Source organism: Octopus sinensis, linkage group LG11 (genome assembly GCF_006345805.1).
Source record: "Octopus sinensis linkage group LG11, ASM634580v1, whole genome shotgun sequence".
Lineage (NCBI taxonomy): Eukaryota > Metazoa > Mollusca > Cephalopoda > Octopoda > Octopodidae > Octopus > Octopus sinensis.
The window spans coordinates 31,700,786-31,772,874 of NC_043007.1; the positions used below are offsets into that span (position 1 = coordinate 31,700,786).

At 39.4% G+C, this 72,089-nt stretch overlaps 3 protein-coding genes across 3 annotated transcripts in view; 2 read left to right on the plus strand and 1 right to left on the minus strand.

Moving 5' to 3' along the window:
• Window positions 1-5,012: 5,012 nt before the first annotated feature.
• Window positions 5,013-25,456, minus strand: LOC115217472 (DNA replication complex GINS protein PSF1-like). The gene is made up of 7 exons (XM_029787179.2): window positions 25,297-25,456; window positions 21,810-21,874; window positions 16,036-16,131; window positions 14,172-14,262; window positions 10,099-10,215; window positions 8,363-8,437; window positions 5,013-5,902 (listed from the first exon to the last, which is right to left on the minus strand). Exons 1-7 carry the CDS (start codon window positions 25,369-25,371, stop codon window positions 5,834-5,836), a joined length of 588 nt encoding a protein of 195 aa, XP_029643039.1. The 5' UTR covers window positions 25,372-25,456; the 3' UTR covers window positions 5,013-5,833.
• A 137-nt stretch (window positions 25,457-25,593) lies between these two features.
• LOC115217587 (ribosomal RNA processing protein 36 homolog) lies at window positions 25,594-38,480 on the plus strand. The gene is made up of 9 exons (XM_029787339.2): window positions 25,594-25,641; window positions 26,188-26,203; window positions 28,261-28,321; window positions 29,900-29,968; window positions 30,399-30,465; window positions 31,665-31,769; window positions 34,325-34,399; window positions 35,434-35,551; window positions 38,331-38,480. Exons 1-9 carry the CDS (start codon window positions 25,639-25,641, stop codon window positions 38,474-38,476), a joined length of 660 nt encoding a protein of 219 aa, XP_029643199.1. The 5' UTR covers window positions 25,594-25,638; the 3' UTR covers window positions 38,477-38,480.
• Window positions 38,481-68,978: 30,498 nt separating this feature from the next.
• LOC115217588 (neudesin-like) overlaps window positions 68,979-72,089 on the plus strand; it is a 21,688-nt gene continuing 18,577 nt past the window's right edge. The window contains exon 1 of the mRNA XM_029787340.2: window positions 68,979-69,363. Within this exon, the coding sequence (XP_029643200.1) occupies window positions 69,217-69,363 (147 nt within the window). The 5' untranslated portion in view covers window positions 68,979-69,216. The remainder of the gene's footprint in view (window positions 69,364-72,089) is intronic.

Genomic DNA, 72,089 nt, shown 5'->3' on the forward strand with positions numbered 1-72,089 from the left:
GGAAGCAGGTGGAGGTGGGGCGCAATCAATTACATTGCACCTGTGGCTTAACTGGTACTTGCTTTATTGTCCCCAAAAAGGATGAAAGGCAAAGTCAACCTCAATGAAATTTGAACTCAAAACAAAAAGCTGAGGTGTAGGAGTGGCTGTGTGGTAAGTAGCTTGCTTACAAACCACATGGTTCCGGGTTCAGTCCCACTGCGTGGCACCTTGGGCAAGGGTCTTCTACTATAGCCTCGAGCCGGCCAAAGCCTTGTGAATGAATTTGGTAGACGGAAACTGAAAGAAGCCCGTCATGTATATGTATATGTTTGTGTGTCTGTTTGTCTCTCCAACATCACTTGACAACCAGTGCTGGTGTGTTTACGTCCCCATAACTTAGCGGTTCGGCAAAAGAGACCGATAGAATAAGTCCTGGGGTCGATTTGTTCAAGTAAAGTTGGTGCTCCAGCATGGCCACAGTCAAATGACTGAAACAAGTAATAAAAAAAGAGTACACCACTGAAAATTATTTGTAGAAAATTTTATGAAAAAAAAATGTCATCATTTAACGTCCATTTTCCATGCTGGCATGGGTTGGACGGTTTGACTGAAGGCTGGACCAGACTCCAATCCGGTCTGGCAAGATTTCTACAGCTGGAGGCCCTTCCCAATGCCAACCACTCCGAGAGTGTAGTGAGTGCTTTGTACGTGCCACCGGCATAAGTGGCAGTACTGGCATTGACCACACTAAAATGGTGCATTTTTATGTCCCACCGGCACAGGAACCAGTCAGACAGTACAATGTTTGGTTTTTGTCATTAAATATGAGAAACTGAAGCGAACTAATGAGGTGTTGGAATTAAATATTGAAATAGATTGACAGTAAAACCTCAATTTGATGGACATATTAGCAACCAAGTTGATGTAAAGATCAAAATTAAAAACTAATTAGCTATAAAGAACTACCTGAGACAGTATTTCTTTCTTCGATTGCATTCAATCTGTCTTGCAAAAAGTAATTACGACTTTGTTGATAGCATTTAAAGAAAAAAATTCTGTAATATTGTAGCTGTGTGGTAAGTAGCTTGCTTACCAACCCCATGGATCCAGGTTCAGTCCCACTGTGTGTCACCTTGGGCAAGTGTCTTCTACTATAGCCTTGGGCCGACCAAAGCCTTGTGAGTGGATTTGGTAGACGGAAACTGAAAGAAGCACGCCACACACACACACACGACGAGCTTCTTTCAGTTTACATGCATATACCTATGGTCCATGCCGTGCTAGCACAGAAAACGGACGTTAAACGACGATGATGATGTGTGTGTGTGTGTGCTTGTCCCCCCACCACCACAATCGCTTGACAACCGATGGTGGCGTGTCTACGTCCCTGTAATTTAGCGGTTCGGCAAAAGGGACCTATAGAGTAAGTACTAGGCATACAAATAATAAGTCCTGGGGTCGATTTGTTCAAGTAAAAGGCGGTACTCCAGCATGGCCGCAGTTAAATTACAAATAAAAGAATAGTGGATCCAAAAGCTATCTAGAGTTACTGTCCCTGCCTACTTATTAAACGTGTATATTATGTTTAGCCCTAGGCCAAATGGATTGTTCCTACAAGGCCCTCTTTTAGATTACCCTGATAAGAGCCTTGTTATCAAAGCCTTTGTAAAAGCAACATGGGACAACATAAGTTCTGTGACGCAGGAGGCGACAGCAATGGTACAGAGAATCAAAATTTGTAACAAAAGTTGCAAATAAACTTCATACTTACCAGAAATCGGATAAATTTGGTTAAGATTCCTGGCTTTCACCCAGGCAACCCGGGTTCGATTCCTGGCATGACTTGACTTGAGACAGCATTCAGCTGGGGTGGGCTGAGCTGGCTTCATTCATCCTCTATGCTGGAAACGTTAAATTTTAGGCGCAGGAGTGGCTGTGTGGTAAGTAGCTTGCTTACCAACCACATGGATCCAGGTTCAGTCCCATTGCGTGGCACCTTGGGCAAGTGTCTTCTATTATAGCCTCGTGCTGACCAAAGCCTTTTGAGTGGATTTCGTAGAGGGAAACTGAAAGAAGCCTGTCGTATATATGTATGTGTGTGTATATGTTTGTGTGTCTGTGTTTGTCCCCCTAGCATTGCTTGACAACCGATGCTGGTGTGTTTACGTCCCCGTAACTTAGTGGTTCGGCAAAAGACACCGATAGGATAAGTACTAGGCTTACAAAGAACAAGTCCTGGGGTCGATTTGCTTGACTAAAGGCGGTGCTCCAGCATGGCCGCAGTCAAATGACTGAAACAAGTAAAAGAGTAACTATCTGATTGTGAAGGCTGCATCACTTGACATGGATTAAAGACCCCAGGATAAGGGCCAAAGAGGCTCAGAGACAGAAGACGAACAGGAGAAGGAAAATATAGGAGCTGAAAGATTTCTATCATAGAAGCGGTAAGTGGGGAGGAGGCAGAGGCTTCAGGGCTTCCTACAAGATAACCAGTTAAGAACCACAGACCAGCACCTGCAGGGTTGCCATGCAGCTTGTAAAAAGCAAAAGAACAACTCGGTTAAAGTTATGGATGAAGGTTCATCAGAAATAGATGTTAAGATATTTTTTTTTTCTGCTCTAGGCACAAGGCCCGAAATTATGGGGGAGGGGGCCAGTTGATTAGATTGACCCCAGTACACAACTGGTACTTAATTTATCAACCCCGAAAGGACGAAAGGCAAAGTCAACCTCAGTAGAATTTGAACTCAGAACATAGTGGCAGACGAAATACAGCTAAGCATTTCGCCTGGCATGCTAACGAGTCTGCCAGCTCACCCCCTTGTTGCATGTATAAATATTCTTTTCTATTTTAGGCACAAGGCCCGAAATTTGGGGAGATGGGGCCAGTCGATTAGAGCAACTCCAGTATACACCTGGTATCTAATTTATCAACCTCGAAAGGATGAAAGGTAAAGTCGACCTCATCGGAATTTGAACTCAGAACATAAAGACAGACGAAATACTGCTAAGCATTTCGCCTGGTGTGCTAACGTTTCTGCCAACTCACCGCCTTCCAAGTGTTAAGATATTGAAACCATTTGGCAAATAAGAACACACAATAATCACTCAAGTAGCAGATGGAGGTAATGTGCTCAATTGCTGTAGGCAGAGTATTAAATGTTACAGAAAGGAGAAACTACCAAGGCATCAAATTTATAGATCAAGTTATGAAAGAGGCAGAAATTTATAGTTCAGCAAATTAACTGACAGATATATATATATATAGGGGGAGAGTTCACGAAAAAAACAAAAGATGAAGACAGGTGGTGTAGAAAACAAACAGATGTATTAGTATAACGCTTGGGAATTAAAAAAAGCCTAACATTTCGAGCCTACGCTCTTCTTCAGAAAGGAACAAGGAGAGAAAATAAATTTGTGTTGTGGCTACACACCCACGCATATGTGTATGTGTGTGTATATATATATATATATATATATATATATAAATCGTAATCTGTCAACATCAATGGAATTTGTAGCTGTGATACCAATGCCGGTGGCACGTAAGAGAAACATCCGAACATGGCCGTAGCCAGCGCTGCCCGACTGGCACCTGTGCTGGTGGCACATAAAAAGCACCCACTACACTCACAGAGTGGTTGGCGTTAGGAAGGGCATCCAGGTGTAGAAACACTGCCAGATCAGACTGGAGCCTGGTGCAGCCTTCTGGCTTCCCAGACCCCGGTCGAACCGTCCAACCCATGCCAGCATGGAAAGCGGACGTTAAACGATGATGATGATGATATATATATAGATGCACACCCGTATATATGTGGGGGATTTCTGTGTGGAGGCACATGGCTTAGTGGTTAGAATGTTGGACTCATGATTGTAAGATTGTGATTTCAATTCCTGGGCTAGGCAACACATTGTGACCTTGAGCAAAACAATTCATTTGACACTGCTTGAGTCCACTCAGCTGGCAACAAAAAGACTGGCAGCCCATCCAGGTGGTGAGTCTACACATCACAGAAAGTGGTCCTATGAGTTGGGAAGGCTCTTTATCTTATGCATGGTTTATATATTCAGCCCAGCAGCTTTTCTCAATATCAGTGAATGTATCATTCCCTGTTTCCTATAATTGAAATTATAAGCACACAGCTGCAAGGACATGTGATTGACAAAGGCCCGAGAAGGCTGTCATGCATCTGCCATCCTCAGTAGCCACTGCTGAAGCAATTTTTCACCTCTCGCCAATATGTTGTGCGGTTTTTAACACGTTGAAAGACTTCATCTAAGACAAAAGCTACAGCATCTCGCTTGTTGAGTGTTAACCAATTTGATGGCATGTAAGATGCACTTTTTCCCCTCTGAAAAACTGAGTCAAAATAAAATCACCTCAGGTCCTCAAAGTTGGGATTCCCATAAACTTGTATGCACTACAAACCCCTTTTTTATGAATAAGTGCTGCATCTAATACGCCTGCACATCTTTTATACCATTAAGTACAGTAAATGTGATACATAGATGACTGTCTTTATCTTTTATGTTTTGTTTTCATTCATGAGACCGCGGTCATGCTGGGGCACCACTTTGAAGAAGTCTTAACCAAATGAATCGACCCCAGGACTTTTTTCTTTATCAAAACCTGGGACTTATTCTATCAGTCTCAAAACACACCAACACTGGTTGTCAAATGATGGTGGAGGGGCCAAACACACACACATGACGGGCTTTTTTCAGTTTACCAAATCCACTCACAAGGCTTTGGTTGGTCCGAGGCTATAGTAGAAGACACTTGTCCAAGGTGCCACGCAGTGGGAATGAACCCGGAACCATGTGGTTGGTAAGCAAGCTTCTTAACGCACACGTTTTTAATTTGAAGAAGCAGAGATTTTGGAAAACATTCTCATGGAAGGAAGAGCAGAGGGCAGTAAACCAAGAGAGAGGGAAAGAATATGACGGATGGACCATATCAAGAGCTGCTTGGACGAGAGTGGGCAAGGCAGTTGGAGGAGTTGCGCTGAAGCGGGAATGAGCTACGGGTGTACAATACATGATAATGATGTTTTTATTAACAACCAATGTTCAGAAACAAACTGAGTCAGAAAATCAAGATTTTGAAATGTTTATGAAAGACAACAACCTTGAGATTAAGATTCAAGATTTCTCAAATATACACTGTTTTAAGTTCAGCCTGTGAAAGTACATGATTGAGTACCGAACCTGACCAAGTTCAGTTCCTGTCTGTTGTTTTGACTTAGCAGTAATCAAGATAATCCTTTTGCAGAAATAACCATTCCAACAATATCCAGCAGATCAGATTTACAAAAACCATTCCATACATGCAGTGAAATAGTTTCAAATTTTGGCACAAGGCCAGCAATTTTAGAGGAGGCGGGGCGTAAGTAGATAATATCAACCCCCTGTGCTCAACAGGAACTTGTTTTATCAATCCTGAAAAGGATGAAAGATAAAGCTGAACTTGGTAGGATTTGAACCCAGAAGATAAAAACCGGAAGAAATGCAGTAAAGCATTTTCACCAACATGCTAATGATGCTGCCAACTTACAGCTTCATGCAGGGAAATGATGAAACTTGAACAAAAAAAAGTTTTAAAAGTGTCCTCATTTCCTGCACTTTCTAAGAAAAACATGGCATTCAAAAGATGGCAATCTCTTTCTCTAATTAAGAAATTATTTCATTAATACAATATATGTTTGTCCTGGGAATTAAAGGTTTGTGATGCATTGTGACGTATTTGGAACTAATATATCACATTTAAAGTCTATCTTCAGTTTTTAGATCTCAGGTTTTCACAGAAGGTTTGAAAAGAAGTAGAATGACGTACAGGGTTGAAGAAGGGCTTTCAGTTGGTGACATGTTCCAAGATGCCTTGTCGGATGAGATTTTCACATTCAGACCGTAAAAGGAAATGCTGAAAGAGAAAGGAAAATGAATATTAATTTAAGTGAAAGAAGGTAGAGGTATGGGAGGTGGGGTTTGGGACGTTTTGGCACAGCTGTTTTGGCACCACCTATTTGCCATCACTGATCCAATGCTGACTTATTTGACATCAGATGTTTTAATGTTGATCTCATTCTTTCTTTTCCTTCCTCTCTCTCCCCAAGGGTGAACATATTTCTCTGTGTGTATCAGAGGAAAAGGGTTTATGTCAATCGTGTTCAATTAATAAATTGTATTATCTCTGTCTCTTTCTCTCTGGGCATATTTCTCTTTACATGTTTGAGGAGAGGAAAATTGTTTATGTCAATCGCATTCAGTTAATAAACTGTAGCCATCTCCCTAGCCAGTTCCTGTCAAACCATCCAACCCATGCCAGCATGGAAGACGGGCATTAAATGATGAAGATGTTTCTTTCTCATCTCTTCTATCTATTTCTGCATGAGCATGTGCATGTATCTGCTTGCCTCCAGTGGGCAAGACAGGTTGAGTGCCCAGTCAACAGTGTCAAATTGTCAGCATCAAAACAGCCAACCCCAATCATCTCATTGCAGATAGGTGCATGTCTGTGTGCATCATTGCTTTCAGTGCCAAAAAACACTGTCACCAAAACAGGGTGAAAGACCAGTCAGCCATAGCAAATCAATCATTAGTGTCCAACAGTTACACCCAATCACCTCATTCTATATGTGTGCATATATACACACATATGTATGTATCATCATCATCGTTTAACGTCTGCCTTCCATGCTGGCATGAGTGGAATGGTTAGACAGGAACTTACCAGGCAGAACCCTGCACCAGACTTCTGCGACTGTTTTGGCAGGATTTTTACAGCTGGATGCCCTTCCTAACACCAACCACCAAGCAGAATGTATCATCATCATCATCATTGTTTAACGTCCGCTTTCCATACTAGCATGGGTTAGACGATTTGACTGAGGAATGGCAAACCAGATGGCTGCACCAGGCACCAGTCTGATTTGGCAGAGTTTCTACAGCTGGATGCCCTTCCTAATGCCAACCACTCCGAGAGTGTAGAATGTATGTGATATATATTTTTCATTTCATACCATGCATTCTCACAATCTCACAATTCAACTTAGCACTACAACAAAGTGCGGCCATCAGTGGAAATAATATTGGTTGTTTATTTAACTCCAGCTCACTCTCAACCAATCAAGCCTTGACCATCTCTCCTTATATTCAGACATTGTGTATGTCTTTGTTTTTTAAGACAATATGATGTGAGTTGAGGGAGATTTGATGCTGAGTCCCATGGGTTGAGCAGCAACGTAAAAGGCTCATTGGCTCAAATTAACTGTTTTCACCAGTACTTGTCTGTCATATTTTAGCCTCTCAACATCTAACATAAAGCCAAACCACCCCCTCTGAAATACTCTCCATCCCCACACTCAATTATATGGAGACTTCACTGATGTTGGTGCCACGAAGAAAAACACTGAACACACTGTAAAGTGGTTAGTGTCAGGAAGAGCATCCAGCCACAGAAAGCGTGCAAAAGCAGAAATAGGGGCTAGGTGCAGTCCCTTGGTTCACCAACTCCTGTCAAACCACTCATCCTATGTCAACATAGAAAAAGGGATGTTAAATGATATTCTTTTACTTGTTTCAGTCATTTGACTCCGGCCAGGCTGGAGCACCGCCTTTAGTTGAGCAAATCGACCCCAGGACTTATTCTTTGTTAGCCTAGTACTTATTCTATCGGACACTTTTTCTGAACTGCTAAGTTATGGGTACATAAACACCCCAGCATTGGTTGTCAAGCAATGTTGGTGGGGACGAACAGACACAAACATATACACACACACATACATATATATATATATATATATATATATATATATATATATATATATACACGACGTGCTTCTTTCAGTTTCCGTCTACCAAATCCACTCAAGGCTTTGGTTAGCCCAAGGCTATAGTAGGAGACACTTGCCCAAGGTGCTACGCAGTGGGACTGAACCCGGAACCATGTGGTTGGTAACCAAGCTATTTACCACACAGCCACTCCTGATGATAACAAATAGTTTGTGTAAGAACTGGACCAGATCAAACAGTCACTTATTTACAGCCCTTATATATATTTTAACCCTTCAGCATTCAAACCAGCCATATCTGGCCTAGATATTCCATTAGTTTTATGTTAAAACTGGCCAGATCCGGCCTCTCACACCTACCCTGTAATGCCATTCAAAAAAATGAAGAATAGCATCACTGAAACCTCAAAGCTATGAGATAAGCCACGGTTGATAGAAAACGATGTGAATAAAAAAAGGATTACATTTGAGAGATTAATCTGAATGCTCAAAGGTTAAACAGAATTAAGGATCGTTAACAAAATGAACCTCATTGTGTTATTAAACCTAATTAGGTCACACAAATTAAGAAATAAACACATAATACACACCTGATTATTTCTTTTTAAGACTACAATGTTTCCATCTTGAGTCTCGAATTCTCCATGGTCAACTAAACATCTCACCTGAAATGTGAAACGCTAAAAAATAACAGACCAACAGAAAAAAAACCAAGCAAGATTCAACCAAATCAAAAAATAAACCTAAATACTAAGCAAACAAAGATGAACCATTCCACTTCCATTGCGCATGCACATGCACGCACACACACATTCCCCCCCGTTTACATATACACACATATATTCACACAGAGCTGAAACGCTGTTTGATTTATTTTTTCAGCATACAATTTTCATCATCCCACTACCTAATATGACATCACCCCTTCCTTCCTTCCTTATTCATCTATCATCCCTCAACAAGAGCATTATTATAGTAGATTATCTTGGTAACCATGGGAGCTATCTAAAAAATACAAAGCCCAGCAACACCACCGGATCATTCTGCACATCTGTGTAATTTTTCATGCAATTCCACTCAGCCATTTGACCGTGAATCCCAAGACAAGAAAGAATCGCCCATGTCAAATTTATATGTATAGAGGCACGTAAAAAGCACCATTTGAGCGTGATCATTGCCAGCGTCACCTTACTGGCACATGAAAAAATATTCGAGCGAGGTTGTTGCCAGTGCCACTGGACTAGCTCCTGTGCAGGTGGCACGTAAAAATCACCATTTGAGCGTGGCCGTTGCCAGTACTGCCTGACTGGCCCTCGTGCTAGTGGCATGTAAAAGCACCCACTACACTCTCGGAGTGGTTGGCGTTAGGAAGGGCATCCAGCTGTAGAAATCTGCCAGATCAGATTGGAGCCTGGTGCAGCCATTTGGCTCACCAGTCCTCAGTGAAATCGTCCGACCCATGCCAGCATGGAAAGCGGACGTTAAACGATGATGATGATGAGGGAAATGGAAAATTGAGTTTGCAAGAATATTTATTCAACACAACGATCGTTTTGACCTGTCCTGCATCTGTGCCTTGCTGGAGGGATATTGTCCACTGGTAGATACAACACAACTAGTTGTACCACATCCCACTCACAAGGCACAGATACAAGATGGGTTGGAACAATCGTTGTGCTGAATAAAGATTCTTGCAAACTCCATTTTCTTTATTCATTATAAACTCAACAAACACTGCGGAATTCCTGATATAGATCCAGTGGCACTTACACAAAACCTGTGGATGACATTAGGTAGCCTAAACAGCAGAAGTGCTTTAATCAGCATACTACTAATCATATACCCAAATAATATATATATACACACACACATACGTGGAGGCACATGGCCTAGTGGTTAGAGCAGTGGACTCGCGGTTGAGGGATCGTGGGTTCGAATCTCAGACTGGGCGATGTGTGGGTTTATGAGCGAAACACCTAAGTTCCATGCGACTCCGGCAGAAGGTAATGGCGAACTTCTGCTGACTCTTTCACCACAACTTTCTCTCACTCTTTCCTCCTGCATCATGCAAGCTCACCTGCGACAGACCAGCGTCTGGTTCAGGTGGGGAACCTATACGCCAAGGAAACATTATGAACCAAGCATAGCTCAAGAAGGAACAACCAATATATACACACACACACAATGGGCTTTCACACAGTTTCCATCAAGCAAATCCACTCCCAAGGCATTGGTTGCATTGAGGCTATAGTAGAAAACACTTTCCCAAAAGGTGCCATGCGGTGGGATTGAACCTGAAAATTATTATAAGAGAAATGTAACATACCTCAATATATAAACTTTTAGGAGGTTGTATATCCTGAGTAAGATCGAGTCCGATGCCACCAGCAATATTCCGCATGTAGGTTGCTAACATCTTGTTATATCGGTTAAACCATTGCACCTGGGAAAAGAAAAACACCAAGAGGGTAATTAAGGTGGGCTTTGATCCTTTCAAAAACCATATTTTTAAGGAAATAATCAAGAATTTGGAAGGATTTGGGAAAATAGATAATATTTAGAAAAAAGCTTAAAATGTTTGCGCATAGGCGCAGACATGGTTCTGTGGTAAGAAGCTTGCTTCCCAACCACATGGTTCTGGGTTCAATCCCACCACGTGGCACCTTGGACAAATGTCTTCCACTATAATCTCGGGTCAACCAAAGCCTTGGGAGTGGATTTGGGTAGACAGAAACTGAAAGAAGCCCATCATGTACATATATATTATAGGTCCTGCAGTCAATTTCTTCAACTAAAGGCAGTGCTCCAACATGGCCACAGTCAAATGACTGAAACATGTAAAAGAGCATACAATTAAGATATAAATTTATATATGAACTGTATAAAAGAGACTTGAATCATAAAACCCGAGATGGACTTTGGCAGGTTGATACAAAAATGTTTAAATTAAAAACGAAGCTAAAGGTGTTATATATATATATGTATGTATATATATGTATGATGGTGTCTTACAAGTTATGTGGTGACCTATTCCAGTGATGGTGCATTGTAAAAAGCACCCAGTAGACTCTATAAAGTGGTTGACATTAGGAAGGGCATCCAACTGTAAAAACCATGACGGTGGAGCTTGGTGTAGCCCTCTGGCTGACCAGCTCCTGTTAAACCGTCCAACCCATGCCAGCATGAAAGACACATTAAACAACATCATCATCATCATCGTTTAACGTCTGCTTTCCATGCTGGCATGGGTTGGATGGTTTGACTGAGGATTGGTGAGCCAGATGGCTGGCTGCACCAGGCTCTAATCTGATCTGGCAAAGTTTCTACAGTTGGATGCCCTTCCTAATGATGATAATATATTCCTTTAGTAATTAAAGCCAGCCATATCAGACCCAAAATTCTGTTTTATGTTCAAACTGACCAGACCTGGCCAAAATATTCCACCGACTTTATATTCAAACCAACCAATTCTGGGCCAAATATTTGATCTGCTTTATGCTTCAACTGGCCAGATCCAGCCTCTCACACCTACCCTAGATAATTATTCTAAAAGTCAATATCATCAAAATCTTGAAGCAAGGAGATAATGATTAATTCAAAGCAATGTGAATAAATAAGCTTTACATCCAACAGAGTAATCTGAATGCTGAAGGGTTAGACATTTTGAAGCGACAAGGGAATGAACCAAAAAGATTAAATGGTTAATTTAGAAAGGAAGTTAAGGTGTTACATATAAAAAGGTGATATGCTCTGAAGCTACAACAGTCCAAGGCAGAAGTCTGAACGTTGCTACAAAGACAGCAGCAACATAGAAAATATGACAGTTGACTTGACTTGACTTGAGGCAGCATTCACCCGGGGTGGATTGAACTGGCTTCATTCATCCTCAATGCTGCATCTCTCACAAATGCCGACCAGGCCTGGCGATTTGAGGCAAACGGCCGTGTGATCTCCAACCACTCCTTATTCCAGTGGCAAACGCCGTAGATATGGGGGCCTAGGTTGGGTTCCGGATCAGCCTTAACTGTCATCAGCCAGGTTTTTCATGGTCCACCACATTGCTTTCGCCAACCCTGAAGGGGAGCTGGGGCAATTGCTTCATAGATGAATTCTCCTGGTTGACGATGGAGGACATGACCCAGCCAATGCAGACGTCTCGTTAGGAAGACTTGTCGGAGGGAGGTGGCTTTTGGAATTCCAGATCTCTGATGCATGAAGAAACACAGGCACTAATGATGCACACTCTCTCCAAATATAACAGTTGGGAGAGAAATAGAATAAAGCAATTTAACATTTTTGAATTATTTCATTTCTAAATTTTACTTTCCTACACTAACAAACACTCAAATTTGTATATTTACTTCATGATTTGTTTATCACTACTTTGGCAAGTACAGCATAAAAAATGCTTTGCTAAAGAGGTGAAATTAAGACTGAAACACTTTGAGAGTTATCTCCCATACATGCAGGAAAATATACTAACCATTGATTAATTTTTTTCTTTCTTTTCAATGAACTTATTAAAACCGTACACATTAATACTAACTTTGGTATTTGCAGCAGATATTTGAAACTAGGAATTCTGAAAACCTTAGTTTCAAGGCTAACTTGTTGAATAAATTTGTTAAAAAAAAAAAGCACCCTCTACACTCAGAGTGGTTGGTATTAGGAAGGGCATCCAGCTGTCGAAACACTGCTAGATCAGATTGGAGCCTGGTGCAGCCCTCTGGTTCGCCAGTCCTCAGTCAAAAATCGTCTAACCCATGCTAGCATGGAAAGCAGACGTTAAATAATGATGATGTTAAAAGGCTAACTTATTAAATTTTTTAAAAAATAAATGATCGAGATTTTTAATCAACCAATCAAAATATTACCGATTACAGTTTATGCATTTAATCCCCACAAAATTTTAATCTATCCTGATTGGTTGAATCAAATGCAGTATTTTGAATATTTTACTTTGATTGGTGGAAAGTGATCTCCCCTTGTTTACAAATAATCTCCAGAGAATAATGTGGATTTAACGAGTCTGAACTACCATGAAATAAGCAGGCGATTTGTGATAGCGTTTTTACTGAGTATTCATAGGTTTTTAATGGATTAACATTAATTTATTAAATTACTATTAATCTAGTAGATACAGTCCTGTTCTCCAGCAGCAAATGAAAAAAAAGTTATTCTGGTTGAAGTTATAATGCCTTGGAGGAAAAAGAAAAATTACTAGGACTTAGTCAACAAGGGATTGTACATGGCCCCATTCCCTATAGAAGTCAGCTTTCCAGTTAGACAGGCCAACAAGGCACAAGGGGTAACATGTGGCTTCATTCCCATTTGAAATCGGCTGCCGGGGCTTTCCAGGTACATAAATGCACTGTCTTCTGCGGAAGAAAGGTCTGGAATCCAGACAACTGAAAGAAAGCCACCAAGGAGAATAGGTACAACAGCTGGAACCACTGCTGTTGCTGTGGTTGACAAGAGAACACAGGTGGAACACCTCTGCAGATGAAAACCTATACAGTCCTCACTGCCCCACTCAGGGCGAAAGGTACAGGCTAGGGGGCAAAAATACTTGTGACCCTGAGATACCAGCTGATGATACAGAAAGGTTTCCAACATTGTGAGGGATTCAGTAAAAGAGCTTGCCAAACCCCTGATTATCTCCTGCAGTTTCCGCATGAAGCAAAGCATCTCTGCTGTTGATTTCACCATGTTAAACACTAACTAAATTTTATTACTCACTATGGTTTACCCCCTAACAACACCCTATGAAAAATACTTACATATGGTAATTTAGAAAAGAAAATTAATAACCAGTAGACAAGGGGTAATTCCCAAGACTTATGTAGGTCAGGGATGAGAAACCTGTGACCAACTGAAAGAAATCCAGCCCCGCACACACAAGTCTGGTACTTGATTTATCAGTCTCTTTTCCAGAAATCTTAAATTCCGAGAATATAAACAAACCAACACTGGTTGTTAGTTGCTGGTTGGGGAACAGACTCAATAATATGTACACTTTATTTGTGTGTATTTGTGTATATGCACCCAAACATACACAGACACATATAACATATATATCATCATCATCATCTACAGTCTGTTTTTCCATGTTGGCATGGGTTGGATTGTTTGACTGGAACCAGTAAAATGGAGAGGTGCCCCAGGTTCCAGTCTGATTTGGCATGGTTTCTACGGCTGGATGCCCTTCCTAACAACAATCACAATACTGGAATATATTTTCTGTTGATTTTAAGTTTATAGATTTTATACAGAATTGAAAACCAGCACTACAAGTTCCAATGTTACATAAACAATGCAACTGAAGATAGTGGAAACAGGTAAAAAGGTGTATATGCACATTTCAAGGGTCACATTAGACAAGTGCTTAAAACCACTTACCTCACGTTCACACATATTGTAACGGATCTCGGCAGGAAGAACACTACCAAATTCCCAGCGCATTTGTTGTATATTCCTTAGTCTTTTATACCTGCAGATACAGAAAACGGTATCAGTTGTTTACACAGAGTCTGTTGCATTCAAAACAAAGATTTGACCTACTGTATTTTAACCTGTATAAGGAACCCCTTTTCTGGTCAAAAATTAGGTTAAAAAAATATGGGGTTTTTTTATACATGGATAGTATTATAATCCCTTACAAAACCTTTTTTCCGAATTTTAAGCCCTCCAAATTAAGGGGTTCCTTATACACGTTAAAATATGGTAAGTTTCTTATTTCTTTATTGCCCACAAGAGGCTAAACATAGAGGGGATAAACAAGGACAGACAAAGGGATTAAGTCTATTACATCGACTCAAGTGCATAAAGAATGGAAGGTAAAGTCGACTTTGGTGGAATTTGAAATCAGAATGTAACGGCAGACAAAATACTGCTAAGCATTTTACCTGGCTTGCTAACGTGTCTGCCAGCTCACCACCTTTATATGGTAAGTTTGTTCCTCAATATACACAGGTGTTGGCATGGTTGTGTGGAAACAAGTTTGCTTTCCAACCACGTGGTTTCAGGTTCTGTCCCACTGCAGGGCACTTTAAGCAAAGTGTCTTCTTTTATAGCACTGGGCCAACCAAAGCCTTATGAGTGAATCTCTCTCTTCTATTTTTTTATATTTTTAGAAGGATCAAAGTTATTTCCCAAGCCATAAGGCCAGTTACCTAGATTCTGTGGCAAATGTCTCTCCTCCTTGGACAGGACATCGGTCCATCGCAGGATTACTGATTTTTGCCAGCTGAGTGGACTGGAGCAATGAGAAATGAAGTGTTTGCTCAAGAACACAACTCAGTACCCAGCCCAGGAATTGAAACCATCATCACACGATCATGAGTGCAATGCTCTAACTACTAAGCAATGCACCTCTACTATGAGCAGATCCTGTAGAGGGAGACTGAAAGAAACCCATTGTGTGTGCATGCATCTACTGCAACAGCTGCATTTCATCCATCTGTGACATGTCATAGAATGCTTCACACCCTACAATGTAAGAAAAGGGTGTGGGGCCAAGTTCAGGCCTGGCTGTGTGGTTAAGAAGCTTGCTCTGCAACCACATGGTTTCAGGTTCAGTCCCACTGCACAGTACCATGGCCAAGTGTTTTCTACTACAGCCCTGGGCTGACCAATGCCTTGTGAGTGAATTTGGCTGAGAGAAACTGTGTGGAAGCCCTAATACAAGGGCTTCCATGTGTGTGAGGTGATGACAAGTGACCGAGACGTATGGTCCTAAGTTGTGCTTGAGAAGACCAGTCAGGCCAAGTGGTGCCACGTGACTGGTACCCATTATACTCTTGGCGTGGTTGTTGTTAGGAAGGGCATCCAGCCATAGGAACCATACCAAATCAGATTGGAACCTTGTACAGCTCTCTGGCTTACCAGTTCCAGTCAAACTATCCAACACATGCCAGCATGGAAAAGCAGACACTAAATGATGATGATGATGATGATATATATGTTATATGTGTTTGTGTATGTTTGGGTGCATATACACAAACACACACAAATATAGTGAGCGTATCACTGTGTCTGTTCCCCAACCAGTGACTAACAACCAGTGTTGGTTTGTTTATATTCCAAAAATTTAAGACTTCAGGAAAAGAGACTGATAGAACAAGTACCAGACTTGAGGGAGAACCAAAGAAAAAAAAACCCCAAGGGATCAATTTGTTCAACCTACAAAGCCATGCCCCAGCATGGCCACAGTCCAATGACTGAAACAAGTAAATTGTAAAAAAAAAATAAAAGGTATATTTACAGGTAAGTTAGAAGACATCGTTTGTTTCTTTCAAGAGCAGCATGCCGGACCTGGACACTGGAGAACAAACCAGCTTCTCCGGCCACGGTGTCGTTCCTAGGATGAGACGCAAAATAGTTGCCAATTAATATGAAGAAAATTTTAAAAAAAGCAGATCATAAAGAAAATATTCATTTGCTGGAGAAGATGTTTGTGTAATTGCCATTGTTAGTTTTGTCAAAAGACCAACACAGAACCCATTATATGCAGTAAATAAAGGTTCTGTTAATTGTTCGTGAATGTTGTTAATTACTTCTTGGCGCAGCCTTAGGAAAAGCATTTTCACTCACCAACAAAACCCATCACACTTGTAAACTAAATACAGAAATCTTTATATATAAAAGTAAGGTTGTGTGTCTGTCTGTCTCCTACGATTTAGATTCCTAACTACTCCCACATTTTGCGGTGCAGTTTAACCAAAACCGGGTATCTTATAGTCGTGATTCATATCAAGCCCTTCTGGGTATTAGCGCGCGTCTACGATGAGTCTACGATTTAAAAAAAAATTTACCATCATTTTTTTCCATTTTAATGCATTTTTTCGCTATTATATAAGGGGAAGTAACTCTCTAAAAATGTCTACGATGAGTCAACGATTTAAAAAAAAATTTACCATCATTTTTTTTCCATTTTTAATGCATTTTTTTGGTTATTTTTTGGCTATAACTCTCTAAAAATGCTTATATAGTTATTTCCCTTACAAACCCGAGCAACGCCAGGCGATACTGCTAGTAATTTATATTCATATACGAGGGAGTGCTGAAAAGTTCCTGGCTTTGGGTAAAAGAAAAATACTGGAGGATCAGTTAATTATGATTTTATTCAACATATTCTCCTCTCAGATTCACACTTATTGCAGCAGTCCTTCAGCTTTTCTAAACCCTGGACAAAAACTCAGAAGGTTGGACCTCCAACCAAGCCTTTCATGATCCCTTTAAAGCCAGGAACTTTTCAGCAACCCCTCATCTCTCTCTATATAAACGGCAGTTTGTCTGTGCGTGTTTCTGTGTGTCTGTTTGCTTGTACCCTCACCCTGACCACGGCTTTCAACCGATTCTGATGAAACTTGACACACACATAGCCCAATGCCATAATTCAAAACTAACGCAGCGAAAATTTTGAAAAGTTCCCCCAGTTCTGAAAAAAATCGATAAATTCGACATGGGGTCGACAATCAGAAACACGAACCACAAACTGTCTAGGGGACGCAACTCCACCTTTTTTAACTAAAAAAAAAATTTACCATCATTTTTTTCCCATTTTTTTGCTGTTTTTTGGCTATAACTCTCTAAAAATGCTTTATAGTTATTTCCCTTACAAACCTGAGCAACGCCGGGCGATACTGCTAGTATATATATATATACTAGCAGAGATATCTGGCGTTGCCCGGTTACATTTAATTGAAGAATTAGACTTTTCTGTTATATATATGTGTGTGTGTGTGTATCCATACACACACACACATATATATGTATATTAATATAAATACATGTAAGTACATGAAGTTTGTTAAAAAAAAGGGGATCATGTATATACCTCCTGGCTGTTGAGATTATAACACCTCGTTGTAAACAATGTTCCTTGTTTTTCCTTGTGGAGCATATACAAAAAGGTTTCTTTTGGTTCCTACTCTTGAGCAGCTAACATACAGTTGCCCATGCGAGAAGCAGGGCTCTTCCAAGAGAAGACCAGCTACAGAGAGGGTTTGACCCTGAGATTTGTTAATGGACATGGCAAAGCTGACACGAAGGGGGAATTGCAGTCTTCTGAATGTAAATGGAATTTCTGCTCCTGATGGAGTAAGAGGAAATCTTGGAATAAAGACATCATCACCTTTTCCACATCCAGAAAGAATGATCGCCTCGATAACGTGTGACATCATTTTCTTTGTCACCAGTCGTGTTCCATTGCAAAGTCTTGGTGGTTCCAGATTGCGGAGTAGCATTACAGGAGATCCGACTTTAAGTGCTAATATGTGTGGAGGTAGTCCAGGAGGCTCCAGTGAATTGAGAAATTCCACCACCATCACCACCACCAACAACAACAGCAACAATATCATCGTTTTGCCGTCTACCATAACTGCCAACAACAACACCACTACTACAACCTCAACCACTACAAGTGACACCAACACTACCACCAAAAACAAATCCAATTTTGCACAAGCGTTAAAAATAAAAAAAGACAATACTAAACTTCAAACGTTTGTCTTCGGATAATATTTTTTACGTAAAAGTTGTGCAACAACTAAAACATTCGGTTGTGCAAATTCTTTGCATGGGAAACCTGCCTTTGTGTGGCGTGTTTCCCGATTTTGTAAATTTGCTTTCGGCTTTCTTAGCCATTTCTGTTTTGGCGACTTCAAAGCCATGAAGTCGTTGTTCTAAAAGAAGGCTGGTCTCCTTGACAACGCTTACGACGTTGATTTCCCAACCCTGCCTTCCCCACAGCTTCATGAAGGAGAGAGGAAGGGGAGGAGCAACACAGGTGCAGGTGCGAGCATGGACGCCAACATCGCCACCACTACCACCTCCGCATTCGCTATTTTTACCGCCGCCGCCACCAACACCACCACCATACTATACCGCTGCTCTCTCCTTTTGGCTACTAAATCTATTACCATCGCCATACAATATTGCCTTCAAAAGTTTGTGTTTGGATAATATTTTTTACGTAAAAGTTGTGCAACAACTAAAGCATTCGGTTGTGCAAATTCTTTGCACGGGAAACCTTCCCTGTGTGACGTATTTCCCCATTTTGTAAATTCGTTTTCGGCTTTCTTAACCATTTTTGTTTTGAGCATGGCAACTTCAAAGCCATGAAGTCGTCGGGGAAAAGGTCACTGGTCTCCTTGACAACGCTTACGACGTTGATTTCCCTACCCTGCCTTCCCCACTGCTTCACGAGGGAGGGAAAGAAGGGGAGGAGCAACACAGGTGCAGGTGTGAGCATGGACGCCGACACACGAAGAATTGGAAGAACCCAGACGACAGCTTCACAAACGACGACGACAACGCCGCCGACGCCACCGCCACCACCACCACCACCACCAAAGCAGGTTATGAGCATGTGGAAGGCCCCTTTTTTGCCACTCGATTGTGTACATGTCACATTGTATGGGCCCAAAGACTTGCCCTTTTTGTATGAGCTTCATGAGAGAGATTAACTTCAGATGGAAAACTCGGGCGTTGAGATTCCGGTTCGAATGTAAGGCAGGTTTGAAAGTGTTCCCAGCAGTTATTAGTTGTAGTGGTAGAGTGTTTATGCCAAATATGTACGTATGCATGTATATATATGTATGTATATATATGTATGCCTGTATATATGTACAAAATCCATTGAGAAGGCTTTTGTTGGTCTGGGGTTACAGCAGAAGACACATGCCAAGTCACCACACAGTGGGACTGAACCCAGGACCATGTGTTTGGAACGTAGTTTGTTACTATACAGCCACACCTGCCCCTATGTATGTGTGTGTGTGTGCGTATGTGTAGATATATTATGCATGTATATATGTGTGTATATATGTGTATATATGTGTACATATTACATGTACATCTATATACTCTTTTACTTGTTTCAGTCATTTGACTGTGGCCATGCTGGAGCACCGCCTTTAGTCGAGCAAATCGACACCGGGACTTATTCTTTGTAAGCCCAGTACTTATTCTATCGGTCTCTTTTTGCCGAACCGCTAAGTGACGGGGACGTAAACACACCAGCATCAGTTGTCAAGCAATGCTAAGGGGACAAACACAGACACACACACATACATACATATATACGACAGGCTTCTTTCAGTTTCTGTCTACCAAATCCACTCACAAGGCTTTGGTCGGCTCGAGGCTATAGCAGAAGACACTTGCCCAAGGTGCCACACAGTGAGACTGAACCCGGAACCATGTGGTTGGTTAGCAAGCTACTTACCACACAGCCACTCCTACGCCTATATATAGACATCTACACATAAAATACAAAATACAAAGTTATATCTTGATATCGCTAGTGATAACAATACTCAAAATATATAACAGACTGGAATTGTAGGCCCGTCTCTTGCAATTTCGATCAATTGGATCTTGGCCTCCCTCTTGTATAGAAGTGTACGGCTGCAGTGAAATTCATTTTTGGACTTTCTTCTCTGGAAGGCATTTTAACAAAAATGTTTCCGTAAAGACGGTGAAAATATTGTCAATTTCCCCAAACAGGGACACAATTCAATTTTAAAACAATAACCAAAGCCCCTTCTCCGAAAGGGGGAGGGTTACGGTTTACAATTATTTAACAAATGCAACATAACAACATTTCCCTGACGAGGAACCAACAAACGTGATTACAATAGTCAAACAGTAATAATAATAACAACAAACCTTTTTAATGTATTCCCATTTGTGTGAAACCACTTATTCAAGTTCAAGTCATTGATGCAATTTTATACGAATTGCTAATACACACACACATAATAAGGGTGAAAAATTGAATATTAATTTGATTAATATGAATTGAAAACCATTGGTGTAGCATATAAGACCACAGCGGATCTTCTTCTAGCAAAAAGGATGACCACTATTAATGGTTCATCCCTGTTATATAATACTTTCATTTTAATAGTTTCAGTATTAAAATGGAAGTGTCTGCATTACAATAGAGAGATGTTTTTGTTTCACTTTTAACACATAATACTGAAATAGTGGAGAAGATATGATATTGCTGTGGGGTCACCCTAAGGAAAAAGTTAACATTTTTTTTTTGCCAATGACACTCCCCGGACCTTAAGTAAGGCATGTGTAAATTTGAATGAAATTGGTTGTGTAGTTCTCAAGTCTTAGGGAAACACACAGACAGACAGACACACATTCTCAGTTTTATATATATATATATATAGATATATACATTAAAACCACATTTAATGTGGTTTTAGAGTCAAGTTTTGGCTGCTATTTCCAGCGTGATGGTATCTCTTAGATACCCTAAATTATAATTTTAATAATAATTATTACCTTTGAAGGTTTTTATTCCCTTGCTAGCCACTTGATAGGTTCGATATTTAAATAACAATCTTATCCTTATTTATATAAATTTATATATATATATATACCCCAAGGAAGGGTATCAAAAAGGGCACTGGACCACTTGAGGGACTCCATTCCTTGATTTGCTGCCAAGGTTGACTCTCCTGACAGTTCTCTTTTCCCAAGGCTCAAGGTGATGAAGGTTTGCGCTTGGAGTTTCTTCCATAACTTGCTAATTAACCCATAGCCAAGGCCCTGACAGGTGCTAGGAGATGGTTCCACACCCCTCAAAACCCTGAAACTACCAAACCAGGGACCTACCACCAGATGCAGTTTAACCCTTTAGCATTCAGATTATGCAGCCAAATACAAGGCTCATTATTGCCAATTCTTTTCAGTTAATTACAAATTATCTCAAAGATTAAAAATTTTTATGATGTGATTGTTCGTTTTTTAGAATGACATTGTAGGGTAGGTGCAAGAGGCTTGACCAGACCAGTTTCAACATAAAACAGGTAGAATATTTGGGCCAGATATGACCAGTTTAAATGCTAAAAGGGTTAAAGTCATACTCAGGACAACTATTAATATTATTAGGTCATTAAGTTGAGTTGTGTGACTTGCTCAACAATACTGTTCAATGCTGAAATTTATTTTGAAGATGACTTTGAAAATATTGAAAATAAAGCAAAAACCTTCTATTACCAAAAATGAATAACTTACACATCTTTCTGGTTGAGTTCATAAAGTGTTTTCATTTCATCAAGTATCTGCCGGATGCAATCCTCCTACAGAAAATAATCACAAAATACAAATAATAAAATACGTTATAGTTCAAAGAATTTCACAAAAAAACATTCAATTCTTTATTTTACCATGATCTACATGTCATCATTCTTCTCCTCATTATTATTTGATGTCCATGTTCCATGCTGGCATGGGTTGGATGGTTTGACAGTTGGATGTTCAATAGACAGACAGATAGATAGATAGATGATAGAGAGATAGACAGACAGATAGATAGATAGATGATAGAGAGATAGACAGACAAATAGATGGATAGATAGATGGAGGGATAGATAGACAGACAGATAGATAGATAGATAACTTTTTTTATTGGCCACAGAGGGGACAAATACAAATGTAGAACTTTTCTTTTCGAAGATGGAAAAGGAAAAATAAAAATAAAGGAAACAAATGTAAAATTTCAATCAAAAGGAATCGGAAAAAAAAGCGATCAAAAGGGATCGTGTATCACAGAAAGAAAATATTTATTTTTTTTTTTAAAGTAACAAACAAGATTATTAGGTTCATCCGAGGAAAGAAAAACCTACAGAAAAGACCACGGTAACCTCAGGCAGGGAGGAAATAAACACATGAGAGCAAAGTGCTCTCTCTCTCTTACGATTTACAGGATCATGATCAAAATGGTTTCGTCACTCGCACGCACCATCTTTGCTACATTCACCCACCTTTTTTTGAAACTTTCACGAGACGAAACCTGCCTTTCCAAGTGGTACTTGAAAAAGTTGATGACCGATTGGCCATAGAGGTAAGTGTTTGTCTCTAATCCTTTCACTCGAGTCCACCACACACATTCTTTCACCATGGCCACCAGTACAATGAAGACTGCCTTGCCTTCCTGGTTGAGGGAAGGGGGCGAAGCAATGTACACGATAGATTCGGCCGACAGGCGGACTTGTCCCACATGTGACCGAAGCCGTTTGGCATAAGCCCACAGGTCCGAAATGGTTGGACACTGCACGAGTGCGTGCAGAACAGTTTTGTCGCTCTGACCGCATCTCGGGTGAGTCAGTCCAGTGTGTCTCAAACCGAGCCTGTAGAGCTTATCCTGAACAGGTAATGCTTCTCGATAGCACTGCCAGGCCAGGGATCTTTGGTGATTGTCCATAGGTCCTGGCCCGAAAGTTGTCCTGAACAAGCGAGTCAGGTGTCTCTCGTTGACGCCCAGATTCTGCACAAGAACGTCGTCGCACCTCCCCTCCACTAATCCTCTATAGAACGCCTTTATTGTAATGAAGTCGCACAAGATTGGTCCCGGACGGCAGAGTTGCTTGAGAGCAAGGTGACACTCACAGTGCCATTCGCCTAGCCTCGGTCTCTGTTTGATCCACGATTGTAGTTCAGCCAAGGAGACGAGCTGCGGGAAAGTGCATTGCACAAAAGGCGACCACACCTGTTCACCATCATCTATGAAGCACCGGAGATGTCGCAGTCTCAGTACATGTCTGCGCACCATCGACCACAGGCATACCTAGCCCTCCATTTAGCAGGTGTTGACAGCAAATAGATCGCCTAACCATCGGAACACTTCCCTTCCACAGGAAGCGGAATAGTATGCGTTCCAGTTTGGTGATGGTAGGGTCGGGACAAGGCACAACGGTACCCGATGACAGATGCGATGTATGCGTTCACCACCTCCGCCCAACCTTTTAGGGATAGCTTCCTCTCAGCCCATTGCTGGGTGAGAGTGGTTACCCTAGTCGTTATTTCGCCCCAGTTCTTCTCCATTTGGAGGTCCGGACCGAACCAGACTTCGAGCAATTTAACCGGTCCGTCGGTCCAGTGTCCCATGAAGACGCTGTTGGGTGGCATGGGCTTGCTTCTCCAGGTGCCGAGCTGCAAGCTCACTGACTTTTCCCAGTTAATTTTTGCTCCCATTACCGCTTTGTATTCTTTTAGTGTCTCGCCGACCAGGTCAATGTGCTTGTGGCTTGACACTATGATGGTGACGTCGTCCACATATGCAGACATGCTCCTCCCGCATCCCAGCTCTTGTGGGATGCCCCTCAGCGTCGCCAGTTTCCGCAGTAGTGGCTCAAGAGTCAATACATACAGAAGCGATGAGAGGGGGCATCCTTGACGAACCGAACGCATGATGTTAAAAGGTCTGGATAGATGACCATTTACGCGAACTACAGAGCGGATGCCGCTGTATAAGGCAGCGATCCAACCGAAACCAGCCACTTTAAGGCTTTTGATTGATCCAAATTGATCAGCGCCCCACCCATGCCAGGATCTTTAACTACCCTGTCTATGATGTAGCGCATCCGATAGAGGTTGTCATGGATACTCCTACCTGGCACGGTGCACGTTTGCGCCTTGTTGACGAGTTTCTTGATGACAAGTGCCAACCTCTCGGCTAACACCTTGGCCAAAATATTCAAATCTGCGTTGAGCAGAGTGATGGGCCTGAAATTATCTATGACGTACCCCTTGTTTGGATCCTTCTTTAGCAGTGCCACTGCTCCTTGCTTTACAAAGGCGGGGATACTCCCGTTTTGCTGCCAGTTGCAGTAGACAGCTGCCAAGACGCCTCCAAACAAGTCTGGCATATAAAGTTCGAAGGCAGACCATCCAAGCCTGGTGACTTGTGTCTCGCGCAGCCTGCCATCGCATCCCGTACGTCCGCGGCTGTGATGGATTTTTCAAAACACTCCGCCTCTCTTGCTGAGAGTCGTGGCAGGGCATGCAGGTAGGCACTGAAGTCCACTCTGCATTGTGACCCACCACTTAATCCCAAACAGTTGGGTAAAGTATTGTTGAAAAGCCTCACACATCCTTTTAGGCTCGAGTAATTCACGCCCTGTTCATTTGTGTGTAAAAATTGGAACAAAATGTGTGCAATAGAAGGTCGAAAAAAGGGGTTACCTGCGGAGTCGATGCGACATCACGTCAGTCAGATAGACAGACAGACAGCCCCTCCCCACCGATATACAGTTTACACATATTTATACATGGAGGATTCTTTTTTTTTTATCGCGGGTGTCCCTGACTTGCAGCGTGTGCATGCATCCGTCTAACTAGCGCGGGTGCACGCGTTAGGTCCACTCTTCTTAAGTAATACCTCTTCAAAGTGCTTTCGTCACCATTTGTAATCGCATCAATGACATACCCTCCACGTCTCTATATTATCTAGTGCTAACGAGAGAACGATATAACTTGTCTGTCGTTACTTAACCTGCTGGAAATAACAGCCAAATCTACCTCACACAATATCCTGTCGTCAAAAAAATAGGGAAGACGCATTAGATAATATGATTTGGGATCTGTTCAGATTTTAGACACCCTCCGAAATATGGGCCACATTTGACCAGAAGTCTTCACACTCAAGACAGCCCTGGAGCTAAAGAATAATTAATAATAAAAAAAAAACACCTGGGGTTAATATAAATATAGCTTAACTTACATTGTATGGTGATAAAGTCCCGCTAGAAGCTCTAGAAAGTTCCTTAATCAGTTCCAAAGCTTTGTTACCCAACATTGTCCCGAAATAGAATCGCAACTCATTCAAACTTCTTCCACAGTTGCCGCCTTTTTTCACGTAACCTCCTCATGTCGCTTAGGTATTAAAGAAAAAGGCAGAATGATTCTCTATAAATTGAAAATTATTTTAAAAGATGAAAATATATGTACTTCGCAATTATATAAGTATTTTAATGAATTTAAATATCATTGAAATTTAGATGTTTTAGAAAATTAATTTACGTTCTAAGCGGCAGGGCACCTGTTCGTGGCAACAGAATCCAACATGGTGAGTCTCGAGTGTTTATCTTTTTTAATTTTCCTTCTTTTAATCGTATTTCTTGTTTAAATACACAAATCTTTTCGAAGATTTTAGGAAACTTGATAACTATAGCGTTCAACCTTCGTATTTGTATACATGTTAAAAACCATACTTCAAAATCGAATATAATTAGCAATCAAAACTTCCTCAAATTACGACTTAAAAAGATGCTCTTAGATACACCTTAAGAGATGGGGTGGTCACGGATGGAATACTCAGTCATTCGTAGTTGATCTAAGACTAAACAACATTTAGTGCATTATACGGCGATGTTATATTAATGATATTGCCATATTCTGTGTCATATTTATAAATTCATCAATAAAAGAAGTTTATATTGCTTAACGATTTGTTATTGCCATACTGAAGTTACATTTAATCGATCAGTATTCTGTGAAATAAAAAGGTACGGTGGGGGGAATCTTTTACTTCAAAACATTTAGTGAACCGTAATATAAAGCAGCTTTTTCTTTCTTTTCATGGTTTACCTTGCTTACCTTTAACTACCAAAAGGAAACCGTTCGGAAAGGTATGTATTACATTCAAAATACTTATATATTAGTACTTTCTTATTAACGACATACAATATATATATTTTTTACCAAAGGATTAGAAGGCGGGTGTAATTGTTGATCGGCGGACTTTCGGAATAGCCATCACTACCCCATAGAGAAAGAAAAGGATGAGGAATCGAATGATTGCTCTATAGTTTAATTATTAGTTGTCGATAATAGGAAAGTACCTAAAACTTTTTATGTCATTTTCATCATTTAAACATTTATTTGATTTTTTAATATGTAGTTTCATGCTTTGAAAACACGGTGGTCGGACAAGCTTGTATAGCGTGCCGTGTGATTCCAAGCAATCTCTGAGACTCAAATATATAACGTGGCTGCACTAACTTGTTTTCACTGTATGAAACTAATAGTAAATCGAAATTAAATCCCGTGTGTATTAAATGATATTTATCTCTCATTGGATGGAGTACTTTATTTGTTAATCTCACCAATACCAGAACAGTATCTCTCTATATATAAACGGCAGTTTGTGCGTTTTCTGTGTGTCTGTTTTCTCGTACCCTCACTCTGACCACGGCTTTCAACCGATTCTGATGAAACTTGACACACACATAGCCCAATGTCATAATTCAAAACTAACGCAGCGAAAATTTTGAAAAGTTCCCCCAGTTCTGAAAAAAATCGATAAATTCGACATGGGGTCGAGAATCAGAAACCCAAACCACAGACCGTCTAGGGGACGCAACTCCACCTTTTTTAACTCAAAAAAAAAATTACCATCATTTTTTTGCTATTTTTTGGCTATAACTCTCTAAAAATGCTTTATAGTTATTTCCCTTACAATCCTGAGCAACGCCGGGCGATACTGCTAGTATATATATATAATCAACATCATCGTTTAACGTCCACGTTCCATGCTAGCATCGGTTGGCCGATTTGACAGGACTGGTGAGCCAGAAGGCTACACCAGGCTCCAACCTTGATCTGGCAGAGTTTCTACAGCTGGATGCCTTTTCTAACACGAACCACTCTGAGAGTGTAGTGGGTGCTGTTACGTGCCACCGGCACGAGGGCCAGTCAGGCAGTACTGGCAACGGCCACGCTCGAATGTTTTGTTCACGTGCCAGTAAGGCAACACTGGTAACGGTCACACTCAAATGGTGCTTTAATGTATATATATATATATATGTATGTATATATATATATATATATATATATATACACATACACACACACCATTCAAATGTACAGAAAACAAAAGACAGGGACAAGTAAGAAAGTAACAAGCCGGTGTATTAGTTTGATACTCAGAAAAAATGCAAAAGTCTTTGAGGTTTCAAACCTATATTCTTCGATATACATATATATAAGAATAGGCTACGATGGATTAGCATCCTGTTTGAAGACAAGGACTGTATTCTCCATTACTTACATTCCATGGAAACTGGAATGAGCTCCAACTTAAGGTCCTGCAGGCTTTAGACTGTTTAGGATTAAAGGTCCTCTAAGATTTGTGAGGGAAAAGGAAGGAACTCGTGTGCTGCAGTACAAAACAGTGCACTAAGCTATTGGTTATCTTCTGACTGGAGACCTTATCTGGATGCTTGTAACAGAATGGACTCTTCCAGTTATGCCCAAGGGCATGTATCATGCAGGGGGTGGCAGGTTAAACCAAGCGACAAAATAAATATGCCTGGCAGGTTTCTCTCATTTGTATAGCTTGGGGCAATCCTAAGCTATGGTAGGAACCTTGCACTGGAATTGAACACAAAACCATGTAGTTTGGAAGAAAACTTCTTGACCACACCGCCACATCTGTGCCTACCATTTTTACAAATAAAAGTAATAATAAATATAATCAATTTTAATTGAAACTAGTTTATTTTAAACTTTGTTATGAAAGTCAACTTTATGAGTTTAAATGTGTGGGAAATATTTTGTTACTCTAAGTTATTGAAATCGTAGCTATATACATTTTTTTTTGTCTTTTTTATATATTTTTTTTAATTTTGTAACTTCATTGACTTATTTAATTAAAATATAAAATTTCTCATTGTCATTATTCTAGAATTGTCTGAAATGAGTTTTGAAGAATTGCAGAAACTTAAAAGCAAAATTGGAGTTACAATGTAAGTAGTCATAATAATTGTACCCTCACCATCTCTCTCTCTCTGATTCATTCTCTCTCTCTATCTCTTTCCAGGAGAATGAAAGTGAGGAAGAGAGAGAAAGAGTGTGTGGAAAGCTGTGTTCACCCATTCAGCCAGCCAACTTTTCTGTCTCTCTATCAAACTTTTACTTACTTCAGTCAGTTAAGGGATCTTGTCTTGCAAACACCAAGTGACCCCACTGGTGCTGGTGCCATCAAAAATAGCACCCAGTACACTCTGTAAAGTACAGAAGGGGGAGTGCTAAGTAGTGATAAGTAAAATTGACTGATAGTAAACATTACAACTCTATAAAGTGATTGACATTATGAAGAGCATCCAGCTGTAGGAGCCATGACAAAGTAGGTGTACAAGTTTGGTGCAGTCCTCTCGCTTGTCAACTCCTATCAAACCATCCGACTCATGTCAGCATGGAAAAAGGGATCTTAATTGATGACATATTGGTATTTAATAAAAAGGTGTTGGAAGTCTTTTGAAGTGATTGATTTGGAGTATATAATTAATTTTCGTTTTCATTTGTAGCTTATCAAGAGAACACAGCGTCTTTATTCGCTAAGGTGGTTCAGTTATAAACATCATTGAAAACAGTGTTTTTATATTTAGTTGAAACACTAAAGTAGTATATTCCTGTTAGTTTAACCCTTTCATTACCAACCCGGCTGAAACCGGTTCTGGCTCTGAGTACAAATGTCCTGTTTTCATAAGTTTAAAATTAAAGTCTTCCACCAAACCTTAGTCAGAATTTATGTTCCTAACACCAGCTGAATGATAACTAAGTCATTTTACTAAATTCTTTGTTATAATTAAAGTAATAAATAGAAACATAGAGCATCTCAAAATAAATACAGTAACGAAAGGGTTAAGAAGAAAAATAATCAGCAGAATACATAAGAGGAGACATCGTTGTGGTCACTCTATATGCTAGAAATAATAGCCTAGATTTCCTTCAATCCATACCCTTCTAATTGCTTCTAATGTATATCTGACTAAATGTATAAGTGTGTTTAACCCTTATGGTACCAACCTGGCTGAAACTACCCTGGCTCTGAGTACAAATGTCTTGTTTTCATAAGTTCTGAATTAAAATCTTCCACCAAACCTTAGTCATAATTTATATTCCTAACACTAGCTTAATGATAACTAAGTTATTTTACTAAATTTTTTGTTATATTTAAAGTAATTGAAAGAAACCTGACAGAGCATCTCAACAGAAATACAGTAACGAAAGGGTTAAAGAAATAAAGAGAACAGGAATGGTTTCCATGCTTCTGCCATAGCATTGTATTTTCTAACTCATTTGCGAGCTTTTGATGTTATAACATGTATATATCTTTTCTCTGTTAAGATTTACTTCAATATCAATAAGGTAAACAACTTCAAGTAAAAAAATAAAAATAAGTATTTTGATGAAGTACCAGTCATATATTGGAGGTGGGCTGGTCAGTTTACTCAACTGTATCACCCTCTCCCAGAATTTGTAGTCTTGTGCCTGTGTTAGAAATCAATATTTACTTCTGCTGTATTTATTTTGATATTTAGGTTTAATAAAATCTATCGCAAACACAAAAGAAAGACGAAGAAAGAGAAGAAACCATTGACCAAAAACCAGTAAGTATGCGGCTAAGGTTAAGCATTTTCAAAAGCAAAAATAAATTACTTTAGCAATCTGTGTATCATACTTAAAGCAGATACATTGTTGAAAGCCTAATTTACTGTGGTATAGTAACTCTTATATATGTACAATGTTAAAAAAAACAACAAATATACCAATCATAGACGAAAATTATCTGGCAGAGATGGTGGCATTGCTAAATGTGCATTTCTGCATCTTTGGGCTTCATCAGTAGAAAATATCCACTGGTAACTGCATGCTGAAACAAAATCAGCCGGTGATTAAAAAGTCACTGGTGTCACAATTAGGTGACAGGCTACGTAGATTTTGTATTAATTAAATGCTATTCTCAATCATTTTGTTAATTAATAATGAGTGTCATATCACTGATACAGCTCTTTATTCCAATTATTCTATCGTTAACAGACCATTGGAAATGTCCTCTAAGAAGCAAGTATCCACATTAAGACATGTAGTTCCAGTTCGGAAAAAGGTATTTTTTAAATATTTATCTTTGTTTTAAATCAAACTTCTATTAGAAGATTTATTTATTCCTACTTATATCTATTTACCTTGTACCTTGAAGGGCCATCTGGAGACCTGGTTTCCGTTATTTATCTTTTTGCGGCTCCTATTCATTGTTCTCACTCTTGTAAATGTGAGTATCCATGGAGCTCCTCTATGACAAGAACCTGCTCTGACCCCACTCTTTCTCTTATACTTTAACTCCTCATCTCTTAGCATAAGGCTGACCTCACCAACTCTTTGAGTTTTGTAGTCTTGCAAGCAGCAGGGCCACTTCACTAGTGTGAGTTAACACCAAAACAGCACCCAGCACACGCTGTAAAGTGGTTGGTGTTAGGAAAGGCATCCAACCATAGAAACCATGTTAAAGAAGATACCAGAGCACAATATCATCCTTCAACCCATCAGATCCTATCAAACCATCCAACCTATGCCAACATGGATGTTAAATGATGATGATGATCGTTATTTTATATATGTGTATGGAGGCACAGTGGCCCAGTGGTTAGGGCTGTGGATTTGTGGTCATAGGATTGCGGTTTTGATTCTGAGACCAGGCATTGTGTTTATTGAGCAGAAACACCTAAAGTTCCACAAGGCTCCAGCAGGGGGTGGTCATGAACCCTGTTGTACTCTTTCACCACATATTGTCTCACTCTTTCTTCCTGTTTCTGTTGTACCTGTATTTTAAAGGGCCAGCTTTGTCACACTGAATCTCCCTGACAACTACATTAAGGTTACACATGTCTGTGGAGTGCTCAACCACTTACGCGTTAATTTCATGAGCAGGCTAATCCGTTGATCGGATCAACTGGAACACTCGTAACCAACGGAGTGCCACGATATATACTCACACAACAGGTTTCTTTCAGATTCTGTTTACCAAATCCACCTGCAAAGCTTTTTGTTGACCCAGAGCTTTGGTAGAAGACATTTATCCAAGGTGCTGTATAACAGGACTGAACCCATGACCACATAGTTGAGAAGCAAGCCTCTTAACCACACAGCCATGCCTCTACCTGATTCATTAAAGCAACACAACCATTACTGCTTCCGAAAACATTTAGCTTTGCTCTCTCATTTCCTATCTTCAATCAGATTCTTTCTCAGAATCTCAGAAGTAACCATGTTTTTTTCCATTTTGGTTGTATATTTCTTCAACCTTAGGCACACAGAGATCCAAGATTTGATGACTTATCGGGAAAATACAATGAAGATTTTTTCAAGAAAGCTTATTCATTTATTGATGATTATAAAGAAAAAGAGTTGAAGGTATTGTTTTTCTTTTTCATCATCATCATCATTTTTAGTGCTGTGCAGTGAGATTGAACTTGGAACCACATGATTGCATGGCAAGCTTTTTTTAACCATGCAGACTTGAAAAGTATTCACCGCATCCAATTAAATATTTCTTTTACTTTTATACAACACGATGCTGGCGCCACGTAGAAAGCACCCAGTCCACTCTGTGAAGTGGTTGACATTAGGGCACCAAGCTGTAGAAACCATGCCAGAACAGGCAATGGAACCTTGTGCAGCCAGGGCCTGTCAATCTGTCCAACCCATGCCAGCATAGAAAGCAGATGTTAAATAGGTTTGTTTGCACCTAATGTCATCATCATCATTTAACATCCACTTTTCCAGCTGGCATAGGTCGAACGGTTTGACTGAAAACTGGTAAGCCAGGGGGCTACACCAGGTTCCAATCTGGTTTGTCAAGGTTTCTACGGCTCAATGCCCTTCCTAATGCCAACCACTCCAAGAGTATAGTGGGTGTTTTTTATATGTATCATTGATCTGATACCAGTATTGGCCATGACTACGGTTTTACTTGGCTTGACAGGTCTACACAAGCACTGTATATTGCCAAAGTTCTTGGTCACCTGTCACTGCCTCCATGAGGCCCAACACTCAAACGGTGCTTTTTAAATGCCAAATTTATAAAATCCATACTGGTCCACATTGGTATGGTGATGGTTGCTAACATGATGATCATTGCCATTGTTTTACTGTCCACTTTTTCCATGCTATTGTGGGTCACTTGGAATTTGTTGAGGTAGATTTTCTACAGATGGATGCCCTTCCTGTCACCAACCCTCACCTGTTTCCAAGGAAGGAAGGGTTTTCCCATGGCTGCATGTGTTAACATGGGAGATTGCAACAAATAACATCACTTGTATGACTATCGGCCATGTGCAACTTTCACACAGTGCCAAGACAAGGCAGCACATATATACACATATATACATATACGACCAGCTCCTTTCAGTTTCCATTTACCAAAAGCACTCACAAGGCTTTGGTTGGCTCAGGGCTATAGTAAAAGACACTTGCTCTCTGTGCCAAACATTGGAACTGAATTTCTTAACTATATGGCTATGCTTATTCAATTATTATTGTTATTTAGCCTTAAAAAACGATAAACGTCGCCCTTTTCAAGCCTAGCCAGGCTCATGGGCACGGTTTCCCGGTTTCTGTGTTCCCCACAGCTGGACGGGATGCCAGTCCATCGCAGCGTTACTCAAGAAACAGGAAGAAAGAGTGAGAGAAAGTTGGGGCGAAAGAGTACAACAGGGGTCGCCACCCACCCCCTACTGGAGCCTCATGGACCTTTTAGGTGTTTTCGCTCAATAAACACACACAACGCCCAATCTGGGAATCGAAACCGTGATCCTCCAACCGCAAGTCCACTGCCCTAACCACCGGGCCATTGTGCCTCCACTATTTAGCCTTAATTCAAACTAAATAAGCAAACCTAAGATAAACAATGTTCCAGTTATGACCATCCCATATTGGTTGCAGTCAAGTGACTGAAACAAGTAAAAGAATAAAAGAATATATACATATGGGGGACTACATTGACCAGTTTGTCCTTCTTAAGATATTAGTGTGATATCCAGGCCATTGGGTTTCTATCTTCATCTTTTTTTAAACTGCTGGGAAGAATCTCCCTCATTGGCATCACCACATCTTCACCTTTACTCTCTCTCTTTCTCTCTCTCCTCATCTGGCACAAAACCACCTTCCTCAGTACTGCTCCCTCCCTAAGTTGGCAGGGTCTTGTCTTGTAAATTATTTGGTGACCTCACTGATGTTGGTGCCAAGTCCACCATTGTAAAGTGATTGGTGTTAGCAAAGGCATCCAACTGCAAAAACCATACCTAACAGACAGTAAAGCTTGATGCAAAATGGGCAGCGAGCTGGCAGAGTTGTTAGCACGCCGGGTGAAATGCTTTGCGGTATTTCATCTGCCATTATGTTCTGAGTTCAAATTCCGCCGAGGTCGAATTTGCCTTTCATCCTTTCGGAGTCAATTAAATAAGTACCAGTTATGCACTGGAGTCGATATAATCGATTTAATCCATTTGTCTGTCCTTGTTTGTCCTCTCTTTGTTTAGCCCATTGTAGGTAGTAAAGAAATAGATATTTCATCTGTTGTTACGTTCTGAGTTCAAATTCTGCCGGGGTTGACTTTGCCTTTCATCTTTTTGGGGTCAATTAAATAAGTACCAATTACATACTAGGGGTTGGTGTAATTGATTTAATCCCTTTGTCTGTCCTTGTTTGTCCCCTCTATGTTTAGCCCCCCGTGGGCAATAAAGAAATGAATATTTTGACTTACCAACTCCTATCAACCTATCCAACCCATGCCAGCATAGAAAGCGGATGTTAAATGATGACTTCAAAATGCTATATTTCTAATAATAATACTCTGTTGTGGTAGCCATAAGAATGAAATTTACCATTGTTTTTATGATTTAAAAAGTCTACTGCAGAGAATACTCCTGATTTCAATGGAATAATTCTTAATTTTGTTTCACTCACAGGTTCTTAAGAAGAAAATGAAAAGATCTAAAAATGAAGACAAATCAAAGAATATCAAATACCTTATAACAAGAATGGTAAACTCCTTATTTTGCTGTATAATAATATTAGTTTTCATTCTTTAACAAAATGGTTATTTTCTTGGTTATACCCAGCCTAGCCCGGGTAGGCCCATGCAAAGTTGCAGAAAGTGTATGGAGTGGTTCAGATGTTTCTAAGATGGCCGAAGAAGTGTCAATATTGACAAACTTTCTGGGAGGCCTGCAACCAGAAGAAACAAACATCGTAGATGTGCATGCAGCTGTGAGAGAAAATCATTGAATCACCATCCGTGAGTTATGAAAGGATGTGCAGATTAGTTACGGTTCAGTTCAGTCCATTATCACAGAAGATTTGGGTATGAGAGGCGTGTCTGCCAAGTTTGTGCCAAAACTGCTTTCAGCTGACCAAAGAGACATTTGGGTTTCAGTTCCACAAGATCTTGATTGTGTCGAGAACGATGAAAATTTTTTTTAAACTTTGCATAGGCCTCTGAGCAGGTATCGCCAAGCTTTTGACAAAATTTGATGCAGATTTCCTGCTAACTTTATCTGTCATGATCAAAGCGACAATCACATGCAACACACCTTCCTTCCAAGCATTGCTGTAAACAGCAGAAATGAGCTAGAACGTTAAAACTTAGTGCATATGCACAGCAGAGTTCAAGGTCAATATGTGCCAAGTGGCTTCACTCTGCATGCTTTAGCTTTGTTACTATGGCAACAGTCCGGATACACCTCAATGTACTCCATGAAAAGTAGATGTTACACTGTGATGTTGATATTAATGTTTTCTGCATCGTCAACCACAAACCCTTCTCTAACTCTACTCTAATCATGCCCAAAGTTATTATTGGATGATAATTGCAGAAGCTTTCCCTCCAAATACCATATTTATTCATGTATAAGTTGCACCCCTAACTTAGTATTAAATCTCGGTACATAAAACTTTTTTGCCCTGTGTCTAAGTCACACCCCAGATTTTTCAGTCATAACTGAGCATGATATAGTTCAACTTATACAAGGGTCAAATAGTTTCCCTTTATTTGTAAATTCCTTTTTCTTTTTCGCAGGAGCAACAAAAATTGGCCTCTGAACAGATTTCTAAATCTAAAGACTTAGAGAAAACGTGGAAAAAAAAAGAGAAAGATTTGGTTACTCAAGGAAAGAAACAATATTTCTTAAAGAAATGTAAGTTTATTTTTGGTAATCTACTGTTTTTTGCTTTATATTCTTTTCTACTTTAGGCTCAGGGCCCATAATTTTTGGAGAGGGGTCCAGTCAATTAGATCAACCCCAATATGCAACTGGTATTTAATTTATTGACCCCGAAGGGATGAAAGGCAAAGTCGACCTCGGCGGAATTTGAACTCAGAACATAAAGACAGACGAAATACCTGTTTCTTTACTACCTACAGAGGACAAACGGATTGAGTTGATTACATCGACCCCAGTACGTAACTGGTACTTAATTTATCGCCCCCGAAAGGATGAAAGACAAAGTCGACCTTGGTGGAATTTGAACTCAGAACGTAGCGGCAGACGAAATACGGCTAGGCATTTCACCCGGTGTGCTAACGTTTCTGCCAGCTCACCACCTTATATGTTCATTATATTGCATTCATTAATGTCAAATTTGTTTCTCTTGATATAATTTATAAGTTGTTGCTGGTGCCATGTGAATGGCACCCATGTGTCATAGTCATGGTTGGTGTCCTGTAAATGGCACCTGTACTGGTGGCACATAAAAGCACCCATTACACTCCTGGAGTGGTTGATGTTAAAAAGGGTATCCAGCCGTAGAAACCACACCAAATCAGACTGGAACCTGGTGCAGCTCTCCGGCTTATCAGCTCCAGTTAAATCATCCAACCTGTGCCAGCATGGAGAATGGATGTTAAATGATGATGATGATGATTAAGTACATCATAATATTGTTTTAAACAAAACTGAATATATGGCAGTGCCCCAGCATGGCCACGGCTTGTGAGCTGAAACTAGATAAAAATAACAATAAATAAAAATATACCCATCATAAGGTGAGGAGCTGGCAGAATCAGTAGCACGCTGGACAAAATGTTTAGTGGCATTTCATATCTTTACATTCTAAGCTCAAATTCCACTGTGGTCCACATAATCTTTTATCCTCCAGGGTTAATAAAATAAGTACCAGCTGTGTACTGGGGTTGATGTAATCGATTTACCCCTACCCCGAACTTGCTGGCCTTGTTCCACAATTTGTATTCTTGCAAGTACTTGGTGACCCTGTCAGTGCAGGTCCCACTTCAAAGCACCCAGTCCACACTGTAAAGTGGTTGGCTTTTGGAAGGGCATCCAGCTGTAAAACCCTTGCCAAAAATGACCTTGCTTGTGCCACGTATAAAGCACTAAGTCCACTTTTGCAGAGTGGCTGGTGTTCGGAAAGGCATCCAGCTGTAAAAATCCTACAAAAACAGTTACAGAAGCCTGGTGCATGCTTCTGACTGGCCGGCTCTTGTCAAACCGTCCCACCCATGCCAGCATGGAAGGCAGACATTAAACGATGATGATGATACACACATCACATTTGATGGCATGTAAGATGCAGTTTTTTGTGTTCTGCTCTGTCCTTTTTCAAATTTATGTGGTGGTGGTGGTATGGTGGATTCTCTCATTCCTTCGATGAATAAAAGCTCAGCAAGACACGGCTGAAGTTTCTTCTTTTCACCCTACGGCCACTGATTTGCAGGATTAAAAACAAAGTCTTCCAGTAGCATCGTCTGCTTGTCCCTGTCATCTCTTTTCCTGTTGTCACTGGACTTATGAAAACATTTTAATGGTGTTGATGCTGGTGTCCTGGTTTGCTCAACTCCCTGCACAAGAAATATTATCATAGTACGCATGATTTGTCCCACCATCTCATCCTCCAAATTTGTTTTGGTCAGATGCAACAAGTGGCACAAGTCCAATAATTATCAGGATGCAGGATTTGTACGGAGTTATCTTCTCTTAGACAAGCAGCTGAAGAACCTCATCCGACCTGGGTCTGTTACGACGGTGCCAATGAATGACCTTCTTCCAAGAGCAGTTCCCCAACATGCTAATTAACCCATAGCTGGTGCTACTACTGCAGGCCAGAGTAAACCTGGGAACAGCAGTGGCTAAGAGGTGAATCTATGCTCCTTACAACCATGAGACACTCAAACCAGGGCCTCACTAGGTTACAGTTTAGTGATACCCAGGACATGTATAGGGATTACCTTGTCCAACATCAAGTGTATCTTTGTTTGCAATGTTCAAGTGTAAGTAGGAGATTCGGTTGTTATTTCTTGCAGGTTGAGTAACTACTTAGAGGCTCCCTTGTTAGTTAACAAATACATTATGTACTCATTATTAATCAACCTACTCTAATGTTATTCAAAACCAACAAGGCCTGGGAGAGGCCTTCTCTCAGGGAAACATGACCCTGGTGTAGCAAAATCTAAAAGAAAGCTGTGAAGGAAAAACCAGAGGTCTGACTGGAGAGAAGTAGAAAAAAAAAAACATCCCAGAGTCAAGATCAGTGGAGAAGAGTTGTTGATGGTGCCTGTGTTCCATAGAGTGCTAAGGTCTTTAGAGAAAGACATCTACCATAAATGTTTGGTTTTGTTTGTGTCTTTGTTTGAAATGTATAATGCCAATGTCTTTGTTTAATTGTAATGTTTTTAATTTATTTTAATTTGTAAGGCGGTGAGCTGGCAGAAACATTGGGTGAAATGCGTAGCTGTATTTCATCTGCCGCTACGTTCTGAGTTCAAATTCCGCCGAAGTCGAATTTGCCTTTCATCCTTTCGGGGTCGATTAAATAAGTACCAGTTACGCACTGGGGTCGATCTAATCGACTTCATCCGTTTGTCTGTCCTTGTTTGTCCTCTCTGTGTTTAGCCCCTTGTGGGTAGTAAAGAAATATATAATGTTTTTAATTTGTTTTCTCTTTTCCATTTTTATTCAGCTGACAAGAAATTGCTCCAGATTGCTCAAAAGTATCGAGAATTAAAAGAGAAAGGCAAAGTCGAAGCATATCTAAAGAAAAAGCGTAAAAAGACTCACATAAAAAATGAACGTTTCCTTTCACAAATAAAAAATTACGATGATTAATGTTTGTAATTGTTATTTTTTGATTCATTTTCTTTTTTTTTTTCCTACATTTTTTTGGAATTTTACATGGTTTTCACTATCACTGGTTTATAATGTTTAAACATAAACCAAAAGCTTGCTTCCCATCTTGAATTCAGCCCTACTGAGTGGCCCTTAAGCTAGTGCCTTCCTACTATAGTGCCAAGCCAACCAAAGTCTTGAGTGGATTTGGTAGATGGAAACTGAAAGAAGCCCATCATATGTGTGTGTAATTGTGTGAACCCTGGTCTTGGCATCACCTGATGGTTGTAAGTGGGCATCATCATCATAAAAGTGATGTTGTTGGTTTCCTGTTTTCCATAGAAATCATTTCTGGCCACGAAGAAGTACCACCTTGCTTGGAAACAGGTAAAGGTTGGTGACAAGAAGGGCATCTGGCTATAGAAAATCTGCCTCAATGAATTCCATCTGACCCATGCAAGCAAGGAAAATAAAGATGATGGTGATCAGTAAATAAATAAAAAAAAGGACCGTGGTTATTTGGTTGTTGTTCAGCCTCACGTCAGCCTTAATTGAACACTTCAAAGACATTCCAGCCATGACCTCTTACCAGCAGGGAAACCCAGGATCATATTTCTAACATGTCTTAAGCCAATATAGCATGATTTGAGGGAGATTTAACTGCTATATCTAGCAGTTCAAGTGACAACATAAAGGCCACTTCCTTAACTCAAATGGCTATATTTTATTGTGATATTAACAGCAACGGGAAGGCAGTGAGATGACAGAATCGTTAGCATGCCGGCCGAAATGCTTAGCGGTATTTCATCTGTCGCTATGTTCTGAGTTCAAATTCCGCAGAGGTCGACTTTGCCTTTCACCCTTTCGGGGTCGATTAAATAAATACCAGTTACGCATTGGGCTTGATATAATCAACTCTTAATCCATTTGTCCCCTCTGTGTATAGCCCCTTGTGGGCAATAAAGAAATAAGAATCGTTAGCATACTAGTTGAAATGCTTAGCAGCATTTGGCTTGTCTTTATGTTCTGAGTTCAAATTCCACAACGATTGACTTTGCCTTTCATCCTTTCAGAGTCAATAAAATAAATACCAGTCGAGCAATGGGGTCAGTGTAATCTCCTCCAAAATTCCAGGCCTTGTGCCTATAGTAAGAAAGGAAATGGATTAACAGTGAAGAGATTATGTTCTTTATTCCAAGTTCCTTCTCCCCTAGATTTGTTTATTTGCAATCTGGAGTGTCCTGGACTCCTAGAGGAAATACCCTTGTCTGTAGCTGTTGGTGTTATGTATCTTCTGAGATGATTCTCTCATACAGGATTCAAGGCTAGGAGAAGATTTTAGGAATAAAGAAAAAAGGGAAGTGCTTAATCTTTTACTCTTTTACTTGTATTATTCATTTGAGTGAGGCCATGCTGGAGCACTGCCTTTAGTCAAGCAAAACGACCCCAGGATTCATTCTTTGTAAGCCTAGGACTTATTCTATCAGTCTCTTTTGTCGAACTGCTTACAGGGATATAAACACACCACCATCGGTTGTCAAGTGATGTTGGGGGGGGTGCAAACACAGGCACACATACATATATATATATACGAGGAGCTTCTTTCAGTTTCCGTCTACCAAATCCACTCACAAGGCTTTGGTCGGCCCGAGGCTACAGTAGCAGACACTTGCCCAAGGTGCCATGCAGTGGGACTGAACCCGTAACCATGTGGTTCGTACGCAAAGTATCTTACCACATAGCCATTCCTGCTTGGTAAATTATAAGATGATAATGATAATAAAAACAAATGTGTGATGAAATTGAAAAATTTTAAAGGAATGCACAAGCAAAGTCTAGGGATTGCAAATTAAAAGGGTGATTTAGGGTGTATCTACACAAATGTGCACTCCCACCGATTTTGTTTCCTCATAACTTTAAAAAAAATGGATATTTTTTAGTGAAATTTTCTGCAAATATCATTCAGAGTGTGTAGATTGCGATTAATTTAATTTAATGTGAAAAAAAAAAAATTGGTAGGCTCGCTCACATACATCCTGACATTTGTCTATCTAATGAAACTTGAAATTTCGAACTGTGGTGTTTGCATGCCCGCTCTTTTTTTTTCTGCACATTAAATTCCGATATAAGCGTAATCTACACACTCTGAAAAGTATTTGTAGAAAAATTCATTAAAAATTACTCATTTTTCTTAGAGTTATGAGGAAATAAAGCTGACTCGTGCGAATTTTTAGAAACTCCTCTCCCCACTCATGGAAAAAATTCTTCATAATAAATTTCGATAAAATCGGAATCTACACCATCTGAAGCATATTTCTGACAAATTTCATTGAAAAATATCCATTTTTCTAAAAGTTATGAGGAAACAAAGTCGAGTGGAAGGCACATGTGTAGGTATGCTATGATTTAGATATGAGCTGTTGATATATGTGGGAGAAACGACTACACTGGGGTGAGTGTTTGGTGTGTATGAATGCTACATGTTGTTGGGTGGGAGACCAAGGAAGGGTTGAGAAGTGGTTGAATTAGGTTAAGAAACGTTGAGACCCGAGAATTAAATTAACAGAGGAAAATGCTGTATTTCAGATCTAGGATCTAAACTATGCCTACACGGAAACCAATGATGTGTGGTTGTGTAGTTGAATATCAATTCATGTATTAAATTTGCTAACACTAACTTATTTAATTAATACATATATATATCAATTCATGTAAATGATTAAGACGTTTACTTTGCAATTTTGAGGCCTAGAATTCGGTCCCTTCACGCGGCACTTTGTGCAAATGTCTCCTGCTAAAGATTCAGGTCGACCGAGGCCTCGCGAACAAATACAGCTGAATAGGAAACTCTGGGGAATCCTGTCACATGATTCCATTAACACCTTAATATTACATTAAGTATACAAGTGTCTATGGAATACACAGCCACCTGTAATATGATACAATGACTATGTAATTCTGTCATCGAACAGCTGCGATAATCACTGTCGAAATCGACTCAAAATCGATCGTATATCATTCATATTTGACTGCCTGTTTACCAGAAAGCAGGTTCCCCATTTATTTGCCTCAAAAGACTGATTATGCATGAATCAGTGCGCGCGCGTGCGATATAGATTCAATAATTAAGCGTTTTACATATGCGACATTAATTGATTTAAATATTGATATCGAGTCTCCATAATTAATTAAAAATACGGAAAAGAATAATCAAAGGTATTCTTGTGAAAATAGTGGGAAATTTAATATTTTAATTAGCTTCAACAACGGAAGTCGACTTTGAGTGCTTGACACGTGTTATGTCATCAATATGCCCAGCATCTTTGGTCAGGCAAGTACAGCTTTTTCTTCAAACCTCCGTTTATGATGTCTATTAGCATCTTTGTAATGTTTGGGGTGATTTGATGTGATCTATAATCTATGATCTTTCGTCGTTCTTCAGATCGAAGCTGTCGAGAAAGGAATTAAGGCATGTCGGACACATATCGAACGGATAGACAGATCATTGCGGGAGAAAAATCTTGCAGATAACGAAAGGTGGGACCTCATTATTTATTTATTCTACAATAATACGAGGCATTCTATAGCCATACGCTTAGCAGCTTCTCTCTCTCTGTCTCTCTCTCTCTGACACACCCTCTTTCCATACATCTGTGTGTTTATATATATATAAACCAACTTTCTTATCTATATATATATATATATATATTTAAATTTAAATTTAAAGGGTGGGAAATTAGATATTAATTTAATTAACATCGATTTCACACCTGGTCTAGCATATAAAAACACTGAAGATTCAGTAAAATTGTATTATATACATATTAGAGGGAAACCACTATGTGGAGACCCTTATGCTAGAAATAGATCCGCTATGATAATTTATTAGTGGTAAGACCATAGCGGATCTATTTCTAGCATGATTGTGTCCACACAGCTGTTCCTTCTAATATGTGTATATATATATATATATAATATATATATATATATATATATATATATAATATATATATATTATTAACATATTCACAATAATATTGATCTCTATTATTAAACGAAATATCTCCTCCCCTTCACAACATTGTTGTCAATCCATCAACTTCCTTCTAACATATCTCTTTCGAAAGAGGATCCTTCCTCACAAAACAACAATCTGTTCTCTCCATAGTAAACATCCCATTGTATAAGGTTTTTTTTTTCTTAGTTTTTATTATCGAAGTTTCGTTTTCTCCCTTTAAATATCTGATCATTGAAATCCCCCTAAAATAAGGAAGCATATATCGCTCTATGATGTTAGCTATGTCTACAAAAGCTTTAAGTAGTACCAATAACATGCAAGTTATATTTATATATATATATTTGGTTTATTAATCTATTCATTATAAACACAGTTTTACAAAGACATCAGAAAATTAAACAAATAATGGATATAAATTATGCATGAACGAAATAATTCATGCAGAGGTATTCATTTAGGATGGTTTACTTCGGAATTTGGGCGAATTTCTTGTAGTTTCTTTATGTCTATACACTCTGAATGATATTTGTAGATTATCATTCTACAAATCCGTGGTTGCCCGTGTAAATACTATGGATCAATCAAGGCTTTATTATATTTCTTCTTTGTTGTTTAACCAGACCTATGCTTAAAGGCATCCCAGCCATGACCAGTCCGTCTATTCAGAGTTATGTAGGACTACCTTGTATCTTTCTATAAGGCAGTAAGGGTGTGATCTAAGGTAGATTCGCCTTATATTTCCCCTAATTAAGACATAGGGATTCCTTATACATATCAGACTTAATTTCTATCGACTGCATTCTGTTAACATTTTGCATTCGGGAAGAGAAACCGAAAGCAAATGTTTGTTGTGGTGTGAGATGAAGTGGATGTCTGTTTGAAGCTGTTTATTCCTCTTTGTTTTGATACAATAATCATTCAGCTTCGATCAGTTATTATCAGCCACGGAAGCTGACAAAAGGAAGAATGTGGAGATTATAAGCTGGCTTATTCGTCTACTGTAATTTTATTTGTTCTTTCTGCGGAAAGTGTCCTATGATCAAATGGAATATTGACTCCATAAAAACCTGTCAGATGATGCTTTTTACTCCTGATGTGTGTGGAGGGGAGTTATAATTGCCGTGCTCGGGATAATGAAGCCCCCATTTGCCAATAATCCATTAATCAGATAATATTGCTTCACAGCTGTCAGTCGCTAACCTGTTACCATCGTCAAAGAGTCCCGTAATTCTGTTAGAATGTGGGACACTGCTGAAGAATTGGTTTTCGTGTAGAATTACGAGAGATTACATTGGTGTGGTTCCTCCAAGTCAACCCTATAAGCTGTTGCAAATGCAAACCATTTGCACTTGGTTATATTTCTCTTGATTAACCAAGAATCGGTAAATTACAATAGTCAATACATAAACGCGTAGAGAATTCTTCAGTAACTAACTGAAAGACTCGTAATTGCAATTCTTTGAGTTCCACGTTTCCGCTCATTCCGTTGGTGATCCGAGCCAGCTTTTCTTTTGGAAATATTTGCTGCTTGGATGTATTTTCGAAATATTATGTGAAAGCTATGAAGAAAATGCCTGTCTTTATATGTGTGTGTAAAGGATAGCATTTGGTGAATTATCCTCTCACTTTCGCTTCGATGAAACAACGGATGCTAATCGCCAGCTTGTTTACAATCATGACACGATGTCAAGACAAGGGTATCCCCTACACACACACACACACACACATACATACATACATACATACGTATAAGTTTATCATGTCTAGATATGCAACTGTATGCATGAGATTGCATACGTGGAGCAAAACATACAAATCTGCACACTTCATACATACATACATACATACATACATACAAACATGCATACATACATACATACATACATACACACACACACATACATACATACATACACACACACACATACATACATACAAACATGCATACATACATACATACACACATACATACATACATACATACATACATACATACATACATACATACATGCATGCATGCATGCATGCATACATACATACATACACACACACACACATACATACATACATGCATGCATGCATGCATGCATACACACACACACATACATACATACATACATACATACATACATACATACACACACACACACACACACACATACATACATACATACATACATACATACATACATACATACATACATACATGCATGCATACATGCATACACACACACACACACACATACATACATACATACATACATACATACATACATGCATGAAATTTCAACATCACCAACAGGGTATTTTTGTATGTATGTATGCATGCATGCACACCGGCACAAGTGCCAGTAAGGTGACGCTGAGCCCAACTAATGAGTGGAATGCAGATTCAGTATCAGGGGTCAGTTAAGGGTACAAACAAATCTTGTAATTTATAAGCAGCACAGATATATATAACTCTTCATCTTGTTTGCATACATGTTGAATGGGAGAACATGTTCTAATATGCCCTGTTTACCATGTAGGCATGGGTTGGACAGTTTTACAGGAGCTGGCAACCCAGAGAGCCACACTAGGCTCTAATTGTCTTAGCATGGTTTCAATGGCTGGATGCCCTTCCTACAGCCAACCACTTTACAGAGTGTACCAGGTGCTTTTTACATGGCCCCAGCACACTCATACAATAGTCTTTGTGTTTGTCCCCACTGCTTGGCAACTGGTTTTGATGTGTTTATTCCTGTGACTTAGCTGTTTGGCAAAAAGAGACCAATAGAATAAGTACCAGGCTTTAAAAATAAAATAAGTGCTGGGGTTAACTCATTTGACTAAAAATCCTTCAAGGTGGTGCCCCAGCATGGCCACAGTCCAAAGACTGAAACAAGTAAAAGAATTAAAGATGAATTAAGACAGAATTCTCAATAAGGTGTGCTTCTAATTTTTAAGACAGTTCAGGTATTTAATTATATTTTGTCATTTATCAATATATTATAAGGAAAGAAAGGGTATTTTCAAGGTAATATCGAAAAGTTCCTACACTAATTCTGCAGCATGCCAACAGATGGCAGCACATGGTTGCATGCCTAGAGGGAGCTAGCGGTGACCTTCATGAGACAAGGTGCTGAATGACATCGTTGTGTTTACTTTGCAAGTTGTGAAATTTGTGTTTTTGTGACCATGTGTATGCTGTAGTCTGTGATGATTGTTGTCAGGGGCAGGAAGTTGGAACAAAGAGCTAATGGGAAATTTTGCATTAAACTTAGGAAGTCTGCTACAGAGACATTGAGCATGCTGTGGCAAGCTTAAGGCAACGAGGCAATGGGTTGTATGCGATGCTCCAAGTGGCATGGGTGCTTCAAAAGCGGAAAAACATTGATGGAAGACCATGAGCGATCTTGAAGACCTGCCGTGAGCGTCACCCCCAGAAATCATCATCATCATCATCATTTAACGTCTGTTTTCCATGCTAGCATGGGTTGGATGGTTCGACCGGGGTCTGGGAAGCCAGGAGGCTGCACTAGGCTCAAATCTTAATCTGGCAGTGTTTCTACAGCTGGATGCCCGTCTTAACGCCAACCATTCTGTGAGTGTAGTGGGTGCTTTTTACGTGCCACCAGCACAGGGGCCAGGAGGCTGGCAAATGGCCACGATTGATTGGTGCTTTTTACATGCCACCAGCACGGACGCCAGTCAAGGCGGCACTGGCATCGGCCACATTCGGATGGTGTTTTTTATGTGCTACCGGCACAGGTATCACAACTACAATTTCCATTTGATTTTTATTTTGATGTTGATGTACTTGACTCAATAGGTCTCCTCATACACAAGTTATATTTTTTATTAAACATAACTAGTCCAGGAACTTTTCGATACCACCTTGTAGATGGGTGAAGCAGTAGTTTTTGATATTTAGTTTGAATCCTGCCAGAACTAACTTTGAATTTTATGTTTTCTGATTCCTTAAAGTAAGCACCAAGTTGATTTGATGAGATTTGAAACCATGATGCAGAGAACCAGAATGAACACTGCTTAAGATTCTATCTCATGTTAGCGTTAGGCTCACAGCCATTATTGATACATAATGTATTGATTTGTGAATGGCGGTTCCTTTGTGATATGCTAGGTGTGCTGGGAAAATATTATAAGGTACATCTACCATCGTTTATCACAGGAGTTTGGTACCAGAAAAGCAAGGATAAATGCATCATCTCCCCATCATCAGAATTATCCACATGCATTGTAAACGGAACGAATCGTGGATTCATTGATATCAATCTTGTGGCCCACAGCAATAGCAGCGAACCCTGCTGTACACTTTCTCTCGCTCTTACTTTCTGTTATGTCTGTATTTCAAAGGGCCAGCCTTGTCACACTGAATCTCTCTGAGAACTACTTTAAGGGTAAACATGTCTGTGGAGTTAATTCCACGAGCAGGCTGTTCCGTTGATCGGATCAACTGGAACCCTCGTCATCGTAATCGACCGAGTGCCATGATACTCAAGTGAATACAGTAATAATTTTCTGTAGTTTAGATTTATATATCAATAAACCACAATATATAAATTCCTTCCGGTTTTTTCTTTTTAATTTATAGTTTTATTTGCTCTAAGCTGTGTTGCATGTCCAAAAGGTTCCGTCCAGAATTGCAACTTCTGTACGAATTATCTCCCTTACACTGACACTTGAATTTCAATTACGAGCCAGACGATCACTTTTCTGGGGGTTTTTTTGGTTTCCCGTTTTCTCTTTTCTTTTTGGAAGAGAAAGATTTTTTGTGGCTTTCATGTCTTTTTAAAAGTGTAAATGAACTGACTTCGACCGTGAACCGGAACAAGATTGCAGACTCAGCCTAGTTTTGGCATCACTGGTTCGATGCTGACTTAAACACGTACCAGACGACATCATGTTTCATCCCCTCCCCATCTTCTCTCCCTCTCTCTCTCTCTCTGCCTCCCTCCCTCCCTCTCTCTCACTGTTTATATTTGAGCATATTTCTCTGTCTTAGAAGGAAAGTGTTCATATCTCTTTTACTTGCTTCAGTCACTCGACTACGGCCATGCTGGAGCACCGCCTTTAGTCGAACAAATCAACCCCGGGACTTATTCTTTGTAAGCCTAGTGCTTATCCCATCGGTTTCTTTTGCCGAACCACTAACTTACGGGGACGAAAACGCACGCACACACACACACACACACGCACACACACACATATATATATATACACGGCGGGCTTCTTTCAGTTTCCGTCACCCAAATTCACTCACAAGGCATTGGTCGACCCGAGGCTATAGTAGAAGACAACTCGCCCGAGGTGCCATGCAGTGGGACTGAACAAGGAAAGATGTGATTGGGAAACAAGCTTCTTACCACAACAACTGTGTTCAATTAATAAATTTTTATATCTCTCTCTCACTTTTTCTGTCTGTATGTGTGTGTGTGTGTGTGTGTGTGTCTGGCACCACATAGTTGAGACCCCCTTCGGTCATGACTGACCATGGGATTGCACCTATAAAGTTCCCTTCCCAGGCACAAGTCCGAGCAAGGTTGTTTATGGAAGACCAGCAGTCGCCCATGCATACCGGCCTCCCCTGTTCATGCCACCAGTGTTATCCAAGGGAAAGGCAAAGGGGCCAATACAGGTTGGCATCAGTGATGTCACAACTCATTTCTACAGCTGAGTGAACTGGAGCAGCGTGAAATAAAGTGTCTCGCTCAAGAACACAACACGCAGCCCGGTCCGGGATTCGAACTCACAACCTCACGATCGTAAGCTTGATGCTCTAACCACTGAGCCATGCACCTCTACCAATAACACGCTGAATGTCCAGTCGGCCGTGCCAAATCGTTAGCACCTTTTCCACTGCTTCCTGTCATCTCCTTTCTGTTGCTGTGTAAGAATACACAATAGACCCAAGCGAGTTGTTCCCCTTGTCACGACAGCCAACCACCACTGACCGTACCCCGCCGTCGTTGGTGATTGATGTAAACCAGTGGTTTTCAACCAGGGTTCCGCCAGTACAGTCCAGGGGTTCCGCAAGAAATTACAAAACTGCTAAAATCAGCAGTAATTTTTAATTCTCCTGTGCAGATATGTGTGCATAAGACAATTAAATTATTGCACAGGGGTTCCTCGAGCCAGTGGAATGTTTCCTTGGGGTTCCGCTCCAGCAAAAAGGTTGAAAAGCACTGATGTAAACCAACCATCATACATAATAAGAACTGTCAGGAAGAATGGCAGAGAATAAATACCAGGAGTTCATATTTCACTTTTTTCTATTTGAAATTTTTTCTTTTCTCTAAAGACAACTGTTTTACATCATATAGCTTAAAGAAGGCTTTATCAGGAGAGATATATATTCGTCGTCATCATCATCATTTAAAGTACACTTTTCCATGCTTGTATGGGTCAGACGGAATTTGTTGAGGCAGATTTCCGACAGCTGGATGCCCTTCCTGTCACCAACCCTCACCTGTTTCCAAGCAATGTAATATTCCCCCAAAAGCCAGGCAAGCAACATCATTTGTGTGATAGTGATGCTCGTTTGCAAACATCACGTGATGTCAAGGCAAGGGGATATATTAATGCATGCACACACACACACACACACACAAACACACACACACAAACACACACACACAAACACACACACACACACACACACACAAACACACACACACACACAATTGTATGTTTTAAATATTTTTTCAAAGCCTAAACAAGTGAAATCAGCTCTCAACACCTTTTCTCCATAAATTCCTTGAAGAAGGCCTCCTAACCCTAACCACTAGGCCGCCATCTGTCTGTCTATATATAGACAGATAGATGGTTTGGAAACAATTTATAGGCGCAGGAGTGACTGTGTGGTAAGTAGCTTGCTTACCAACCACATGGTTCCAAGTTCAATCCCACTGCGCGCACTCCGAGAGTGTAGTGGGTGCTTTTTACGTGCTTTTTATGTGCCACCAGTCAGGTGGTACTGGCAACGACCCTGCTTGAATTTTTTTACACATGCCACCAGCACAGGTGCCAGTAAGGCGACGCTGGTAACGATCACGCTCAAATGGTGCCTTTTACGTGCTACCGACACGGAAGCCAGTTAGCCGCTCTGGCAACGATCATGCTCGGATGGTGCTCTTAGTGCTCCACTAGCATGGGCACAAGTGCCAGTAAGGTGACGCTGGTAACGATCACACTCGAATGGTGCCTTTTATGTGCCACTGGCATAGAAGCCAATTAGCCACTCTGGCAACGATCATGCTTGGATGGTGCTCTTAGCACCCTACTAGGACGGATGCTGGATGCCAGTCATCGATTTTGATTTAGGGGTACCATGATGCTGCCGTTCTGTCAGATATTTGTACTATGGGGTTATCTATTCTCTCAAATTGCTGTTTTGTGGGATAGTTCTTCCATCAAATAGCTATTTTGTCGGATAGTTCTATCAAATTGCTCTTTTGTGGGATATTTGTTCTGTCAAATAGCTGTTTTGTGGGATAGCTGTTCTATCAAATAACAGTCCTGTATAATTACCATTCTGTTTAGTAGTTATACAGTGGAATTGATGTATCTATTAAAAAGCTCCCTGCATTTAAAAAAAAAAACCCAACCATTTCCACGTTTGTATTCCGTCTCCCTGCGTCTTTCATTCTCTCTCTCTGTTTTCATATGGTTCTTTTAACATTTATTTATTCCAGAAATATCCGGTAGGTGATTTCCTGATACTTTCCCAGATTTTTTATGTAAGGATTAACAATATTTTGACAATGTACACCTCAATGCAGTTTTCTTCTTTTTTTTTTTATTCCTAGTTTTTTGATACTTTTCTGGAATGCAACACCTAAATTTTGATGTCAACCTTCTTGCTGATATGAATGCTTGCATTTCCTTTTTCAGTCCTTTTTTTATGTCATTTTTCACATCAACCAGAAAATATAGACGGAAATATCCACTCTGCCCTTTCTCTCTCTCACCCTATTATTTTTATTAGTTCTTTGTTTTCCTTGTGCACGTTTGTATGTGTAATTGCGTATTGTTTATTAGACATTCAAATTAGATTATTGCTACAGTTATATATTATTATTGTTATTACTATTGTTATTAGCTTCGAGTTGCCTGTGGTAGACATGTCTTTTACGAGCTTATGTATTTCACAAAAAAAGATATTGGATCACTTTCTAAAATGGATGCTTTTTATGTTGTGTTTTTGTTGACCCCATTACATAGAGAGGTGAGGAACGTTTTGCCCTGTTGGGCAGGATCCGGTACAAAGAACTTTACATATTAATTTTTTATGTAGAACACTTTTGTAGATAGACATGTATTCAAAAACAGACATCTGTACTTTGAGAACCAAGAATTTTAATCATAACTTTTCCAGTGTCATCAGCCAAAAACGAACCACTGGACACAAACTGGTTAAAAAAACCAAAGGTAAAAAATGTGAGAGAAATATGTTACAAAAGTTAGTATGTTCTTGCACAAGGAATATTCCCAGAGAGAATCAAGGAGGAAAGTAACATATCTATATTGCCAAAATAACTATTGGAAGAGGCTCTGGCCAGTGCATGGAATGGTGTCGTTTCTGTCAACCTGGACAGAGGACTAGGTACATACAATGGAAGTGTGTGCCTAGTCCTTAAGACAAATGACAATGTGAGGCAACAGACAGATTTGGTGTACCACTCATGCTTATAGCCTGCTTACATGGAGATAATGAGATCCATTGGTTGGGCTGCAGTGGTTCTCAAATGTTTTTTATCTATGGACCCCTTTCATTGCTATTTCACTCTACTGGTCCCCAATGTTAAAAAAATCCTATTATATTTTCATAATTAAATATTCTCTTTTACTTGTTTCAGTCATTTGACTGTGGCCATGCTGGAGCACCGCCTTTAGTCGAGCAAATCGACCCCAGGACTTATTCTTTGTAAGCCTAGTACTTATTCTATCGGTCTCTTTTGCCGAACCGCTAAGTTACGGGGACGTAAACACACCAGCATCGGTTGTCAAGCGATGTTGGAGGGACAAACACAGACACACATATATATAAACACGAAGGGCTTCTTTCAGTTTCCGTCTACCAAATCCACTCACAAGGCTTTGGTTGGCCCGAGGCTATAGTAGAAGATACTTGCCTATGGTACCACATAGTGGGACTGATCCCAGAACCATGTGGTTGGTAAGCAAGCTACTTACCACACAGCCACTCCTGCGCCTATTAAGAATTGTATTTAAAAAAATTGAAATATTTTGTGCATTGTTGATATATAACTGATTCATTGTTCATTAACTTTAACAACAAAACCATGTCATGGATCCCCCAAGTGTCATGCAGACCCCAGTTGAGAACCACTGGGCTGGAGGCATTCGTCGTGACTATTAGTTTATCATTTCCATAGATGCTTAGAATAAGCAGATGGGGAGCATAGAGGTAACAGAAAACAACTAATGGGTTGTTTTTCCTCCAGTCAGGGTTGAGGGAAAAGGTTCCAGCATAGGGTAAAGGGTTGTTAGGGCATCAGACAAGATGCCCTTTGGTATTTGTTCTGGCTTTCTATATTCTTGAGTTCTTGGGTGATGGACTTGAAATGTTTCTCAGTTTACAACCACTGCTTGGTCCTTGTGGGACTTAAGTAGAATTTACTTTGCTGTAAGTGTTTGAGTCGAGTGTCTGTTTTGAAGATCCTCCTGTCAGTCTTGGGAATCTTGTAAAGTAAAGGGTCATGGGTGCTACCCTAACGTCTCTGACTTAACAATAAAAATAGACGGGCTCAAATTCTAATATCCCTGCCACCATCATCATCATCATCATCATTATCATTTAACGTCCATTGTCCATGCTGGCATGGGTTGGACAGTTTGACCGGGGCTGGTAAGCTGGACGGCTGCATCAGACTTCAGTCTGATGTGGCATGGTTTTCTACAGCTGGATGCCCTTCCTAACACCAACCACTCCAAGAGTGTAGGGGGTGCTTTTATGTGCCACCAGCATGGATGTCATTTGCGTGACACTGGTATCTGCTACGACTGCGATTTTACTCAGCTTGATGGGTCTTCTTCTCAAGCATGGCCTAATGCCAAAGGTCTCGGCCATTGCTTCCATGAGGCCCAACGTTCAAAAGGAACTCAGCCACTTTGCCTCCATGAGGCCCAACGCTCTGTAATAATAATATAATAATAATAATAATAATAATAATAATAATAATAATAATAATGAAGAACTCAGGTGTACTATGACTCATCAGAAAAAGTAGCCAAAAGTGCATGAACATTACATAGAATAAAGCACGGGAAGTGAACAGTGATTGAGTCATAGACCACATGGTTAGAAGCAAACCTCTCCTCCACACAGCCACACCCGTACCTTGCTAGGGCTGCATCTAAATATAATACTTTTAAAATGGACGGTTTTTTTTATCAAAGAACTTGGTAGAGGCATTCTTACACTAGTTGGTATCACCATATTTCTGTTGAGATGCTCTGTGTTTCATTCAATTAATTTTAAATATAAAGAAAGAATTTAGTAAAATAATTTAGTTATCATTAAGCTAGTGTTAGGGATATAAATTGTGACTAAAGTTTGGTGGAAGATTTTAATTCAGAACTTATGAAAACAAGACATTTGTACTTCAGAGCCAGAGCCGGTTTCAGCTGGGTTGGTATCAAAAGGGTTAAACAGACTCAAAATAATAAAAAATTCTTCCATATTTATTTTGAGATGCTCTGCATTTCTATTAATTACTTTAATTATAACAAAGAATTTAGTAAAATTACTTAGTTATCATTAAACTAGTGTTAAGAACATGAATTGTGACTAAGGTTTAGTGGAAGATTTTAATTCAAAACTTATGAAAACAAGACATTTGTACTTCAGAGCCAGAGGCGGTTTCAGTCGGGTTGGTCATGAAAGGGTTAGAGTACCGTTTTAAAGAGTTATGAACTCTGTGACCCTGAACACTTAGCACAAGAGAATTTGTATTTTTCTCAATGATGTTAAAGAATGCATTCTTTTTTAAAAGATAATCATTTGAGTTGAAAGAGACTTGGTTGCTATTTCTAACAGGACAAGTTGGCACATAGAGTTTTCTTTGTTGGATGGTGGTAGTCACAACAACAGCAGCAGCTCTAGTACAGGTAGTAGTAGTAGTAGTAGTAGTAGTAGTAGTAGTAGTAGCAGTAGCAGCAGTACAAGATATGAACATTATGTGGTGGTGTTGGTGGTGGTTGCTACATTTGTTTAGCCCCGAGTCAGCTCTGACCAAGCAGACCTGTGATCAAAACATGATTCAGTCGTGGCCATCTCACCTTATTTTCAGGCAGTGCATCCGGTCCAGGACTCCACATTATCTGATGCTATCCTTCTAATTTTAAGAAAGTAAGGTGTGGGCTTGAGACGAATCTGGCTGTTATTTCTAGCGTACTGAGTGAAAGTAGAAACTGCTTTGTTGGTTTATGGTACATACGCACCAGGATGATAACATGTGTAATAGCAGCAGCAGCAGCAGCAGCAGCAGTAGTAGTAGTAGATATGCATTGTAATAATGGTAGGTGTAGATATGTAATGGTAATTCATGTGGTGGTAGTAGTAGTAGTAGTAGTAGTAGTAGTAGTAGTAGTAGTAGTAGTAGTAGTAGTAGTAGTGGTGGTGGTGGTGGTGTTGGTGGTGGTAGTAGTAGTAGTAGTAGTAGTAGTAGAGATGTTAGCCCTACACAAACCCATTTTTACCTCTGGGAAGAGGTGATCCATATTAATGTGGTCTCTATTCCTTTGACCTGTCCAGTACGAGAGGCCCCTACGAGAACCTTGCATTCCTGGCAGAGCTCTCAGAGTCACTGCTACCAAAATAGGATCTTGTGGTAGAAAAACATTTGTGCCTTGATCCTGTTTGTTATTTTAGTGATATATAAGAAAATGTCATCTAACAAATTTTTTACCTTAATCATCACTAAAGATCTCTCCCTGCAACTTCAAATCCTCAATATTGCAGGGACTGCATCACAAAGACTGGTCTTCCTCTTCGGGACCAGAAAATATTTCAGTTACCAGTTACCTATTCAAAGGTCCTACCATGAGTTCCAGTCCTTGCTGCATTGTGGTAGCTTGTGTACCCTCTTGGTAGGGTTTCGCATGCTGGACAGGTCAAAGGATAGTGGCCAGGCTAATAGAGACCACCTCTTCCCAGAGGTAAAAATGGGGTTGCATAGAGCCAACAGCCTTACCTAGAAAAAAAGCATCAATGACAATTCAAAGCCAAGAAGACCTGGAAGAGGAGAAGAAGACAGCCCAGAATCAAGAGAAAATCATTGATGCCCTGTACTCCGTAAAGAGCAAAAGGCTTAACTTAACCCAACTATTCTATCCAATGTGCTAATAATTCTGGTGAAGGCACATGGCTTAGGGGTTAGGGTGTTCGGCTCATGATCATGAGGTCATGAGTTCAATTCCCAGCAGTGCAGTGTGTCCTTGAGGAAGACGCTTTATTTCACATTGCACCATTAAGTCAAAGGGGCCAGCCTTGTCCGTTTTCATTAATTAAATCGAATGTTATGAACACAGCAAGACACAACAGCAATTAGTGTTTTGTCACGTGTGAATCTGCTGGGTTTTGTGTCTGTGTTTGCCACACACCCACCCTGCCACTGCTTGACAACCAGTGTTTGTTTGTTTACATCCACAAAATTTAATGGTTTGATGAAAGAGGCCAGTAGAACAAGTACCACATACTCTGCAAACAATAAGTTCTGGGGTCGTTTGTTTGACTCCTTTAAGGTGGTGCCCCAGCATGGCCACACTCCAATGACTGAAACAAGTAAAAGCCACAGTAGAAAAACACTTGCATAAAGTGCTGCGCAGAGGGATTGAACTTGAAACCACACAGCTAGGAAGCAAGCTTCTTAAACCACACGGCCATGCTAGCTCTTATTCTTTATTATACAAAGCTTGCTAGATTTATTAATTTAGACAAGATAATGCTAATCCCTTTTACATTCTGCACAATTTACAAAGTATTGTGTCTTTTAATCCTCCCATTATACAGATGCCATAGTTTATAATGAGATTCTTAAGTTTTCAATAATCCTCTTCTAGCGCCAATGGAATATAACTGATGCCAAAGAAGGACACTGAGACACTTATGTTCTAACTACAAAACAAAGAAATTTGTGTGTGTGTGTGTGTATGTATGTGTGTGTGTGTGTGTGTATATATATATATATATATATATATATATATATATATACACACACACAATGGACGTCTTTCAGTTTCTGTCTACCAAATCCACTCACAAAACTTTGGTTGACCTGAGGCTATAGTAGAAGACACTTACCCAAAGTGCCATGCAGTGGGACTGAACCCGGAACCATGTGGTTGAGAAGTAACCTTCTTATCACACACAGCCATGCCTACAGAACAATAGTTAGCATCTCCCTCTAGTAATGCCAAATGCAGCTATCTTGTTAAAATAACTGACACGTTCCTGGTTATCTTTCTTTAATATGTTAAACAATCTACTAAGGTATATCTTTGTTGTGTGTCATCATATGATGATGAACCGTTGTGTTGTGGCTGTCATATGACACAGCATAAGTTCAAAGTCAGGTGTCCAAGAAATTTCAGCTACATCAGTGATAAGCACTTTCTAAGCCATACATACTCACATACCTTGAGATATATATACAAATTCCAACTCTACATTTTGCATGCTCTTGTGGCAGCCTGCATGTCTTCATATAAATATTTCTTCTTCTGGTTTCAGTTATTAGATTCTGGCCATGCTGGAGCATAATCCTCAAGAGCTTCCAGTCAATCGTTTCTGTTGCTTACTTATTTTATTGGTTTTTATTTATCAAAAGGTTAAACTGGACTTGTTGACGTGATACCAGTAAGAAACGATTTCATTAGAAGCAGAAGAAGAAAGTTGGTATTCATAAGAATGTGGTAGAGAGGAAACGATGGTTAAAGACAATTATTCTAGTTTGACCAAAGGAAAAAGAAACAGAATGATAGCAACTTCTGTGTTGGTTATATTTAATGTGAGGGATTGTTTGGGTCTATTAGATAATGTTGTTTCTTTCTACAAAACCAGGGTCACATCTGGAACACCTTTGACCCTTTCATTACCATATTTATTTTGAGAAGCTCTGTGTCTTTCAATTAATTTTAAATGTAAGAAAGAATTTAGTAAAATAACTTAGTAATCATTAACCCAGTGTTAGGAACATAAATTATGACTAAGGTTTTGGGGAAGATTTTAATTCAAAACTTATGAAAACAAGACATTTATACTACAGAGCTAGGGCAGTTTCAGGTGGGTTGGTATTAAAATGGTTAATGATAGGTCTGCTTAATCATAACTAACCTGGGGCTAAACAACAATTATGAGTTGTTGAACTAATATGAAAGGTATCTGACCTGCTAAAAATAACAGTTGCATTTCCTTCCAATCACACCCTATCGATTAAAAAAAGAGAACATATGAAATAATGTTCTTCTTGAAACCCTGAGAAACAGATAGGGTTGTCATGGCTGGAAAGCCTTTGATTAAACAACAACATCTCTGAGTTGACCATTATCATTTATTAATTATTCAAGCCATGGACAGGGCAATCTAAGTTAAAGAATTTAGGAATGGGGGTTTTTGTCACATTCTAAAGAACTGCTTGGATGTTTGTTGAGGGAGATTTTGGATCACATTGTGAGGTTGAATGCATAAATGTCACCTTGGATACTATGTGGAAGCCCATCATTTGAATGTGTGTGTGTATATATTATAATTATAACAAGGGCTTGGCTTACGTATCACTATGCACTATAAAAATAGACGTCAAAAGACACTATTACCACTGTAAATTTTCCAAGAATATATGTGTGTATATATATATATATATATAATGATGATGATATACACACACACCCGCATGTACACACACACAAATATATATATATCCATGTGTGTGTGTTTGTGTGTATGTATACATATATATTTCAGTTTTTTATTTAAGCATAGTAATACTAATATCCTGAGTGTTGGTCATGTATGGAATTTTTGTCTGTAACCACTAACACACGTTGACATGCCTACAAAGTCAGAAAACAACACAGCTCCCATTAATTTTCGGAAACATTTTTTCATGCTCAGAGTTGCTGAAGCATGGAATAAACTGCCTGCGTCAGTTGTTGACTGCCATGACACTGCATCCTTTAAGGCCCTCATGCTTTCCGAAATCCGCCGAAACTACACCTGATTATATATGCACTTTAGATGAGTTGTAGTGCACCTGAGCACTGTACACAATTATTATTATTATTATTATTATTATTAAATTACAGTGATGTAAATACACCAATGCCAGTTCTCAAATGGTGTGCGAGAACACACACACACACACACATGGAACGGGCTTCACTTTACCATTATATTCCAGTACACAAAACATTTTAGCAGTCATCTAATCTCAGTTGCTAATCTCTAAATTATCATTCCTGGTTCAAAAGAGCAACTCTGCTACACAGTACAGAGTTTCTTATCTAAAACTATTCTGGTATTTCCCATTCTTTCCCAATTTAATTTTATATTAAATTATTGATATTTTTGCCACATTTCCTCACATGTTTTTTCTTTCGGGTATTTTCCTCTCACAACTTTTTTTCTTCAGTGTATTTCCTATTCGACTTTTCCCAGTCGTTATCTAAACAGCCTTAATTATCATTTTACTGTACTATCTACCGGTTCTTTTTCTTGGTATCCTCAATCAGAGCTGGCCTTTGACCACCACACAAGAACTGTCCAGTTTTTCTCTTTTGTACCGTTTATTTCATTTTTGTGAGATTCTTGATGTGAACTTTGTGTTTTCAAATGGATTTTGTCTTATTTGGCAGAATCATTATGCCAATAAGACATACATGAACTGGTTCTTTTTCATTTCTTTTATTATTATTATTATTATTATTATTATTATTATTATTTGTCAGCTAAGACAGCAAGCTGGCAGAATTGTTAGCATGCCAGAGAAAATGCTTAGCGGCATTTCACCCATACTCTTTTACTTGTTTCAGTCATTTTGACTGTGGCCATGCTGGAGCACCGTCTTTAGTCGAGCAAATCGATCCCAGGACTTATTATTTGTAAGCCTAGTACTTATTCTATCAATATCTTTTGCCGAACCACTAAGTTACAGGGACGTAAACACACCAGCATCGGTTGTCAAGCGATGTTGGGAGGACAAACACAGACACACAACATATACACACACATACATACATACATACATACATACATATATATATATATATTATATATATATATATATATATATATATTATATATATATATAATATATATATATATATATATATATATTATATATATATATACATATATATACATATATACGACGGGCTTCTTTCAGTTCCGTCTACCAAATCCACTCACAAGGCTTTGGTTGGCCCGAGGCTATAGTAGAAGACTCTTGCCCAAGATACCACGCAGTGGGATTGAACCTGGAACCATGTAGTTCATAAGCAAGCTACTTACCACACAGCCACTCCTACACCTATTGGTTAAATAATTGATGAATTAATAATAATTATTAAAGAAATAAAACAGAAACAGTGTTGGGTTTATCCTTTTCTACTGTAGGCACAAGGCCCGAAATTTGGGGAGAGAAGGCCAGTTGATTAGATCGACTCCAGAACGCAACTGGTACTTAATTTATCAACCCCGAAAGGCTGAAAGGCAAAGTCGACCTCAGCGGAATTTGAACTCAAAACGTATAGACAGACAAAATACCGCTAAGCATTTCACCTGGCGTGCTAACGTTTCTGCCAGATTGCCATCTTTGAGTGTTGTGTTTATTATTAACATAATGACCCTCCCAAAATGCAACAAAAAATGTTTTATTTATTTATCCTTCACTCTCATTTCTGTTAATTAGTTCTGTCTTCAGTTAATTATACCCTTATTAGTAGTTCATCCTTGAACTGTTACAGCTCTACGATGTGATGGTTCGTATGAAGAATTCTCTTTGATATTTCTCTGCTTCTTAGTCATATTGCAAGCATGTTGTATTTCCTTCCGCAATTCCATAAAACATTTTCAATTTTTGTTCAGAGCCACCCTGTTGTGTTATGTTTTCTGATCCCCACCCCTGCTGTTTTACCTCGGAACTCTTCCCTTATCTTTTCATGTTTACCTAAATCTATTCCTTTACATTTGTGATGTTACCCAGAAATTCTTCCCTGCACCTCATTATTCCTTACCAAACCACACTATTGTCTTAACATGCTCATATTTCTTTTTCATTATTATTATTTTTTTGTTTTTTATGTATTTCTCCATTTTTGCTGAAACCTAATATCTTTGTATTCGTTTTTAGCATTCTATACCTGAGCTGAGTTGGTGGCTGAAGCTAAACCCTGTATTTGATGGCACAAAAGACACAGGAATATTAAATAATATCCCAATCTCAGCTGCACACAATTTCAAGGAAGAGTTTTTAGTGCTTCAAAGCCTGTAATATAGGTCCAACTTCATATAAAGGATCCAGGTTGAATTTTTGGGGACATTTTTGTGGGGACTAAAAGAGTATTTTATATACCATCAAATATGATATATCGTTACTGGAAATCCTTCTCAAGGGTCTCATTTACATTTCTCCAAACAATAAAGATTTTTTTTTCTTTTAACTCCTGTTTTATTCTTTCCTTTTCAGGTTGAGTTTTCTAGACTGTCAAGACCGGTTACGAAAGCAAATTAAGAAACATGGTAAGTAGTATTTGAAAATGCTTAATTAAAAGCCATCAAAATCTGATTGTCATTTACTTAGCTCCTTTCACTCATATATTCTTATTGTAGTGAATATTAAATACATGTATTTATTTGGTAGTCTGTAGTTGATATAATTGTCTCTTTTCTAACTAATATTCTGCCTCAACGAATTCCATCTGACCCATGCAGGGGAAAAGTGGATGTTAAAACGATGATTACGATAATGACAATGACAATGAGGACTGTAAATTTAACGACGGTTCTGATAAGCACCACACTGGGTAACACTATCTGCACCATTTATTAGATCTCTGGTGCAATAGATAAGTAATGCAGGATTACAAATAGTTAAAAACTCAGTACAAAGGAACATATTGCAACAGGTGTATACATATACTCATCATCACCATCATCATCATCCTCATCATCATAAATTTAATGTCTACTTTTCTATGTTTGCATGGGTCATATGTACACACCATCATCATCAGATTGGGCCTGGTGCAGCCTTCCAGCGTGCCACCCTCATCGAACCATCCAACCCATGCCAACATGGACAACGGATGTTAAATGATGATAGTGATGATACATACATACATACACACATATATATATATATATATAATAAATATTAGGGAATAAATCCAAATTTACAGGGAAAAAATCAGATTTAGGATTAAATCGATTTTATAGTAAAATATTATAAAATATTATTCGAGACAAAACCACTATTTTGCAAAACAAACAAGGAAAGACTTAATCAATACATAAAATTTTAATAAATAGTCAAAAAAACCGCCACTACAATCGTTTCTTGTCTTGATCGACAATCTTCAGGTGGACTTCCAATAATTCAGTGTCAAATTATGAAGTCTTCATAATTTGACACTGAATTATTGGAAGTCCACCTGAAGATTGTCGATCAAGACAAGAAACGATTGTAGTGGCGGTTTTTTTGACTATTTATTAAAATTTTATGTATTGATTAAGTCTTTCCTTGTTTGTTTTGCAAAATAGTGGTATTGTCTCGAATAATATTTTATATATATATATATATATATATATATATATACTGCTAATATAGGATAAATTTTTTTTCCAGAAACAATTTCATCAATAAGTGGCAGCATATTAAAATACCTTTAAAGGTGAAAATTAAAAACAATTTATAAACAAGGGCAAAAGAAAAAATATTTCCATGCCAATATGCTGTGAACAGACTTTAAATCGTCAATCATCACATTACAATATACAACGAATGTATATTGTAATGCATTTGTACACCAACAGGAACCACTTTTTGGACAGTTATGGTCCCCGTTAGTGTGTTTTCATTCATGTGCATTAAATGCAATATTAGAGCGGTTTAGCTCTTATTTCTAGCAATATTGGTGTTTCCTAACACCCTAGTCGCATTTAGTGACATTTTTAATTCTCATTTTTGGTGAAACATTGTAATTTGGTGTCTATATTAACTTTATATACACACACATATGGGGCAGCTGATGGATAAATCACAATTATAAAGGGGAACGGTGCAAAAACCCTTGCATGTCCAGAAACACTAGTCAAAACCACCATAAGGCCATTGTAAGCACTCGCATTGTATCTCTTCACAATAAAGCTGTCAGCAAGCAACATGACATAAAATTCAAAACTTAGAAATAAAAGGTTAATTCCCTATTGCAATTTCGAAGTTAGGAATCTAAAGGTACCTTTCTTCTTTCAGGAGAATATTCCTGTAGATATACATAGACCCCAAAAAAACATACCTTGGGGCTTACATGTGTCCCGACCAGCAAGAAAAATGTGTCAACCTCTATCTACACATTCAAATTCTGAATTCCAGCTTTTCGTATTATACCCTTACCTGTTTGGCATTTCTTTATCTTCTGTCATTTGGATACTGAATAATTTTTCTTTTTGTTTTTTTCTTTTTTGTAGAGAAAGAATTAACGGCTCTTCAATATGAAAACATCAAAAGTATGGTGCTGGCAGCTATTTTCTTTGGAATCCTATGTATAATATATGCAATCATTCACATCAGATGACTGCTACCGGCAGAATATTCAATGTAAAGCTATACAAAATAAATACGTTTTATAAGAATTGGAATTTGTTTTTATTCAGAATATCAAATGAGCGTGACTTGTGTCTTTTATCTTTTACGTGTTCCAGCCATTGAACTGTGGCCATGCTGGGGCACCACCTTAAACAACACCCAGTGCCACTCTGTAAAGTGGTTGGTGTTAGGATGTGCGTCCAGCCGTAGAAACGAGGGTGCAAGGTGCTGCTCCCTGGCCTTGCCAAACTGTCCAACCCATGACAGCATGGAAGACAGATATTAAAATGATAATGTTGATGATGACAATGATGATGATGATGTTGCTTATTCTGTCAGCTTCTTTTGCTGAACTAGTAAGTTACAGGGGTCATAAACAAACCAACACTGTTAAGCAGTGGGGTAAACAAATATAGATATTAGCCATCTAATATATATACGTCTGGCACCTGTGCGGGTGGCACGTAAAAAGCACCCACTACACTCACGGAGTGGTTGGCGTTAGGAAGGGCATCAAGCTGTAGAAACACTGCCAGATTTGACTAGGCCTGATGAAGCCTTCTGGCTTCACAGACCCCAGTAGAACCGTCCAACCCATGCTAGCATGGAAAACGGACGCTAAACGATGATGACGTATGAATATATATATATATGTGTGTGTGTGTGTATATATATATATACGGTATATATATATATATATATATATATGTGTGCGTGTGTTGTTGGCACGTAAAAAGCACCCATTGCACTCACGTAGTGGTTGGCATTAGGAAGGGCATCCAGCCGTAGAAACATTGCCAGATCAGACTGGGCCTGGTGCAGCCTTCTGGCTTCCCAGACCCCAGTTGAACCGTCCAACCCATGCTAGCAGGGAAAGCGGACGCTAAATGATGATGATGATGATTTATTTATATATATATATAAATAAATAATTAAAAATAAGCAACAAGAATGACTTATTTTTTATTATAATCACCCCGCAAATTTTTATGGGTAACACCATACAAAATTCTGGTGCATCTAAATTAAGTATCATATTCATTTGAATCTAAATTGTTGCTGATATTATATATATATATATATATATATATATATACATACATATATGTACGTCCATATATATATGCATATATGGGTACAGGATGTCATAAAATGTAAACAACATGAAATACGAACTTCTTCTGTGAACAACGAAAGAAACAAATGGAAAACAAGTCAAGTAACATAAAGAACGACCCTTCATCAGTTGTTGGCTGTTTTTTTTTTACTTCGTATTTCAAGCAATTACAACAAGATGTGTCTTCAAGAAAACAGTTGCTCCTGCAAAGCAAAACAAAATTTGGGATTTGTGGAGGGTCAAAGTTGATACTAAAAACAAGACAGTGAAAACAAACAGTAAGGGCTACTAAGCCATAATGAGGTGAGGTGGCATCGCTGGAGGAACAAGTTTTGACAGGAAAAAAGATAGGTGAGGAGACAGACAAAGATTTTACGATCTGTGTGGCAGATTAAAAGGAAAGAAAGAAGCTCAAGGTAAGGAAAGAAAGATGGCCAATGGTCACGTGTGAGCAACAAGAAAGTAAAGGAAGAGTGAGAAAGAGAAGGACAGATAGAGAATGGTGAAGGGGAGAGGGAAAGAATTAGAAAAAGGATGAGAAAAAACGAAAGGGGAGATAAAAAGAATTAGAGAAAGGAAGGGAGAAGAGAACAGTAAGATAGAGTCACATCGGAATTAAGATAAACTTACTTGGAAATGGATGCGTGGCATTCAATCATATAATAATATAAATAATATATATACATACATATATGTATATACATATGCATATATAACAGGAAGCTTTACGGAAATAAACAAAAGACGAAGGCGTACAGGACATCATAAAATGTAAACAACATGAAATATAAAATAAGAAAACATGGAATATGAACTTATTTTTGTGAACAATGAGAGAAACAAATGGAAAACAAGACAAGCAACATAAAGAACGACCCTTCATCAGTTGTCGGTTGTTTATCTATTCCACGTTTCGAGCAATTACGACAAGATATGTCTTCGAGAAAACGGTTGCTCCCACAAAGCATACACATGCACACATACACACACACACATACATACATATGTATCTATCTATATATATATATATATATATATAGATAGATAGATAGATAGATAGATAGATAGATAGATAGATAGATAGATAGATAGATAGATAGATAAATAGATGTAAATGGACATAGTTTTTTTGTATGTAGGGTCTTCCATACTTTTTTTTACTTTTTTTACAAAAGTGAAAGGATTTCGTCCATTCTTTTCCACTGTCCAACTTCAACGGTTTTTAAATTGACAAGGAACACTGTACGCGAAGAATATCCAACACCAAACAATCTTAATCTCCATATTTAAACTGCGTTAAACTTTGGTAAGCTTACCTTTACCTATTCTGAGTTAATTGAAAGGTAATGTTCCCTTCCCTCTCTTCTATTTGTTCACCTCCCATTGCATGGTTTCACCTAAAGGATGCTTATTTACTCATCCATTATGATATTCCGACTGTTGTCTAATGTTTCCAATACGTTTTAGCATTGTCGTTCTAACCCTTTTTAAACAATCTCCCGTGATTCATCCCTTTAAATAATCAACCTTTAAACAAGAGGTTTGCTTCCACCTGCTAAAGCTTTATGTGTCTTCCAGAAAGATCCTCCCCAATTTAACTTTATGCGGCATTCACTGTTAGTTTATGTGCAGACTATGTGGAAAGACAGAATAAAGGGGCTTTTATTCGTTTATCTCTTCAAAAAAATAGCTCCCTTTGCTGTTAAATAAAATAAACTCACAGAGGGGAAGTTTCAACATCTTCCTTCAATTTCCTTCCACCATTTCTGTGGCTGTTTCTGACAAGAATTTTCGCTTTCGTGTAAAACAACTACATTTTGTAGTCATTATCCATAATCTTTTTCTACTTAATTTATTAACCCCGAAAGGATGAAAGGCAAAGTCGACCTCGGCGGAATTTGAACTCAGAACGTAAAGACAGACGAAATACCAATTTCTTTACTACCCACAAGGGGCTAAACACAGAGAGGACAAACAAGGACAGACAAAGGGATTAAGTCGATTATATCGACCCCAGTGCGTAACTGGTACTTAATTTATCGACCCCGAAAGGATGAGAGGCAAAGCCGACCATGGCGGAATTTGAACTTAGAACGTACAGACAGATGAAATACCGCTAAGCATTTCGTCCGGCGTGATAACGATTCTGCCAGCAGCTCTACTTTGCATCGCTTGCAAACTTATATGTTCTATGATCATTAAAGTGAAATGGCATCCACAATAGCTGGCTTTCAATTTGAATATCCGTTCCTAGGTCAATCGGAAACATAGATTGCCATGCTACGCATAAACCTTCTAGGAAGTTCGATTATTTGGTGAAAAAAATACCAAAGAACAGGGGCAATTGCTAGTTTTGAATAAAATAGTAATTTTCCCCTTTAAGAAAAAAAATCCCATGATTCAAAAAAAATCTCATAAAAATATAGGGAGAATTTCTATCTATCAGTCCATGGGACTTGTAATTTGTATATTATGACTAAGGGTAACAACAAACAAGATGAGGACAAATATCCGTCAAATGTAAATAATGTACATAATTCCTCATCTCTTAAATATAGAACTGTAATAGGAGTTCTTTTGTGGTAATTGCATGTCCAACCCTTGGCTCGTATGAGAGGGTGCTGAAAGTTTCTAGCTTTAAGGGTGTCGCGAAAGGCCTGGCTGGAGGCTCAACCATCCAAGTTCTTTTAAAGGGCTTAGAAAAACTGAAGGACTGCTGCAATAGAGGAAAATATCTCTCTATATATAAACGGCAAAATGTCTGCGTGCGTGTCCTTTATACAAATCCACAATTTTTCAGTTAGAGGGCTCGCACTTTCTATGGTCATTCAAAACCGTCCAAGGGTGGTCGTGCACACCTCTACATTTCCCCAGTCATCCCGCAAAGCCATTAAAAAATCAATAGAAGTGACTTTTTTGTGAATTTTCTATCCAAAACCTAATCAAAATGCCCGAAACTTGATACGCCGATTGAATGCCAGCTAGCTGTATGTGATTGGGCCGAGATTTGGACAGTACTCGCGTGTATGTGCGCACGCACGCATGCACTAACACTATGACCCGGCGTTGCCGGGTCATAGTGCTAGTGTGGAATAAAATCATAATTAACTAATCCTCTCGTATTTTCTTTTACCTAGAACCAGGAACTTTTCAGCATCCCCTTGTAAGGGCTGATTGAAAAAAGTGGATAAGGTTTCTTTAGCATCCCCAACACTAGTTCAACTGTTTGTGTATCTCTTTCTCCCCCTCCCACTACATTGCAACTGTTAGTCTTTCTCCATCCATTTGATGCATCCCTGTTTTAACAGAGATCTCCTTATTCCTTGTCCATGGATTAATTTGAAATGTGTTTTAATCTGTGCTCATGCCAAATGTGGTAAATATTAGTTGAGAAACAGTCGAAATCATTGTACATTTTGTGTGTGTGTGTGTGTAGGCACAAGCATGGGTGTCTTTAAGAAACTTGGTTCCCATCCATGTGGTTTTGGGTTCAGTCCCACTGAGTGGCACCTTGAACAAGTGTCTTCTATAGCTCCAGGCCAACCATGATCTTGTGAGTGGATTTGGCAGATGGAGTCTGAAAGAAGCCATTTGTGCACACACATACACACACACACACACACACACACACACATATATAGTGTGTGTGTGTGTTTGTATGTGTCCTTGTCTAGACATCATATGATGGTTGTAAAAAGGTAAAGATCCCCTTCGGTCATGAATGAATTTATTTACTGCCCACAAGGGGCTAAACATAGTGGGGACAAACAAGGACAGACAAAGGGATTAAGTCGATTATATTGACGCCAGTGGGAACCTGGTACTTTATTTAGCGACCCCGAAAGGATGAAAGGCAAAGTCGACCATGGCGGAATTTGAACTCAGAACGTAACGACAGACGAAATACGGCTACGCATTTCGCCCGGCGTCATGAATGACCATGGGGTTGCACCTAGAAAGTTCCTCTCCAAGGCACCAGTCCGGGGTCAAGGTTGTCTATGGAAGACCAGCAGTCGCCCATGCATATCAACTTCCTTTCTCCACCCCACCAATGTTATCCAAGGGAAAGGCAAAGGGATCGATACAACTTGGCACAAATGACATCACAACTCATTTCTACAGATGAGGGAACTGGAGCAACATGAAATAAAGTGTCTTGCTCAACAACACAGCACATAGCCTTGTCCAGGAATTGAACTCACTACTTCATGATTGTGAGCCTGATGCCCTAACCACTGTACCATGTGCATTTATAACCATGATGGATATAAATGAGCAAATCAAGAGAACATCTATGATCATTCTGGTCGTATAATTTTGCCACTGTTAATCTCAGTTGGCCAGCCAGAGTGAGGAACAAAATATGTCCTGATTGAAATCTTGAAAACCACTTTTGGCTCACATATTCCCTAATAGAATCCTCTCCAGGGACAGCACATATCTTCCTGCAGAGTTCTGCCATTTTCTTTTTAATTTTTGAAACAAAAAAGCACAACAAGGTGTCAACAATATTCATTTTGGTTCTCCATTTTCAGGCTGATCCCAAGCACCCAACATGCAGTTTGTTTCCTTGCAAGTTCATCTCACACAATACTGAAGTGTCAAGTATCTGTTGAGTGTACAAGTGTCTATTGAGACATGTGCAGGGGACAGACTGAAGTTAGCTAATTATTAGAATGCTTGAACTTCAGTTTTGACAGACATACCAGCTTTTTTTGGTCAACTGACAATATATATGTATACATATATATTATTCAAAGGAATTCCAAGTCTGCTTTTTATGTTTTATTTATATTCTTTATAATATTAATGTAGAATATAGAATATATAGTATAAATACACTGAGATGCTGCACAAAGTTTTGTCAGTGAAGAGGTTGCGGTCTCAAAGCGACGGAAATATTTTGAAAAATTAAATTTAAATGTTGAAGTGAATCTAACGGTTTTTGTGGGTTTCTTAAATGGCTTATAAACACCTTCCACGCTGCAATTGTTTTCATTCCAGCACACGATTTCAGATCAGGTCACTTGCTATGCAAGTACACATTCGTAACCCCAGTGTAAATTGTATATATAGTAAAATGAAATGAGTATTGATTGTCTTATTGAATAGATGAAATATTGAATATCAAATATTAAGGGACTAGTATACTTTCTTGCATTTAAGCAGTCTTCAAGGTCCCAGGTTGTGACAGGAGTGTTTCAACAATCTATCTATATATATATATATATATGTAGATATGCATAGGGCCATACAAACATACACATGTCATACATTTAAATATATATATATGAATATATATGACACATACATACATACACATACTCACACACACACACACACCACACACACACACACACACACACACACACACACACACATACATACATACATTTAGTGAAGATGAAGCCCAGTGAGAGACAGAAAGGCAGAGAGACAGACAGAGTGAGAGAGGCTAAATTCTTGAGGAAAATATGCGTGTGTGTGTGTGTCTGTGTGTACACAGCTCATCTCAGATTCTTGACGAATAAGCACTCACTGTGTATTCTGGGATATTTGCTGTTTATTCAAACCGTTTCTGTGTGTCTATTTGATTAGTGTGATTACTGGTTAAATATTGTTTTATTTGATTAAACTCTTCACGTAACGAATGCGTTTTAAGTAGCTAATACCAGTCCAAGAGCTGTTACCTTTCCACTAATGTCATTGGCTACCGCATTCATTCCAACCATTATTCTTCGACTCTGAGCAACACAAGATATTCTTACATATAACCATGACAACGACGATAATCTTCCTGTTTTTATCTGTTGTTGCGACTGAGAAAATCCCAATACCATACAACATAATTAGAGACTTTAAAGGAATTGTACCAGTGAAGATATTTACGGCAAACGAACTCAAAGACTATGGAGGGGCTGATGTGAGTACAAAGTCTTCTGCAATTTTCAATTATACTTGCCATTTATTTAAAAAAACTGAGCTTAAGCAGTGTTTCTCAACTGGAGTCCACATAACCTTTGGTGGTGGGGGTCTTTATAAGATTTGGTCATTGGTTATATTTCTATAGTACAAAAAATATTTTAATGGGTTTGTTTATATGACTAATAATGGTATTTAATTATGAAAGTACAATAGGATTCTTAAATACCGAATGGTTATGGGGGTGCACCTGGGAAAAATAGGGATGAAAGGGGTCCATAGGGAAAGAGAACCACTCTGCTAAATCAACATCATTATCTTCATCATTTAACTCTGTGTGTGTGTGTCTGCATGTGTGTGTGTTTGTGTCTGCGTGTCTGTCTATGTATGCATGTGTGCGTGTGTCTGTGTTTGTGTGTGTGTCTGCATGTATGTGTCTGTGTGTCTGTCTATGTATGCATGTGTGTGTGTGTATTTGTGTGTGTGTTTGTGTCTGCATGTGTATGTCTGAGTGTCTGTCTATGTGTGCGTGTGTGTGTTTTGTGTGTGCGTGTGTGTTTGTGTCTGTGTTTGTGTGTGTGTCTGCATGTGTGTGTTTGAGTGTCTGTCTATGTATGCATGTATGTGTGTGTGTGTGTGTGCGCTTGTCCCCGCCTCCCACTTCCCACTGCTTGACAACCAGTGTTGGTTTGTTTATGTCCTGATATCTTAGTAGTCCATCAAGAGAGACTGATGGAATAAGTACCTTCGTGGTGGTGCTCCAGCATGGCCACAGCTAAATAACTGAAACAAAAAAATGATAAAAGATGAAAATAAATGAAGAAGAAAGACATGACATGTTTCCATGGTTATATTTCAGATTATCCTGTTAAATGGAATTTCTAAACAGATTTCACTTGTTTGCTTGTTTAACATCTGTTTTTCCATGCTGGCATGGGTTAGATGGAGATGTCTGAGGCAGGAGTTTACTGCTGAATGCTCTTCTTTCCATCAATCATTACCTGTTTCCCTTTGTAAGTCTTCTTTTATGTCACAAGGTCTTCGAAAGCACAAAGCAACCCAACATATTGTTACAAAAATAATGGAAACATTGTTATTGTCTCTCTCAAGCAAAGCTGAAGGATGTCAACACACACACACACACACGTATCTTTGAATTTTTCCTGCCCAGGTGAGGAACATATAAGCCATGAACTGGGAAACCGGCCCCTATGTGTTGGCATGACTAGAGAAGAAAACTCTAGCTTCCCCTTTTTTAAGGTTACTCATCTGTACCAGCTGAGGGGACTGGAGCAATGTGAAATGAAGTGTTTGGCTCAATAACACAATTCATCGCCCGGTCCAGGAATTGAAACCACAATCTTGTGACTGTGAGTGCAACACTCTAGATCAGTGGTTCCCAACCTTTTCACTACCAAAGACTCATCATCATCGTTTAATGTCCGTTTTCCGCACTGGCACAGGTTGGACCGTTCGACCGGGGTCTGGGAAGCCAGGAGGCTGTACCAGGCTCCAGTCTGATCTGGCAGTGTTTCTACAGCTGGATGCCCTTCCTAACGCCAACCACTCCACGAGTGTAGTGGGTGCTTTTTACGTGCCACCGGCACAGGTGTCAGGGGAGTCTGGCATCGGCCATGATCGGTTGGTGCTTTTAACGTGCCACCGGCACGGAAGCCAGTCAAGGCGGCGCTGGCATCGTCCACGTTCGGATGATGCTTTTTATGTGCCACCGGCACAGAAGCCAGTCGAGGTGGCGCTGGCATCGGCCACGTTTGGATGGTGCTTTTTATGTGCCATCGGCACAGGTGTCACAACTACTATTTCCATTGATATTTATTTCGATGCTCATGTACTTGACTCAACAGGTCTCCTCAAGCACAGCGGGATGTTCTGGAGTCCAAGGTACTTTGAATGGGCAGGGGCTATGCGGGACTGGTGCAGGAAGCAGCCCGGGTCTTTACAGTCACAGCATATCTCCAGAGATCTCGGTCCTTCATCATTGCCTCCGTGAGGCCCAACGCTCTGAGATCATGCTTGACTACCTCATCCCATGTCTTCCTGGGTCTACCTCTCCCCCTGATTCCTTCAACTGTTTGGGAGCAGCACTTCTTCACACATCTCTCCTCATCCATCCGCAGTACATAACCATACCATCGCAAGCATTGCTCTTGCACACCACATCTGATGCTTCTTATGTCCAGCATTTCTCTCAGGGTGCTTACCCTCTGTCGTGCGCGCACACTGACATTACACATCCAGCGGATCATGCTAGCTTAATTTTTTTCAAGTCTACGCATGTCCTCTGCAGTCACCGCCCATGTTTCACTACCGTGAAGCATGGCAGTTCGCACACATGCATCATACAATCTACCTTTCACTCTGAGTGAGAGACCCTTTGTCGCCAGTAGGGGTAGGAGCTTTCTAAACTTTGCCCAGGCTATTCGTATTCTTGTGGTGACACTCTCTGAGCATCCACCTACACTACTAACTTGGTCACCCAGGTAGCGGAAACTATCAACTACTTCTAGTTTCTCCCCCTGGAGTGTGATGGAATCTGTTTTCTGAGTATCTGTGGTGTCTATTGTCGCTGTGCATCTGCCGCACATGAAAGCTATCTTATCAGTTAATTTCCCTTTGATGTTGCTGCACCTCTTATGCGTCCATAGCTTACACTGGGTACATCTAATGGAGTTTCTACCTACACCTTTCCTACAGATCGAGCAGGGC

What these genes read in the sequence shown, in the direction of transcription:
- LOC115217587 (XM_029787339.2), top strand. An exon ending in AGCAAAATTGGAGTTACAAT is followed by an intron (nt 28,322 to 29,899) that starts GTAAGTAGTCAT and finishes TTTGATATTTAG; the next exon opens with GTTTAATAAAATCTATCGCA. An exon ending in ACAATATTTCTTAAAGAAAT is followed by an intron (nt 35,552 to 38,330) that starts GTAAGTTTATTT and finishes ATTTTTATTCAG; the next exon opens with CTGACAAGAAATTGCTCCAG.
- LOC115217472 (XM_029787179.2), bottom strand. Translation starts at nt 25,371, where the DNA reads ATGTTGGGTAACAAAGCTTTGGAACTGATTAAGGAACTTTCTAGAGCT. An exon ending in GAACTCAACCAGAAAGATGT is followed by an intron (nt 16,132 to 21,809) that starts GTAAGTTATTCA and finishes GTCTCATCCTAG; the next exon opens with GAACGACACCGTGGCCGGAG. An exon ending in CTAAAAGTTTATATATTGAG is followed by an intron (nt 8,438 to 10,098) that starts GTATGTTACATT and finishes TTCACATTTCAG; the next exon opens with GTGAGATGTTTAGTTGACCA.